General features: G+C 44.2%; 4 protein-coding genes across 9 annotated transcripts; 3 read left to right on the forward strand and 1 right to left on the reverse strand.

Moving 5' to 3' along the window:
* Positions 1-3,674: 3,674 nt before the first annotated feature.
* Positions 3,675-10,277, reverse strand: LOC109866064 (5-hydroxytryptamine receptor 7-like). The gene is made up of 2 exons (XM_020454621.2): positions 9,528-10,277; positions 3,675-5,592 (listed from the first exon to the last, which is right to left on the reverse strand). The coding sequence occupies exons 1-2, from the start codon at positions 10,058-10,060 to the stop codon at positions 4,785-4,787; spliced, it is 1,341 nt and encodes a 446-aa protein (XP_020310210.1). The 5' UTR covers positions 10,061-10,277; the 3' UTR covers positions 3,675-4,784.
* An 8,744-nt stretch (positions 10,278-19,021) lies between these two features.
* zgc:65997 (SDR family oxidoreductase) lies at positions 19,022-22,372 on the forward strand. Of its 2 annotated transcripts, XM_020454598.2 has the most exons (4): positions 19,022-19,150; positions 19,716-20,077; positions 20,492-20,669; positions 21,947-22,372. In XM_020454598.2, exons 2-4 carry the CDS (start codon positions 19,754-19,756, stop codon positions 22,231-22,233), a joined length of 789 nt encoding a protein of 262 aa, XP_020310187.1. In that variant the 5' UTR covers positions 19,022-19,150; positions 19,716-19,753; the 3' UTR covers positions 22,234-22,372. The 2 variants fall into 2 exon arrangements, with proteins under 2 accessions (XP_020310187.1, XP_031655759.1); XM_031799899.1 differs by having other exon boundaries at positions 19,074-20,045.
* Positions 22,373-25,206: 2,834 nt separating this feature from the next.
* pank1a (pantothenate kinase 1a) lies at positions 25,207-48,839 on the forward strand. 5 transcript variants are annotated; one of them, XM_031799423.1, is made up of 8 exons: positions 25,215-25,951; positions 31,727-32,079; positions 32,471-32,724; positions 37,731-37,907; positions 40,582-40,638; positions 41,689-41,812; positions 43,866-43,991; positions 44,189-48,839. In XM_031799423.1, the coding sequence occupies exons 1-8, from the start codon at positions 25,693-25,695 to the stop codon at positions 44,246-44,248; spliced, it is 1,410 nt and encodes a 469-aa protein (XP_031655283.1). In that variant the 5' UTR covers positions 25,215-25,692; the 3' UTR covers positions 44,249-48,839. The 5 variants fall into 5 exon arrangements, with proteins under 5 accessions (XP_031655284.1, XP_031655283.1, XP_020310092.1 ...); XM_020454504.2 differs by lacking the exon at positions 25,215-25,951 and adding an exon at positions 27,354-27,562; XM_020454503.2 differs by lacking the exon at positions 40,582-40,638 and having other exon boundaries at positions 25,217-25,951.
* Positions 48,840-52,391: 3,552 nt separating this feature from the next.
* Positions 52,392-58,543, forward strand: LOC109865461 (CDGSH iron-sulfur domain-containing protein 1). Its single transcript, XM_020453681.2, has 3 exons — positions 52,392-52,614; positions 55,809-56,011; positions 56,651-58,543. Exons 1-3 carry the CDS (start codon positions 52,584-52,586, stop codon positions 56,738-56,740), a joined length of 324 nt encoding a protein of 107 aa, XP_020309270.1. The 5' UTR covers positions 52,392-52,583; the 3' UTR covers positions 56,741-58,543.
* Positions 58,544-72,089: the final 13,546 nt, after the last annotated feature.

The following is a 72,089-nucleotide window of genomic DNA, read 5'->3' on the forward strand; positions in this document are numbered from 1 at the left end:
TTATTGTATTTATTTAGTTCCTTTGCACCCCAGTATCTCTACTTGCATGTTCATCTTCTGCACATCTACCACTCCAGTGTTTAATTGCTAAATTGTAATTATTTCACCACTATGGTCTATTTATTGCCCTGCCTCCCTTATCCTACCTCATTTGCACATGCTTTATATATACTAATCTACTGTATTATTGATTGTATGTTTGTTTATTCCATGTGTGACTCTGTGTTGTTGTATGTGACGCACTGCTTTGCTTTATCTTGGCCAGGTCGCAGTTGTAAATGAGAACTTGTTCTCAACTAGCCTACCTGGTTAAATAAAGGTGTTCTCAACTGGCCTACCTGGTTAAATAAAGGTGTTCTCAACTGGCCTACCTGGTTAAATAAAGGTGAGAAATAAAGAAGGAAAATGCAACACCCCATAGTTGATTGTTGACAGAGCCACACCATTGTTGCAGTGACATTCTGTACAGAAAATGTTTTGTTCCATGCAACAGCTAACCATAATTGATTGCCGTGAGACATCATCACAAATAGCACAACTGGGAAAAGCCTAGGGGAAGAAACCATAAAGTCACGGACACAAAGCCAGTGACCATGGACTCACATTCAGATGGAAAGATTGCTTCATATTTGTTTCATAATCAGACCTCTCCATTACCGTACCAGGGCTTTCCAACAAAGATCCTGGAGAGCTGTAGGTTTTCGCTCCAACCCTGTTCCTGGAGAGTCACCCTCCTGTAGGATTTTAACTCTAACCCTGTTCCTGGAGAGTCACCCTCCTGTAGGTTTTAACTCCAACCCTGTTCCTGGAGAGTCACCCTCCTGTAGGTTTTAACTCCAACCATGTTCCTGGAGAGTCACCCTCCTGTAGGTTTTAACTCCAACCATGTTCCTGGAGAGTCACCCTCCTGTAGGTTTTTAACTCCAACCCCAGTTGTAACCTGATTCAACTTTTCAACCAGCTAATTATTACAATCAGGTGGCTAGATTACGGTTGGAGCGAAAACCTACAGGAGGGTGTCTCTCCAGGAACAAGGTTGGAGTGAAAACCTACAGGAGGGTGGCTCTCCAGGAACAGGGTTGGAGCGAAAACCTACAGGAGGGTGTCTCTCCAGGAACATGGTTGGAGCGAAAACCTACAGGAGGGTGTCTCTCCAGGAACAGGGTTGGAGCGAAAACCTACAGGAGGGTGTCTCTCCAGGAACATGGTTGGAGCGAAAACCTACAGGAGGGTGACTCTCCAGGAACAGGGTTGGAGCGAAAACCTACAGGAGGGTGACTCTCCAGGAACAGGGTTGGAGTGAAAACCTACAGGAGGGTGACTCTCCAGGAACAGGGTTGGAGCGAAAACCTACAGGAGGGTGTCTCTCCAGGAACATGGTTAGAGTTAAAACCTACAGGAGGGTTTCTCTCCAGGAACAGGGTTGGAGTTCAAACCTACAGGAGGGTCTCTCTCCAGGAACAGGGTTGGAGTTAAAACCTACAGGAGGGTCTCTCTCCAGGAACAGGGTTGGAGTTCAAACCTACAGGAGGGTGTCTCTCCAGGAACAGGGTTGGAGTTCAAACCTACAGGAGGGTTTCTCTCCAGGAACAGGGTTGGAGTTAAAACCTACAGGAGGGTTTCTCTCCAGGAACAGGGTTGGAGTTAAAACCTACAGGAGGGTAGCTCTCCAGGAACAGGGTTGGAGAGCCTGTCACGCGGGACTAGGTGTGTGAGGAAGAATCAGGCGCTGAGAGCAGAGAGTTCCACAGGAAGAGGTGCACTTTAATATGGCACAAAAAGCAATGCTCACAACACAGGGACCAACCCACAACACAGGGACCAACCCACAACACAGGGTACCAACCCACAACACAGGGACCCAACCCACAACACAGGGACCAACCCACAACACAGGGACCAACCCACAACACATGGTACCAGGTCCAGAACACAGGGTACCAGGTCCAGAACACAGGGACCAACCCACAACACAGGGTACCAACCCACAACACAGGGACCAACCCACAACACAGGGACCAACCCACAACACAGGGACCAACCCACAACACAGGGTACCAGGTCCAGAACACAGGGACCAACCCGCAACACAGGGTACCAACCCACAACACAGGGACCAACCCACAACACAGGGACCAACCCACAACACAGGGTACCAGGTCCAGAACACAGGGACCAACCCACAACACAGGGACCAACCCACAACACAGGGTACCAGGTCCACAACACAGGGTACCAGGTCCAGAACACAGGGTCCAACCCAAGAACACAGGGTCCAAACCACAACACAGGGACCAACCCACAACACAGGGACCAACCCAAAACACAGGGACAAACCCACAACACAGGGACAAACCCACAACACAGGGTACCAGGTCCACAACACAGGGTACCAACCCAAAACACAGGGTACCAACCCACAACACAGGGTACCAACCCACAACACAGGATACCAGGTCCAGAACACAGGGACCAACCCACAACACAGGGTACCAACCCACAACACAGGGACCAACCCACAACACAGGGACCAACCCACAACACAGGGACCAACCCACAACACAGGGTACCAGGTCCAGAACACAGGGACCAACCCACAACACAGGGACCAACCCACAACACAGGGACCAACCCACAACACAGGGTACCAGGTCCAGAACACAGGGTACCAGGTCCAGAACACAGGGTACCAACCCACAACACAGGGACCAACCCACAACACAGGGACCAACCCAAAACACACGGACAAACCCACAACACAGGGACCAACCCACAACACAGGGTACCAGGTCCACAACACAGGGTACCAACCCAAAACACAGGGTACCAACCCACAACACAGGGTACCAGGTCCAGAACACAGGGACCAACCCACAACACAGGGTACCAGGTCCACAACACAGGGTACCAGGTCCACAACACAGGGTACCAGGTCCACAACACAGGGTACCGGGTCCAACCCACAACACAGGGACCAACCCACAACACAGGGACCAACCCACAACACAGGGACCAACCCACAACACAGGGTACCAGGTCCACAACACAGGGTACCAGGTCCACAACACAGGGTACCAGGTCCACAACACAGGGTACCAGGTCCAGAACACAGGGTCCAACCCACAACACAGGGACCAACCCACAACACAGGGACCAACCCAAAACACAGGGACAAACCCACAACACAGGGACCAACCCACAACACAGGGTACCAGGTCCACAACACAGGGTACCAACCCAAAACACGGGGTACCAACCCACAACACAGGGTACCAACCCACAACACAGGGACCAACCCACAACACAGGGTACCAACCCACAACACAGGGTACAAACCCACAACACAGGATACCAGGTCCAGAACACAGGGTACCAACCCACAACACAGGGACCAACCCACAACACAGGGTACCAGGTCCAGAACACAGGGACCAACCCACAACACAGGGTACCAACCCACAACACAGGGTACCAGGTCCAGAACACAGGGACCAACCCACAACACAGGGTACCAGGTCCACAACACAGGGTACCAGGTCCAGAACACAGGGTACCAGGTCCAGAACACAGGGTACCAGGTCCAGAACACAGGGACCAACCCACAACACAGGGACCAACCCACAACACAGGGACCAACCCACAACACAGGGACCAACCCACAACACAGGGACCAACCCAAAACACAGGGACAAACCCAAAACACAGGGACCAACCCACAACACAGGGACCAACCCACAACACAGGGTACCAGGTCCACAACACAGGGTACCAACCTAAAACACAGGGTACCAACCCACAACACAGGGTACCAACCCACAACACAGGGACCAACCCACAACACAGGGTACCAACCCACAACACAGGGTACCAACCCACAACACAGGATACCAGGTCCAGAACACAGGGACCAACCCACAACACAGGGTACCAGGTCCAGAACACAGGGACCAACCCACAACACAGGGACCAACCCACAACACAGGGTACCAGGTCCACAACACAGGGTACCAGGTCCACAACACAGGGTACCAGGTCCAGAACACAGGGTACCAGGTCCAGAACACGAACACACCTAAATAACACAAGAATAATCCCACACAAAACAAGGGCGGGTATACGCACTTAAAATAAGGAAGCCCATCTAGCACACACAATTAGACACAGGTGCAACTAATAAGACAAAACATACAGAAAACGAAAAAAGGGATCGGTGGCGGCTAGTAGGCCAGTGACGACGACCGCCGAGCACCGCCCGAACAGGCAGGGGAGCCAACTTCGGCGGAAGTCGTGACAGAGCCCTGTTTTAGACTGTCTGGACATGCAAGATCTTGAGTAGAGGACCAGGCAAGCAGATGCCATTGACCTAAGACTTTCTCAGTTGTGGCAACTCCCACAAAACCACAACAATAACACCATTTAAATGGCAACTCCCACAAAACCACAACAATAACACCATTTAGATGGCAACTCCCACAAAACCACAACAATAACACCATTTAGATGGCAACTCCCACAAAACCACAACAATAACACCATTTAGATGGCAACTCCCACAATACCACAACAATAACACCATTTAGATAGCAACTCCCACAATACCACAACAATAACACCATTTAGATAGAAGCTGTCACAAAACCACAACAATAACACCATTTAGATAGAAGCTGTCACAAAACCACAACAATAACACCATTTAGATAGAAGCTGTCACAAAACCACAACAATAACACCATTTAGATAGAAGCTGCCACAAAACCACAACAATAATACCATGGTCACATTTAGATAACAGAGTGAGTCTTTTCAACCAGTTTGAGGGCCTGTTGCATCCCGACGGCGGACAGCTTGCGGTTGATGTTGCGATAACGACAGCGCAGCAGGTTGCTGTAGGTGGTCCTCAGATCCCTGTTGAAGAAGGCGTAGATGAAAGGGTTGAGGAGGGAGTTGGCGTAGCCCAGCCACAACAGGGTCCTCTCCACCCACAAGGGCACACAGCTAGGGCAGTCCGCCCGGCAGATGAAGGGTCTGGCCGTGGACAGTAAGAAGAAAGGCATCCAGCAGACACTGAAGGCTCCTACCACGATCCCCAGGGTGGCTGCTGCCTTCTGCTCCCGCTTGAAGATGGACATGTTCCTCCGGTTGCTCCTCATGAGCCGGGAGAATCGCGTGCACTCCTCCACCTCCCTGTGGAGCCTCAGAGCGGCCGACACACAGTCCACACTGTCCTCTTCCTCCTCCTGCTCCTCCATGGCTTCCTCCTCTTCCCCCCGCTCCGCCTCCTCCCCGACCCGCGGGAAGCCCGTGATGGTGTGCTTGGCGGCGCTGAGCTTGGCGGCGCGGTAGATGCGGTAGTACATAATGAGCATGACGGATACGGGGATGTAGAACGCCACTGAGGTGGAGTAGATGGTGTAACCAAAGTCCTGGCTGATCAGACACACCTTGTTGTCATTTACGTTCTGGGCCCAGCCGAAAAGGGGGGGCAGGGTGATGGAGGCAGAGAGGAGCCACACGGACAGCACCATCTTGGCCATGCAACAGCCATTCTGCCTCATAGGGTAGGTCAGAGGCTTGGTTATGCCCAGGTACCTCAGAACAAACAACAAAATATACATATCATTAATTAGCTGCTAAACATAAACTGTTTATACATACAGAACATACTACTGTAAATACATTACATGAACAGAAAACAAACACTGGGGAGTTATTCACCCCAAATGAACTGTAGTGATTATAATAAGATACTGTATAACAATGTTATTATAATGTAGCCTACTCCAGCTGGGCTATACTTTTGGGAATGGAATTCTAAACTCCTTACGAGCTTGAGTTACTATTATTACAACAGGATAGGAGCAGAAGCAGCAGAGACAGTGTAGAGGGAGCAGCAGGGAGACAGAGTAGAGGGAGCAGCAGGGAGACAGAGTAGAGGGAGCAGAAGCAGGAAGAAGTGTAGAGGGAGCAGCAGGGAGACAGAGTAGAGGGAGCAGCAGGGAGACAGAGTAGAGGGAGCAGAAGCAGGAAGACAGTGTAGAGGGAGCAGCAGGGAGACAGAGTAGAGGGAGCAGCAGGGAGACAGAGTAGAGGGAGCAGCAGAGAGACAGAGTAGAGGGAGCAGCAGGGAGACAGAGTAGAGGGAGCAGCAGAGACAGAGTAGAGGGAGCAACAGGGAGACAGAGTAGAGGGAGCAGCAGAGACAGAGTAGAGGGAGCAGCAGGGAGACAGAGTAGAGGGAGCAGCAGAGATAAAGAGTAGAGGGAGCAGCAGAGAGACAGAGTAGAGGGAGCAGCAGGGAGACAGAGTAGAGGGAGCAGCAGGGAGACAGAGTAGAGGGAGCAGCAGAGAGACAGAGTAGAGGGAGCAGCAGAGACAGAGTAGAGGGAGCAGCAGAGAGACAGAGTAGAGGGAGCAGCAGAGACAGAGTAGAGGGAGCAGCAGGGAGACAGAGTAGAGGGAGCAGCAGGGAGACAGAGTAGAGGGAGCAGAAGGAGACAGAGTAGAGGGAGCAGCAGGGAGACAGAGTAGAGGGAGCAGCAGGGAGACAGAGTAGAGGGAGCAGCAGAGAGACAGAGTAGAGGGAGCAGCAGAGAGACAGAGTAGAGGGAGCAGCAGAGAGACAGAGTAGAGGGAGCAGCAGAGACAGAGTAGAGGGAGCAGAAGAGACAGAGTAGAGGGAGCAGCAGAGACAGAGTAGATGGAGCAGCAGAGACAGAGTAGATGGAGCAGCAGAGAGACAGAGTAGAGGGAGCAGCAGAGACAGAGTAGAGGGAGCAGCAGAGACAGAGTAGAGGGAGCAGCAGGGAGACAGAGTAGAGGGAGCAGCAGAGACAGAGGGAGCAGCAGGGAGACAGAGTAGAGGGAGCAGCAGAGACAGAGTAGAGGGAGCAGCAGGGAGACAGAGTAGAGGGAGCAGCAGAGACAGAGTAGAGGGAGCAGCAGGGAGACAGAGTAGAGGGAGCAGAAGCAGGGAGACAGAGTAGAGGGAGCAGCAGAGACAGAGTAGAGGGAGCAGCAGAGAGACAGAGTAGAGGGAGCAGCAGGGAGACAGAGTAGAGGGAGCTGCAGGGAGACAGAGTAGAGGGAGCAGCAGAGAGACAGAGTAGAGGGAGCAGCAGGGAGACAGAGTAGAGGGAGCAGCAGGGAGACAGAGTAGAGGGAGCAGCAGAGACAGAGTAGAGGGAGCAGCAGGGAGACAGAGTAGAGGGAGCAGCAGAGAGACAGAGTAGAGGGAGCAGCAGGGAGACAGAGTAGAGGGAGCAGCAGAGACAGAGTAGAGGGAGCAGCAGAGACAGAGTAGAGGGAGCAGCGGAGACAGAGTAGAGGGAGCAGCAGGGAGACAGAGTAGAGGGAGCAGCAGGGAGACAGAGTAGAGGGAGCAGCAGAGACAGAGTAGAGGGAGCAGCAGAGACAGAGTAGATGGAGCAGCAGAGACAGAGTAGATGGAGCAGCAGAGAGACAGAGTAGAGGGAGCAGCAGAGAGACAGAGTAGAGGGAGCAGCAGAGACAGAGTAGAGGGAGCAGCAGAGACAGAGTAGATGGAGCAGCAGAGACAGAGGAAGCAGCAGGGAGACAGAGTAGAGGGAGCAGCAGGGAGACAGAGTAGAGGGAGCAGCAGAGACAGAGTAGAGGGAGCAGCAGAGAGACAGAGTAGAGGGAGCAGCAGGGAGACAGAGTAGAGGGAGCAGCAGAGACAGAGTAGATGGAGCAGCAGGGAGACAGAGTAGAGGGAGCAGCAGAGAGACAGAGTAGAGGGAGCAGCAGAGACAGAGTAGAGGGAGCAGCAGGGAGACAGAGTAGAGGGAGCAGCAGGGAGACAGAGTAGAGGGAGCAGCAGAGAGACAGAGTAGAGGGAGCAGCAGGGAGACAGAGTAGAGGGAGCAGCAGGGAGACATAGTAGAGGGAGCAGCAGGGACAGAGTAGAGGGAGCAGCAGGGAGACAGAGTAGAGGGAGCAGCAGAGACAGAGTAGAGGGAGCAGCAGGGAGACAGAGTAGAGGGAGCAGCAGGGAGACAGAGTAGAGGGAGCAGCAGAGACAGAGTAGAGGGAGCAGCAGAGAGACAGAGTAGAGGGAGCAGCAGGGAGACAGAGTAGAGGGAGCAGCAGAGACAGAGTAGAGGGAGCAGCAGGGAGACAGAGTAGAGGGAGCAGCAGGGAGACAGAGTAGAGGGAGCAGCAGGGAGACAGAGTAGAGGGAGCAGCAGAGACAGAGTAGAGGGAGCAGCAGAGAGACAGAGTAGAGGGAGCAGCAGAGAGACAGAGTAGAGGGAGCAGCAGGGAGACAGAGTAGAGGGAGCAGCAGAGACAGAGTAGAGGAAGCAGCAGAGAGAGTAGAGGGAGCAGCAGGGAGACAGAGTAGAGGGAGCAGCAGAGACAGAGTAGAGGGAGCAGCAGGGAGACAGAGTAGAGGGAGCAGCAGAGAGACAGAGTAGAGGGAGCAGCAGGGAGACAGAGTAGAGGGAGCAGCAGAGACAGAGTAGAGGGAGCAGCAGAGAGACAGAGTAGAGGGAGCAGCAGGGAGACATAGTAGAGGGAGCAGCAGGGAGACAGAGTAGAGGGAGCAGCAGAGACAGAGTAGAGGAAGCAGCAGAGACAGAGTAGAGGGAGCAGCGGAGACAGAGTAGAGGGAGCAGCAGGGAGACAGAGTAGAGGGAGCAGCAGGGAGACAGAGTAGAGGGAGCAGCAGGGAGACAGAGTAGAGGGAGCAGCAGGGAGACAGAGTAGAGGGAGCAGCAGGGAGACAGTGTAGAGGGAGCAATTAACAATTAAATGCATAATTAACAAGCATAACCAAACGGATTTAACAACCTTGTCAAACAACACAAACAATACACTTGTCCTTCTATGTAGGTAAATAGCAGTGCTTCACCAGAGCTGGAACTGAGTACTGGCACTTCGAATGTTCTACTGCTTGAGATCCTGTTCCTCTTATAGAATATTATCTCAAAAGTATTGCGGAGCTCCTGCACCTAAATATAAACAGTACCAGCACCGAAACGAGTACCGGTGTTGGCCCGAAAATCTTCCCCTGCCCATTCTTCATTGCTGCTACTTGCTTGCTAGTTGAGATTTCTGCTCTTCACTCCGTTGTCAGTTGAACCTACATTTCACTGATCTTAGTAGCAGAAAGCATTTTTGTCTGCAGTTTTCGGTTTGGCTATTTGTTTCAATATGCACCCCCCATGAAGTGTTTACTGCCAACATTTGACTACCTCCTCTATGTTTAATATACCACACATGCATTAATTATTCATTTCAGTTGCCTGACGTCACATGCATTAATTATTAATTTCAGTTGCCTGACGTCACATGCATTAATTATTAATTTCAGTTGCCTAAACGTGAGGTTTGTTCTATAGAAAGTATTTGACTCGGATGTGTGCCACAAAGTATTTGACTCTAGGCAACAAAATTAAGGAAATTAGAAGGGGTGGGATTCTGTCATGGGGGAGATTTTCGGCACAACGCCGGCACCTATTTCAGTTCGTCAATCACTGGGAAATAGGAGTTGGAAGGGCACTCACCTGTCTATGCTAATTACGCACAGCGTCATTATAGATGCAGTGCAACACATCACGTCCATGGCAATAAAAACATTACAGAAGACTCGGCCAAAAACCCATTGCCCCCCAATAAGGTCCGTTATACTGACAAACGGCATAACTGCCAGCGCGATTGAAAGGTCGGCAACCGCCAGAGACACGATCAGATAGTTGGACGGCTGCCGTAACTTTTTCACGAAGCACACCGAAATCACCACCAGCAAGTTCCCGCAGATAGTAAACAGCGTAAGCGTGGTGAGGATCGCTCCAATAAATACTTTCTCCACCTTGTCGTAGTTCCGAATTTGTTCCCCGCACCTGGTGCCATTCTCCATCAGCAGAGTAGAAGACTGCGAAGTGGGGGACGCCGCCTCCGCCGCCTCTTGCACAATCTTCAGCAAGTGTGGAACGAGCGCCTCCGAAATCATGTTAGTTGCGCCAGGCTCTTCCGCTCTCTCTGTCGCGTAAGATCTCATGTTGCTGTGGTTGAAAGTTCCATTTGTATCCACGACCATGCTGGTTGGTTTTTATCCATGAACATGCAACCCCGAAAAAATACCTACCCACAGACGTGCATGTGGGCATGTGTGATGTAAATGACTAATCTGCATCGTCCGCCCAGAGCGCACATTCATAGTAACCAAGTCAGAAACACGCTCTATTTTAAGGACATTACTCAAAACGCACGGCAGAAAAAATGTATAGAAAATATTTCTGCGGACATCTCGCACCTCTGGACGCCACCTAGAAATAACAGCTCCTGGGGGCATGTCAGCGCAATTATATCTGGGTAACAAATGACATCCGAAACACCCAGAATATTGGAGTACTAGCAAATATATTTAAAACAATTTCAAACCTATCAATGATTTATTCAAGACATTAAATAAATATGTCATTGTCTGAATAGTCAACCAATCCAATGCGACCACGGACAATTACGCATGGAGACACGGGGAACTGTATCCAAATACCTAATTTTATTGGCTGTAATAGAGTTTCAAAGTAGGCCTAATAAATGTGTAGGCTGCAACATGGCCACAAGAAATGCATATATAGCAACTTATTGGAGCTGTCGTGGTTAGCAGGTCTGGGTTCTGGGAGACCCTGGATCGAGACTCCCGGCGTTACATTGTCGCTGTTCGCATATAATCGCTACGTTGGTGTCAGAAGTAGGATGGAGCCCGTGAGGCCATGGTATGTACACGTCCATTTGAATTCGGATCACTTTTTGACAGCACCCCTTTTCATTTGAACCAAACCTTCCATACACATGTGCCCATTGTAGAAGTGGTGACTTTTTTTTATGGCAAAAAATTCAACAGATAAATGTGTTCAAAGTTGACTTATTTTGAAAACTCCCACCTTTAAAAAATATATATAAATGTACTTATTGTATTCTTCTTCTTTTTTTCTTCTTTTTTTTTCTTAACCTTAAAACCTCCATTAGGCCTATCTAAAAAACGCGCAAACTCAGTTATTTTTTCATATTCGCAAATGTAGCTTAAACCCTATTTTACACCATCTGATGTTTTTCGGTTGAGACATGCAGGGTGGGTGTCATATTCTAACTGATAAATGTACTCAAATGGGAATACATTACATTCAAATGTGGCCTTTCAAATGGTACCACAAAGATGGTTGGAGGTTCATGTTTCAGTATGATATGTTGGATAAAGGAATAAAGACAGACACCAATGTCAGGTTCAATAGCCTTGTTTGTGCATTGTACAAATCCCTACACATGGAGTCCCGGGAACAGTCCGGCTAGTCGAATACCTATCAACTAGATTCCGTAACAGTTCACACATCAGAGAATGTTGACATGAATGGGAAAACATGTTGTTGTAAATCATACTGTCAATCCGCTGTTACCAGGCTTTGAGGTTGGGTACTGGAACAGCTAAATGAATAATATTCGTGTAAAATCTGCAAATATAGTACTGTAATCTGATCGACACCTGGTCACAGCCAAGTATGTCATGGGGTTATGATGTACTGAAGTGTGTTTATCTGACCTGTCCTGTATTATTCATAAGACTAAAGCCGAATCGGCCGATGTCTTACAATACCCAAGATTATACGAAGAGGCTTTTTGGAGTCACTTTTCAATTATCCTCTCCACCTTGAGAAGTGAAAAACTATCCATTTGGGGCAGGTATTCCCAAACAGGGATATGCGCAATGCCGTCGGGGGTACGCCAAATGAAAATGTGATTCATATTAAAAATAAAAAAATCATAATAAATTTTTTTTAAATTCAAAATGTATTACGCAGGTACTTTCCCGAAACGGATGACACAAACAACTGGATTCGTTATCCCTTTCATGCCCTGCCTCCAGTCCACTTACCGATATCTGAACAAGAGAGCCTCATCAAATTGCAACAAGTGGTTCTGTGAAAATTTTATTTAATCAGAAGCCACTGCCAGATATCTGGATTGGGCTGCGCTCAGAGTATCCTGCCTTGGCAAATCGTGCTGTTAAGACACTGATGCCCTTTGTAATCATGTACCTATGTGAGAGAGGATTCTCGGCCCTCACTAGCATGAAAACTAATTACAGGCACAGACTGTGTGTGGAAAATGATTTAAGACTGAGACTCTCTCCAATACAACCCAACATTGCAGAGTTATGTGCATCCTTTCAAGCACATCCTTCTCATTAACCTGTGGTGAGTTATTCACACCCTTCTCATTAACCTGTGGTGAGTTATTCACACCCTTCTCATTAACCTGTGGTGAGTTATTCACACCCTTCTCATTAACCTGTGGTGAGTTATTCACACCCTTCTCATTAACCTGTGGTGAGTTATTCACACCCTTCTCATTAACCTGTGGTGAGTTATTCACACCCTTCTCATTAACCTGTGGTGAGTTATTCACACCCTTCTCATTAACCTGTGGTGAGTTATTCACACCCTTCTCATTAACCTGTGGTGAGTTATTCACACCCTTCTCATTAACCTGTGGTGAGTTATTCACACCCTTCTCATTAACCTGTGGTGAATTATTCACAATTTTTCGATTAACAAATAAGGTTTTATATGTAAGATGGTTAAATAAAGAGCAAAATGACTTATTATTATTATATTATTATTTGTGCCCTGGTCCTTTAAGAGCTCTTTGTCACTTCCCACGAGCCGCGTTGTGACAAAAACACTAATTCTTGTGTTTAATAAATGTATCGTATAGTGTGTGTGTTGCAGGCTTGCAAAAAACAACATTTGAGAGTGCGCTGACCCTGGTGCTAGAGGGGGTACGGCAGCTGGAGGTTGAATGTTTGAAGGGGTACGGGACTATAAAAAGTTTGGGAACCACTGATATAGGAGATTATCACCAGATATAAGCAGTGACCATGGACCATTCAGCAGAACAGCTTTGGTTGAGGACAGTATATCACATAGCGCCATCATGTGGTCTAATTGGATATCAGTATTTGTCCTCGTGGCAAAGCTGTGATCAACTCTAAAAATCTTTAACTTGAGGGTAATTTTGAAGACACTAATAACTACTCAAACCAACCATCATCTTCGATTTTAATACACTATAATCACTCCTGTGTTGGCTGGGTCTGCAGAGCAGAGCATCTTCCCAAATAAGAAGCCAAGTGACGCTATATGAATTGTAACATTGTTACGTAGGACCCTTACACAGTGTTACGTAGAACCTTGCTATGGTATCAACTTTCACCAGTTTGAACAGTAGGGCTACGCAAAAAAATCTGTTCACACAGAAGTTTTAAATGGAGAAAAAACAAATCCCCACACAATAATAGGATATACATGTAATGTTATTTTACTGTAAAACATTATAACGTGCTTTACATTTAAAAAATTATAATTTGCTTTTAATTAGGCTAAAGAACCGTAGTTTAAAGGAAAGGTTCACCCAATCTGAATATTATATTGTTTTTTGTGCATCTCTGAGTGATGTTCTATCCATTCCCCGAGTCATTTCATGTTTTCATGTGTATCTGAGTTATTGGCGTTCAAGCAGGCAGAGATCCGGCCGGTATGACGTAGTACTGTGATAAAGTCTCTCTCACTACATTGGAAGTTAATAAGAATATTACTTTTAAATCGTTAAAACTTCTATCATTCATGCTAGATTCTAATACTGGCAGATGTCATAACGCGGGAGAATGTCTTCTCTTGAATGAGCCATTGATATTTTTTGCGATATTCCTACCTTGAGAAATGTGTCATTTAACGGAGGGTCTAGCACATTTTTCCGATACTCTCGGCGGCAGTAAGAAAGCCATCGTCATCTGCGCCCATTCAACATAATCGAGATTAACATTTTTATTACTTCTAAACAAAATTCATTTTTTGGGATTCTCAGACACTTACAATTATATTTTGATTCTTGCTTGAACAGTTGCTAAGATTATACAGTACAGTACCAGTCAAAAATGTGTACTCACCAACAAAGGTTTTTCTTTATTTTTACTATCTTCTACATTGTAGAATAATAGTGAATACATCAGAACTATGAAATAACACATATGGAATCATGTAGTAACCAAAAAAGTGTTAACAAATCAAAATGTGTTATATTTTAGATTCTTCATAGTAGCCACCCTTTGCCTTGATGACAGCTTGGTATTATCTCAACCAGCTTCACCTGGAATGCTTTTCCAACAGCCTTGAAAGAGTTCCCACATATGCTGCTTTTCCTTGGACTCTGCGGTCCAACTTATCCCAAACCATCCAAATTGGGTTGAGGTCGGATGATTGTGGAGGCCATATCATCTGATGCAGCACTCCATCACTCTCCTTCTTGGTCAAATAGTCCTTACACAGCCTGGAGATGTGTTGGGTCATTGTCCTCTTGAAAAACAAATGAAAGTCCCACTAAGCGCAAACCAGATAGGATGGTGTATCGCTGTGGTAGCCATGCTGGTTAAGTGTGCCTTGAATTCTAAATAAATCAAAGACAGTGTCACCAGCAAAGCACCCCAACACCATCACAACTCCTCCTCCATGCTTCACGGTGGGAACCACACATGCGGAGATCATCCGTTCACCTACTCTGCGTCTCACAAAGACACGACGGTTGGAACCAGAAATCTCAAATTTGGACTTATCAAACCAAAGGACAGATTTCCAACCCGTCTAATGTCCATTGCTCGTGTTTCTTGGCCCAAGCAAGTCTCTTCTCATTATTGATGTCCTTTAGTAGTGGTTTCTTTGCAGCAATTTCAGTCTCCTCTGAATAGTTGATGTTGAGATGTGTTTGTTACTTGAACTCTGTGAAGCAGTTATTTGGGCTGCAATCTGAGGTGCAGTTAACTCTAAATAACTGCAGCAGAGGTACCTCTGGGTCTTCCTTTCCTGTGTCGGTCTTCATGAGAGCCAGTTTCATCATAGCGTTTGATGGTTGTTGTGACTGCTCTTGAAAAAACGTTCAGAGTTTTTGAAATGTTCTGTATTGACTGACCTTCATGTCTTAAGGTAATGATGGACTGTCATTTCTCTTTGCTTATTTGAGCTGTTCTTGCCATAATATGGACTTGGTCTTTTACCAAATAGGACTATCTTCTGTATACCACCCCTACCTTGTCACAACACAACTGATTAGCTCAAATGCATTAAGAATGAAAGCAATTCCACAAATTAACTTTTAACAAGGCACACCTGTTAATTTAAATGCATTCCAGGTGACTACGTCATGAGCTGGTTGAGGGAATGCCAAGAGTGTGCAAAACTGTTGAATAATCTCAAAAATAAAACACATTTTGATTTGTTTAACACTTTTTTGGTTACTACATGATTCCATATGTGTTATTTCATAGTTTTGATGTCATCACTATTATTCTACAATGTAGAACATTGTTTTTTTTAAACAAACTGGAATGAATAGGTGTGTCCAAACTTTTGACTGGTATGTGGCAGGGTCTACAGACAATCATGGATTCCAAAGGGAAACACCTTCTTTGCCCACTTTAAAGACAACACAGTGCCATTGACGTGGTGCTCTCCCAAGGACTGTGGGCTCTTGTTTTCCGTGGCTGACGTAAGCCATTAACCCTCACAAGGCTGCCGGCCCAGACGGCAGAACAACATATTTGTACCTTGTCAGCTCGGGGATTTGAACGATCTAGTCCAACACTCTAACCACTGTCCTCAGAGCATGCGCAGACCAGCTGGCTGGAGTGTTTACCAACATATTAAATCTCTCCCTATCCCAGTCTGTTGTCCCCACATGCTTCAAGATGTCCACCATTGTTCCTGTACCCAAGAAAGCAAAGGTAACTGAACTAAATTACCATTGTCCCATAGCACTCACTTCTGTCATCATGAAGTGCTTTGAGAGGCTAGTTAAGGATCATATCACCCCTACCTTACCTGACAAGAATGCCTTACCTATGTAAGAATGCTGTTCATTGACTATAGCTCAGCCTTCAACACCATAGTACCCTCCAAGCTCATCATTAAGCTTTGGGCCCTTGGTCTGAACCCCGTCCTGTGAAACTGGGTCCTGGAATTCCTGACGGGCCACCCCCCCAGGTGGTGAAGGTAGGAACCATCACCTCCACTTCACTGATCCTCAACACAGGGGCCCCACAAGGGTGCGTGCTCAGCCCCCTCCGGTACTCCCTGTTCACCCATGACCGAGTGGCCACACACGCCTCCAACTCAATCATCAAGTTTGCCGACAACACAACAGTAGTAGGCCTGATTACCAACAATGACGAGGCAGTCTACAGGGAGGAGGTGAGGGCCCTGGGAGTGTGGTGTCAGGAAAATAACCTCTCCCTCAACGTCAACAATATGAGCTGATCGTGGACTTCAGGAAAAAGCAGGGGGAGCACCCCCTATCCACATCGACGGGACAGTAGAAGAGAAGGTGGAAAGCTTCAAGTTCCTCGGCGTACACATCACTGACGATCTAAAATGGTCCACCCACACAGACAGTGTGGTGAAGAAGGCGCAACAGTGCCTCTTCAACCTCAGGAGGCTGAAGAAATGTGGCTTGGCCACTAAAACCCTAAAACGTTTACAGATGCACCACTGAGAGCATCCTGTCGGGCTGTATCACTGCTTGGTATGGCAACTGTACAGCCCGCGAGCGCAGGGCTTACCAGAGGGTGGTGCGGTCTGCCCAATGCATCACCGGGGGCACACTGCCTGCCCTCCAGGACACCTACAGCACCCAATGTCACAGGAAGGCCAAATAGATCATCAAGGACATCAACCACCCGAGCCACTGCCTGTTCACCACGCTATCATTTTATTTATTTTTATTTCACCTTTATTTAACCAGGTAGGCTAGTTGAGAACAAGTTCTCATTTGCAACTGCGACCTGGCCAAGATAAAGCATAGCAGTTCGACACATTCAACAACACAGAGTTACACATGGAATAAACAAACATACAATCAATAATACAGTAGAAAAGTCTATATACAGTGTGTGCAAATGAGGTAAGATGAGGGAGGTAAGGCAATAAATAGGCCATGGTGGTGAAGTAATTACAATTTAGCAATTAAACACTGGAATGGTAGATGTGCAGAAGATGAATGTGCAAGTAGAGATACTGGGGTGCAAAGGAGCAAGATAAATAAATAAATACTGTATGGGGATGAGGTAGGTAGATAGATGGGCTATGTGCAGTGATCTCTGAGCTGCTCTGACAGCTGGTGCTTAAAGCTAGTGAGGGAAATGAGTCTCCAGCTTCAGAGTTTTTTCCCTGCTGGAGCGCGTGCTACAAGTGGGTGCTGCCAGGGTGACCAGTGAGCTGAGTTAAGTGGGGCTTTACCTAACAAAGACTTATAGATGACCTGGAGCCAGTGGGTTTGGCGACGAGTATGAAGCGAGGGCCAACCAACGAGAGCGTACAGGTTGCAATGGTGGGTAGTGTATGGGGCTTTGGTGACAAAACGGATGGTACTGTGATAGACTGCATCCAGTTTGTTGAGTAGAGTGTTGGAGGCTATTTTATAGATGACATCACCGAAGTCGAGGATCGGTAGGATGGTCAGTTTTACGAGGGTATGTTTGACAGCATGAGTGAAGGATGCTTTGTTGCGATATAGGAAGCCAATTCTAGATTTCATTTTGGATTGGAGATGCTTAATGTGAGTCTGGAAGGAGAGTTTACAGTCTAACCAGTCTAATCATGCAGAAGGCGAGTTCAGTACAGGTGCATCAAAGCTGGAACCGAGAGAGTGAAAAACAACTTATTTCTCAAGCCCATCAGACTGTTAAATAGCCATCACTAGCCGGTTCCACCTGGTTACTCACCTGGTTACTCACCTGGTTACTCACCTGGTTACTTGTTTTACTTTTAGATGTGTGTGTATTGTTATGAATTGTTAGATATTACTGCACTGTTTGATCTAGTTTCACAAGCATTTCGATACACTCGCAATAACATCTGCTAAATGTGTGTATGTGATCAATAGCATTTCATTTGATTTAGGCGGAAATCTACATTTAAGATGTTTAAAGTGTATGATGACGAAACATTATCTCCCTCACTAGCTTTAAGCACCAACTGTCAGAACAGCTCACAGATTACTGCACCTGTACATAGCCCACCTATAATTTAGCCCAAACAACTACCTCTTTCCCAACTGTATTTAATTTATTTAGCTCCTTTGCACCCCATTATTTTTATTTCTACTTTGCAGATTCTTCCATTGCAAAACTACCATTCCAGTGTTTTACTTGCTATATTGTATTTACTTTGCCACCATGGCCTTTTTTGCATTTACCTCCTTTCTCACCTCATTTGCTCACATTGTATATAGACTTGTTTATACTGTATTATTGACTGTATGTTTGTTTTACTCCATGTGTAACTCTGTGTCGTTGTATCTGTCGAACTGCTTTGCTTTATCTTGGCCAGGTCGCAATTGTAAATGAGAACTTGTTCTCAACTTGCCTACCTGGTAAAGGTAAAATATTTTTTTTTAAATTATATTAAACAGGACATTCATACGCGCCTTAAAATCCAATTGTATTCCAAAAGTAGTGTTAAATGCACTCATAAGCAACATGTAAATAGAGACTTTTTTTTGCTGGGTTCTATAAGAACTCCACCTTGTTCCTCCACTAATTTGCGCGCATCGCAAACACAGAAAGGAGTGTATTTGGCTGCCTCTTTAGTCCAGTGCGCATTGCATGGTGCAGATGCCAGATATATTATAGAAAGGAGATAAGAATCCAATTAATATTTGGAATTGTAACGCGCTACCCAGCAGACTGTTGACCAATTGGGTTGACGTTGTCATGTTGCGTCACGCGGTTGCTAAACTAGTCGTCACCCAATCCCTTCTCAAAGTCAGTGTATATGTCGAGAAACGTGCCTATTCTTCTCGCAAATACGTTTTCTCACGATTTCTAAGCTATACGATACCACAGTTAGCAAGTTAATTATATTTGTACTTCTTGTTGACGAAATGTGTGCTTATGTTGGGGTTTTTGAGCTAGCGCCCAATAGATTCCCGTTCACTCCTTCAAGGAGAGTTGTCCCAGGATCGCCCAGAATGCACCGTGCGGCCCATTGACGTAAAATAGACAACGTTTCCTATCTCCTCAAAAGTCTGCAGCTCGAATCTGCCGTTGCGAACGTCAAACTCAATCTGCAGGTTGAACATGGTGAGATTGTATACGCCTAAATGAATAGTGCAGTTTGTTTAGGACAGTTTAAATCTAACGAGCTACGTTACATGCTGATATTGTCTTTGGTATTAATGTGTGTAGCTACGTCTGCTAGCCAGCCCGCCCATTGCATTGTGGATGTTGTAGTCGACTTGACCTGTAACAGATTTCCACAATGATTTTCCATGTTGATACCAACCTTATTCTAACTCCTAAATGAAACATTTGTTCACCAAAAAAATATTGTTCTCACATATTATTGTTATTGAACACTGTCAATTAAAGGGATTTAGTGGTTTTGGGTGGATTTTTCATTTAATGGTTGTGTTAACATTGACTATATGGAATACCGTTTCGTGATATTAGAAGGGTACAGAATGTTAAGGTCACACAGGGCCTAGATCTCATTAATTCACCAGTGATATGTTTGCTATTCAAATTAATGGCAGAGAGTTGACATGACAGCGCTAACAGAAAGGCGCTCAGTCTAGGTAGACTGAGTGTTTTGTTACAAAACAAAATAACTTTGAGTTGTGTAAGTTGATTTCTCTACGACCCACAGAGGGCGTTGCTGTGGCTTCATAGCATTCACGTCTTGTCATGGCTGCCGTAGCACTGGTACAGGGTGCGAGTAGGGGACTGGGACTCGAATTTTGCAGAAATATCTTAATAAACAAAGCCCCAGGAGCATTGATCGCGACATGCAGAAATCCGGACAATGCCGCGGAGTTGATGAGCTTAGTTGCGCAACATCCGGGGAAAATTACAGTTCTGAAATTGGATGTAAACAGAGAAGATGACATCCAACGCGCGGCTGAACATGTTAAAAAGGTATTCGGCAAAGTTGACCTGATCATCAACTCCTCAGCGATGCTTCATCCCTCTGGCAAAGGTGAGACCAGCCTGAAGGATGTTTCTGCACAGGTAAGCTAGCTAAATCGAGTCATACGACGATCAGTGATGGAACTAGTGAAAAGTAAGGCAATCGGCTTGCCGTTGAACAGTTAAAGCTAAATCTGTGATTGGTAAATAGCTGGGCTATATTGGTAAATACATTTTTGAGAATTTGAAATCAATGACAGTTATTTTCTTGATGAAAATGTTACAACTTTAATAGCCCCTCAGAACCCGTACTATATTTACTTATTGATTGTAAACAATGTCATTCAATATTCTTCACAACATGGTTAAAACTATCATGTGGATGTCATGGACTGGCAGTCCTTATATTGAGAATACTGTCTATGGATTTGAGAGGTGATACATTTTTTTCCCTAGCCCCATCCCTAAAACGAGTGGTTTTTCAAATGTCAGACTCATTCATTGTTGTGTTTTTAGGGAATAATCTCAACATTGACAACAAACACTGTGGGACCATTGGTGATGGCCAAGTACTTCGCTCCGCTATTGCAGAAGGGTAGTGGTGCATTTGGCCAGCAGCCGCCAGAGAAAGCCAAACAGCATAGTGGGATCATTGTCAACATCACTGCAAAAGTCGGATCCATTGGTGATAACGGTAGGCATCACATGTATCATTTTTGGAAGTCAATCTCATCAATCATAGAATCATCTTAATTGATCGAATTGTTAAAATATGAAACAAATACAAATCGAAAATCAAATGTTATTTGTCACATGCTCCAAATACAACAGGTCTGTCTACCTGTTGTGACAAATTACATTTGATTTGTATTTGTTTCATATTTTAACAATTCGATCAATTAATAAACAACCTTACAGTGAAATGCTTACTTACAAGCCCTTAACTAACAATGCACTTTTAAGAAAATCCCTAAAGAAGTAAGAGATAAGAATAACAAATGAATTAAAGAGCAGCAGTAAATAACAATAGTAGGGTTATGTACAGGGGGTACCGGTACAGAGTCAATGTGTCAATGTGCGGGGGGCACCGGTGTTGAGGTAATTATGTACATATAGGTAGAGTTATTAAAGTGGCTATGCATAGATAATAACAGAGAGTAGCAGCAGTGTAGAAGAGGGGGAGGGGCAATGCAAATAGTCTGGGTAGCCATTTGATTAGCTGTTCAGGAGTCTTATGGTTTGGGGGTAAACGCTGTTTAGAAGCCTCTTGGACCTAGACTTGGTGCTCTGGTACTGCTTGCCGTGCGGTAGCAGAGACAACAGTCTATGTCTAGGGTGGCTGGAGTCTTTGACCATTTTTAGGGCCTTCCTCTGACACCGCCTGGTATAGAGGTCCTGGATGGCAGGAAGCTTGGCCCCAGTGATGTACTGGGTCGTACGCACTACGCTCTGTAGTGCCTTGCGGTCAGAGGCCGAGCAGTTGCCATACCAGGCAGTGATGCAACCCGTCAGGATGCTCTCTATGGTGCAGCTGTAAAACCTTTTGAGGATCTGAGGCCCCATGCCAAATCTTTTCAGTCTCCTGAGGGGAAATAGGTTTTGTCTTGCTCTCTTCATGACTGTCTTTGTGTGCTGTCTTGGAACTTGAAGCTCTCAACCTGCTCCACTACAGCCCCGTCGATGAGAATGGGGGCGTGCTCGGTCCTCCTTTTCCTTTTGAATCATCCTTATGAATGATCAAGTGTCTAAGGGCGTCTATTTGACTTTCAAATTGGACTATTTCAAATAGAGTGCATTGATGTAGGCTAATATAATTTGACCGTTTTATCGACTTAAGTTTGTGGTTACACATTCACACATCTAGCAGTCTATACATATAAAAGCGAGGGGCATTATGTGACCTGCATATGGGCATGGCCATTCAACTTGTAAGTTGAACCATTTCAGAATTAAGTTTGTCTGTCTATCTAGGTCTTGGCGGGTGGTACAGCTATAGGATGTCCAAAGCAGCACTCAACATGGCCACGCGTAACCTGTCCATTGAACTGGGGAGGAGCAGACCCAGAGTGGTGTGCGTGTCCATGCATCCCGGCACAGTGAATACGGATTTGTCTCGTCCCTATCACAAGAATGTGCCCAAGGACAAGCTCTTCAGCACGGGCCACTCCGTGCACTGCCTCATGAGCATTATAGATAGCCTGAATATTGACAAAACAGGGAAAGCCTACAACTGGAATGGTTCAGAACTGCCCTGGTGAAAAATAACAACACTACACATATTCCTCGACAAAGCATACCAACCTCAGTCAACTCAGGTTTATATTCTGACCGACTGTACCAACTGTTAAATAAAGGTTAAATGTAAAAATCTAAATAAACTGTTCCAAAAATAATGAGTTTCTGCGTATGGGGCTTTCGATGAATGATGGTGGTATATTGTGTCCTAGAAGCTGGCATGAGAAAAGATATACTTTAGTGCTCTTGTCTTACTTATATTAAAATTTAATTATCTGTGTAAGAGTGTTGGTAAAAGAGTGACAGTTAAAACAGACATCTTTCTACAACCCTTCAAATAGAACATTTTTTTTTTTTTGAAACAACGAAAGCAATAAAGAGAAATGTTAAATAGTAACTGTCAAATCTTATTGAAAAAGGTGACACTTTGGAATTGCTTCTTTCTTTAGTTCTGTGAGTTTGTTCAGGAGCTGCTGGTTCTGAGGGTAAATTAAACATCAAAGACAACATATCCTACTTGTTTCAAATATAAAAGAGCAGGTCAGTTGTTCGAAGGTATCTCTACTACTTCATGCTTCTGGCCACTAGATGGTAGTAATATTCCAGATTCTCCCAACACAAGTCACAATTCAGTTTACCAGGTGAAAGCCTACTCTACACACCAAAGCCTATTTGATACTCCAATCCTCATAGGATACATGCTTAATGAGTCTCATTCACAAGACATTTGTGATGCAAATACGACAGAAACAGCACATACTGGTGGACATGTAGACTACTGTTCAAAAGTTTGGGGTCACTAAGAAATGTCTTTGTTTTTTATAGAAAAACACATTTTTTGCCCATTACAATAACATCAAATTGATCAGAAATAAAGTGTAGACCTTGTTAATGTTATAAAGGATTAATTATTGTAGCTGGAAGTATGTACGTTTGTAAGTGACCCCAAACTTTTGAAAGATTACGGACATGGACAAGACCCCAAACTTTTGAACGGTAAGTGTAAATCCCTCAAAGATTACAGACATGGACAAGACCCCAAACTTTTGAACGGTAAGTGTAAATCCCTCAAAGATTACGGACATGGACAAGACAAGGATAAAATCTCTCCTAGGGTGAAAGCGTTTGATTAGAGTAAAAACAAACTTTTTGATTTCGGCAGACACAAATAATATTCTTTCAGGCACTTGTTACATAGTGCAGACAGAGAAATCCAATTATCACACACTGGTGTGCATATAGGTCGAGGGTCATTATAGCTTTAAAAAAAGAAGAAAAAGTGGACTCGATGTCCACGCCCCCGTGGACAAAATTAGCATAATAAAAAATCCCCATTAAAAAATCAGTCAGTTTAAGCTAGAGATGAGCCCTATCTGCAGTGAAAGACAGAGTCAGACCAGTAGGCATCCCGAAAATCGGTCTTCTCACGAAAAAGGTCCATCGTTTAACATTAATATGACCTTGCTATGGAAAGACGAGACTGTCAAGAACACGACGATGTTCTCCGTTTTGATCTACGACCTCCACAAGTGTCAGGAGACTCTTCTGAAGTCGCCGATCTGCCAACCTCTGTCTGTAGTGTCCCAACAGTTTGGGCTACACACTAATATGTCCCCTCTGTGGAAAGGTGAGACTCTAGAATGTCCACAGGCCTCACAAGACTCTCTGAAAGTCCCGCCCCCCACCAGTTGTAAAAATAAACGGAAGTATATATGGAGACTGTATAAGGGGTTAAATACATGCAATAAAAATTATTTTAAAAAAAATTCCTGATCTTTCTTATATCTCTCAGATATTGGACAGACACCAGAACAAACTTCCTTTTGATTTTTTTTTTGGGGGGGGGCTATCTGTTCCATACAGTGAATCTGTTATTCAATGTGTTTGTATGGGCTAATAGCAGTAAAGTAATTTTTCATCAAATAATTGTAATGGGTTTTAAAGTCAATGTTCCCACGTTTCAGAATAAACGCTGTAGTGTAGCCAAGGCTATATGTCGGCTCAATCGGAAATTGCCTTTAAAAACCTCAATGCCCATAATCTGTGATTGGATTAAAACCTGGCCCTTGTTTGGTTTTGTTATTTCGTTTTAGTAGTCTACACAATTGTCGCTAAAAGCTTCATTTGTAGGCAGTAGGCCTACAAAACATTTATAGTCTGCTAAATAAATAAACAACTGATTGAAATAGTAAATGAACACTACTTTAAAATACATATTTTAACTACACAGTAATTAATCAGTCTCACAAACTACTGAAACTAGGGTATAGAGAGCTTTAGGACTTGGAACAGTTTCACTCATGAACCTGAGTAGCCTGTCCTCAGTAGCCTAGTTCTAATCATGACGCAAGTATATGAACAACAGGTTGGTCCGCAAGGCTATTACGCAACCATTTCCACTCTGAATATTTGACTGTACTGTCTGTTCACAGTAGACCTACGGCAAAATAATATAACTTCTTATAAATAGATATTCTGAAAATCATATCAACCTCACCAGACCAAATGTTAGTGTGTGCCTAGATAAGAACCACTTAAAAATACATGCGAGGAGCAATCCCATCAGTTTGTCCTAGGATAGTTTGTGCCAGATCAAAACAGAAGGTAATGATGGCAACACCCAAAGATACACTCTGACAGTTTCGTCACTATATAGGTTACAAAGTATCAATAACTCACCATTTATCTCTGACCCACAGAGATGCACCGGTGTAAAACAAAGCTTCATAATCACATGTGAAAAGCAAGGTTTGGGGGGAAAAAAACGACATGACATAGCGAGAAGTAAACAGCTTCTCCATCTGAGTCAGTTTTGACACATATAGGAAAATGTTCATCACAGCCGGTCATGCCCTCCGCTTGGCTGTGTTTGTGTGTTATAAATCATGTCAACATTACTGTCTAGGTTACTAACAGCACGCATGACCATTGCTTAATGCATACCTATAAATATGGCAGAGCCACGGCTGAACGTTGCCTCCAGAGGGAATCACATTTAATAATCTAACAATAATTAGATTATCCATTGCCTAGGCGACTATTCTACTTTTTAGGCATGTAAACCTAAATGCTTGGTTGTATTTTCTGTATAGGAGCGCATTGCCTGTGTCCCCTGGAGAGGGTAAACGGGTTCGAAGGAGCCATTGTGTGTGACGTAACTAGCTAGCTAACAACCTGGCAGTTCGACTCCGGCGGCGGACTGTAAAGTGCGATAATGACCGACAGTGACCTCGACCAAACCGTGTTTTAGCGGATAGGTCTTCACACTTTTTAAATCAACAGAATAAAAGTTATCGGTACCAAGAGCGGATAAATATTTTCTACCATTTAAGAGCAATTTCATATGAAACACATTTTTTTGTATTGAGCGTGCGCGCAGGGTTGCATTTTATTGCATGAGCTAATGTCAGCTATAGTGATAGCAGCTCGTTTCCTTTAGCTTGGTACCATCTTATATCATATGTAGCTAGTTAGCTGCAACAATGGATAAAGGCAAATCAATTATCGACAAAAAAGGTTCGGGATCGTGTTATGCCAATGGACTGCAAAGAGGGTTTCATTCTCAGGCTAGCAACGGTGGATGCAATGCATTCAATTCAAGTGGAAACTGTAGTGGCGGTACTAGCAACGTTGAACACTTCCATTATCTGCATACCGATGACGTCGAAGCCAATGGGTCCTCCCCTGCGAAAAGATGCAGGTTACGAAGAAGAGTTGAATCACTGAAGAGGAACAGACCACGTAAGTTCCGCCGTCAGTGGGTTTTGCAGGTGTAGATTTTGCATTTAGTAATTTATGGGTTTACTCATCAAATGACACAATATGTTACATTAGGCTACATCAGGGGTTTTCAAACATTTTCCTCGGTGACCCTCCCCTCAAGCTATTCCATTCCATCTATTTGAACTCTTCCACTGCTATCACATTCACACCTGATGCAACTTGTCAACTACTCAGCAAGCACTTGTATAGGTGAGCTAGTTCAGGGCTATAACATTGTGAAACTCCTGGGTATCCCGGGGAGATGTTTGAAAACCACTAGGTTACATGGAGTGGGTATAATTGGTGGAACGTTCCAACAATGTATGTAAAGTAGCCTGATCAATTCACATAGCTGACGAATAGGCACCAACTCACCACGTAGCTTATTCTTAATGTTTGTCCACAGGACACCAGAGTGAAGATAAACATTTTTCGGAATAAACGTGTGGAATGAATAACTTAACCAAATTGCCCACTCCCCGGTATCTTATACTGCCGCTATACAACCTTGATACTTATACAGTTTTTGGAAGAGATTCCTGATGGGACGTTCCACAAATTATACCCACCCGGTTACATGCACGCTGCAGGTAGTGAAATGTAGAGAAGTTGCATAAATCAGCTGGCCATAGCTATGCATGGAAGATAGTGACATCTTGCATAATCATATGGGTTTGCAAGGCAGCCACGGTGTATTGTACAGTATATACTGTAGGCCTATATTTTGTCTATCGCTAGGTGGTTGATGGAATCAAACGGTTTCCATCATCAGCTATAGCCTACATTGCTGGCAGTGTAACCGATGTGAAATGACTAGCTAGTTAGCGGTCACTCGCTCTGAGACCTTGAAGTATTTGTTCCCCTTATTCTGCAAGGGCCGCGGCTTTTGTGGAGCGATGGGTAACGATGTTTCGTGGGTGGCTGGTTCGAGCCCAGGTAGGGGCGAGGAGAGGGACTGTTATATAGCAGCGCAAATTAACCAAGTCAAATTCCGGGTAGGCACTTCTGTGTAACCCATTGTAAATGTGCTTGGCGAATAAAGGCGATTCTGATTCAAGGGACTGCGACCTATCATGACTGCTTTTGTCTGTCAGCAAACCATTCTATTAAGCTTTTTTTTCTCATAATCTTAAGGATAATGTCCTGGATATTAGCTATTGTTAGTTCCAGCTACGTTGTTTTAGAAACTATGTGACTCCTTTTGTTTTTGCAATGGGTGCACCGTGATTGGTGTCTTCTCAGTCAGAAGTTGTGCTGAAATCGCTCCTGATAAGAAGGCTTGGCGTACTTCGGCCAATTAGCGGCCGCCCTCTGTCTCCGCAAGGCTGGGTTAAAGAGCCAGGACACCGCCCCCAAATTTCCAAATTCCCTTTCCCTGGTTTCTAGGATGCTGTTAAAGAAGTTCGAACTTTTAGTCGAAGTCACAGTGCAAAAAAGTTGCGTTTTCTTTGCTGTATTAACTGGGGAATCTTAAATAATTGTAAACACTGATCTTAACTTTCCATGCTTGTATTTCTTTCGGGTATTAATAAGTGTTTTTGCATGCACCTGAGTGCATCACTATGAAGCTGAGAAATGTGAAGAAGCCAGGTAAGTTGTTTGCTATTGTTTACATGACAGTGGAATGTCAGACTCACGAAACTAGAACATTTGACGGGAATCGGGTAAAGTGTTCATTTGTCAGCGTAGATTACACTTGTTGTCACAAATAGGGCACTTCTGAACTGCCATTATTGAACAACAATCTCTGTGACATTGTGAAACAGTCTCTTCGGTGTTGTTGAGCTGAGTTTCTTTCTAGAAAAGACCTAGGGCAAGTTCAGCGGTCCACTGGCTTAACATGCTAGTCGGCATTCCTCTGCTCCATCTCTAATTGTGTTAGACCTGAGAGAGAGAATTGTCTGCTGTGCCCGAGTTGTCGCGCCAGCCTGGTCTCATAGACTAGACGTAACATAGTACATTTAAATCCGGGATACTCAAATGAGTATGATATGTTACCTTTTACATAAGACAAAAGGTTAATTAAGGAAAAAACGAAAGTAGGGGTGGTTGGTCGAAGGGTGCAATTGCGGCACCCAATTCGAGGCATTCCTGCATTTGCAGAAACCCCTCATTATACTTTAATTGCTACATTTTTAAGTTAGGACAGGTGGGAGGCGGGGGTGCTCCAGTAAAGTAGGGGTCATTAATGCACAATCATGTTGAATGCCAGCTGTCAATAAACTCCACAGTAGAATTGTCGGGGGTGACAACGGTAGCTAGCCCTACACTGGTAGACCGTGTCCTTCACACCCGACTGTCGGGTAATGTTTTCCCGCAATTCTTTTAACAGTGATTTAGGATTTTAACCGATTAGTAACTTTGCAACTACTTTTGAGCTACTTTGCAAATACTTAGCATGTTAGCTAACCCTTCCCCTTTAGCCTAACTCTAACCTTAACCCCTAGCCTAGCTAATGTTAGCCTCCTAGCTAACATCAAATTAGAATTTGTAACATATCATGCATTTTGCAAATTCGTAGCATATTAATACATACCATATGAATTGTAACATGTCATACTAATTGGAGTATCTCGGATTTACATTTAATATGTTATGTTTACCCCTGAGTCCAGGTTGGTTGCACGTCCCCCCTCTGTTTTAGAGGAGGTGTTCCCAAACTTCCCAAGCCTTCTAGCATTAGAAAACATCCCGCGTCCCATGTCTATTTCTATGGGCACAAGCACTGTTCATAACACAAACTATTACCACCTGTCTTGTTGGCGGAGAAAAATTTTAGCAGGTTTTCAAGCTTATTTTCTGCAATTCTACACATTTTGTCATAAGGTGCAGAGAACATTTAGCAGTTTTAAAGCTAATTTTGTTACAATTCTATACATTTTGCCATGTCTAATGTGTATTATGGGATATTTGAGTGGATCAAAGATTACAACAAAATCTATGGTCTAAAAAACATAGCTAAAAAACATTAGCTGAAATTGGCTAGTTGATTTTTGGTAAGTTATACATACTCTAAGGTATGCAATGATTGACAAGAGGATTCTACCATTACAACTTTCAAGTGTAAATTGAAAACCAGACTGAGTTCATTAATGGGTGCGCACCACAGTTTGGGAACCACTATTTTAGTGGTACCTCAAAAGTGGATTTCAAGTGGAAGCTCCCATCCACACCAGCAGTTAATGTCCAGTGTATTTGGGTATCAGTATTCCAATAGGTTTTTTGGAAAGAGCCTAATGTTCACAACAAATCCTATATGTTGGTTAATAATTAATTCGGTGTTTCAAATCTCAATGGTGATCTTTGGTGCCATTTGATGGGTCTGACCCTGAGATTTTCCACATGATGATGTTGCAATGCAATTTGAATACAAACTGAGGCTATAGATGAGCATATCCGTAACACAAAATGTACCTGAATGGTGTGATCAATATCAGTGTAATTATAGACATTTCAAATCAGCCCTGATTGCTCTGAAGTGGTGTTAGCCTATTACACAGGATTAATATTGCACATTCAGCTTGGCAATGCCCTCAACATTCTTGCTGAGCTGTGATTTGGATAACCTCAAGTCTAACATTTACCTTTGATTATTTTAGCTATAGGTTATGTACCCAGGGGGGGGGGGGGAGGGAGGGAGGGAGAACAGCCTATTTTGAAAGTGTGGTTATCATTGTTTGCACAGAACGGCTCTCATAAAGAGAGATCCCAGATTAGAGACCAGGTACCATCGGTCAGGTACATTTTCTACCACGAGTTGCAGTTCACAGATGATTAACATGTTTTGTGGACACTGACACAGGTTTCACTGCTATGTGTAGGTCAATTTTACTTATAATTTTTTTAAATGTAACCTTTTATTCACCAGGAAAAGCCCATTGAGAGGCACTGTTTTGAGACCTGTCCAAGAAGGCATTAGCAATCAACACAACAATACACAATACAATCAACACAACAATACGATCCAATGAAGGTTGGGTTCTGGTCTCTTGGTTTATAATGGAAATCAAGAGGAAGGTTGGAGTGTGGTAGACTACACCAGGGTTGAACTCCATACCATTTCAATTCCAGTCAATTAAGAAAGTAAACCAAATTCCAACTCTATTCTCACTCAGCCACTCACACTTACACAAAACTCCTACAGCTGGACAGGGCAGTAGTCTCACTGGTGGGGTGACTTTCATGTGCTCCCTGAAAAATAATGATTCTACTACCCCACCTGCCCCTAGCCCTGCTCCCTCCTAAATAATGATTCTACTACCCCACCTGCCCCTAGCCCTGCTCCCTCCTAAATAATGATTCTACTGCCCCTAGCCCTGATCCCTCCTAAAGAATGATTCTACTACCCCACCTGTCCCTAGCCCTGCTCCCTCATAAATAATGATTCTACTACCCCACCTGCCCTTAGCCCTCATAAATAATGATTCTACTACCCCACCTGCCCCTAGCCCTGCTCCCTCATAAAGATTGATTCCTCTACTCGGAAGGCTGGTTTGCCTCTCATCTAGTAATCCTTCAACCTCAGGAAAGCTTGGAACGGTAGGCCCTGGTCTCATTCAGTCAGTTGTTAGGTCCTTCAACCTAAGGAAAGCTTGGAACGGTAGGCCCTGGTCTCATTCAGTCAGTTGTTAGGGTTAGGTCCTTCAACCTCAGGAAAGGTTGTAGCAGTAGACCATGGTGTCACTATCAGTTGAGGGTTCACTTCCCAGTCTGTTTTCATGGAATCCTATCAGGTATGGTATAACCAGTTCTGGCAGATTGTTATATAATCACTTTATAGAAGTCTTGCGCACTAATAAACTCTGGGAGTCATAATCTCAACGTGGACTTTGCTTCTTGTCAGGCAGTGACTCTCCTAAACCTAGATATGACATCTGATCAGCAAAGAGGCCTCAGTCTATGATGCATCTCAATGAATGTTAGTCCCTGAAATATAAGTGACCCTATAATGCCCCCCCCCCCCCCCCAAAAGAAAAACACCACCACTTCAGGCAAAATAGAAAATATTCATCTTGAAATCAGGTTTCCATGGAAACTTGAGCTCTGTAGCTGTGGAACCTACAGTGGCTGGGTAGGCTACATGTGTTAAAAAAAATAAAAATAAAAATATATATATGAAATAAACCATTTACTCCACCTATCAGCCTGGTCTGCATGCGTAAGCGAACAGATGTACAAATAACCTACTTAAAATGGCACCACCAGCCACTAAAATATCTCTAATAAGATGATGGGACACAATGTAGAGGCAAACTTTTTAAAAATACTGTCGCTGTCTTGCTTTCCAACTAAGTACATGGACAATTGGCGCAAACCTGGGCCTATCTATACCCTAGGGCCTTTGTCACAGTAAAGCAAATAATATTGATGATAGATCTAAGGCTAATCTAGAAGACAGATATTGGACCCATTCCACCACCATGACTGGACTTACCAGGAACAAGGAAATCTTCTCTCTCTCTCTTACGCAGAACTAGTTCACATCAGTCACATGGCCGTCTGACCTGTGCAATAGGCCCGGGTCACAGCTTCCTTGTGAGAGTGACATTGGAAAGGGAAATCCCAAGTGTGTTCCTATGACAACAGTTGTCCTATTATTGCGTGGTATTTTAGCTGACATTTAAATGCAGGCAGATGGGTTACTGGCTGAGGACTGAGTTGGTGCTTTGACTCTTGACAGCACTTCAGTTTGCTGAAACAACGTGGTAATAACACCTTCGATTTGATTATGTATCTCACGCTTTGCGTTGACAGCCTTCCCCTGGTTCGGGATGGACATCGGCGGTACTCTGGTGAAGCTGGTCTACTTCGAGCCTAAGGACATCACGGCGGAGGAGGAACAGGAAGAGGTGGAAAACCTGAAGAGCATCCGCCGCTACCTGACCTCCAACACGGCGTACGGGAAGACGGGCGTCCGAGACGTCCACCTGGAACTGAAGAACCTGACCATGTGCGGCCGGACGGGCAACCTGCATTTCATCCGCTTCCCCACGCAGGCCATGCACCGCTTCATCCAGATGGGCAGCGACAAGAACTTCTCCAGCCTCCACACCACGCTCTGCGCCACGGGCGGAGGGGCCTACAAGTTCGAGAATGACTTCAGAACGGTGAGTGATCGGGAGAATCTCCTTTTGGGCAAAAGACCGTCCTCGAATTCTCTGTTCTCTCTCTACTCCGTGACCCGGAGACCGGTAAGTGGTCAACGAGAGCGTCAATACGTTAGTTTTTTCAATATTTTAAAACAGTGGGTTCTGGACTTTTTGAGCCCTGTGCTTGTACTGTACCAGTGTTGCGAAAACATGGTGTGCTGTCATAAACTTCACTGTGCTTCACTGTGCTTCTCTGTGGCCCCACACCTGCTTTCTTATATAACCAGTCATTAACCCTGACTGCTGTTTGCTTTTATGCACATGCTGAGATTTTACTCTGCATGATTTGCCTCACGCCACTTTCTGTCTTTCTGTCACTCTCCCTACCATATCCCTCCCCCCTCTACAGATGGCTGATTTAGAGCTGTTGAAGCTGGACGAGCTTGATTGTCTGATTCACGGCCTGCTCTATGTGGACTCCGTGAGCTTCAACGGCCACCCTCAGTGTTACTACCTGGAGAACCCGTCAGACACCCAGAACAGCGTGAAGACACCGTGCAGTCTGGCCGACCCGTTCCCTATGCTGCTTGTCAACATTGGATCTGGGGTTAGCATCCTGGCTGTGTACTCCAAAGACGACTACAAACGGGTCACCGGTACCAGGTAAAGAACAGAGCAAAAACTGATTATATTTGACATTTTTAAAAGCCTTGAAGGTCAACATTTTATGGTAGTGTTTAAAATCTGAAATGTTTAGGCTATTATAAGGACAGTACTGTTCACCAGTGCCAATTCGAAATCAGTTTTTTTTCATCAGCAGCGAACTGGGTTTTCCCAGGTGAATGACCCAAATAAATAGTTTCATAGCATTGGCGGGTGTCATTGCACAGAAAGGAACTGTCGTCTTCTTCATAAGAAGAGAGACTCGTCCTACGTTGTCATGTCAACAGAGATTGTAGTTGCATTGTGACTCGCATTGTGACTCACAATGAATAATAGTTAGTCCGCTTTACTGTTATTAGCAAGGCAGGTTGAACAACGTCTACGACAGAATAGGAAGTGCTGTATGTGCACCGTATTCCCTAGACAGTAGGTAGTGTCTGTCTGCTCGTTGCACAAGGACAGTCTATATTTACACCAGTTCAACCTTGGAACCTCTCTAAATAGAACACAGCACTGGGGTGAAACAGAGCTCATGCTGGTGTTTACAGAGCCTACAGAAAATATTCATACCCCTTGACTTATTCCACATGTTGTTGTGTTACAGCCTTACCCATCTACACACAAATACCCCATAATAACAGTGAAAACAAGTTTTTTGATTTAAAAAATAAAATAAAAAATGTAGGCAAATTTATTGAAAATGAAATACAGATTATTCAACACCTCTGAGTCAATACTTTGAGTCGTCTTGGTTGTGTCTGCATCAGCTTTGTGCACATCTGGATTTGGGGTTTTGTCCCAATCGTCTTTGCAGATTTGCACAATTTCTGTTAAATTAGATGGGGAGCGATTGGGGAGCGATGGGGGAGCGATTGGGGAGCGGTGGGGAGTAGTGAACCGTCACAGAGAGGTAGCTTCCAGAACATAGTGAACCGTCAGAGAGGTAGCTTCCAGAACATAGTGAACCGTCACAGAGCGGTAGCTTCCAGAACATAGTGAACCGTCACAGAGAGGTAGCTTCCAGAACATAGTGAACCGTCACAGAGGGGTAGCTTCCAGAACATAGTGAACCGTCACAGAGAGGTAGCTTCCAGAACATAGTGAACCGTCACAGAGGGGTAGCTTCCAGAACATAGTGAACCGTCACAGAGGGGTAGCTTCCAGAACATAGTGAACCGTCACAGAGGGGTAGCTTCCAGAACATAGTGAACCGTCACAGAGAGGTAGCTTCCAGAACATAGTGAACCGTCAGAGAGGTAGCTTCCAGAACATAGTGAACCGTCACAGAGAGGTAGCTTCCAGAACATAGTGAACCGTCACAGAGGGGTAGCTTCCAGAACATAGTGAACCGTCACAGAGAGGTAGCTTCCAGAACATAGTGAACCGTCACAGAGGGGTAGCTTCCAGAACATAGTGAACCGTCAGAGAGGTAGCTTCCAGAACATAGTGAACCGTCACAGAGAGGTAGCTTCCAGAACATAGTGAACCGTCACAGAGAGGTAGCTTCCAGAACATAGTGAACCGTCAGAGAGGTAGCTTCCAGAACATAGTGAACCGTCACAGAGGGGTAGCTTCCAGAACATAGTGAACCGTCACAGAGAGGTAGCTTCCAGAACATAGTGAACCGTCAGAGGGGTAGCTTCCAGAACATAGTGAACCGTCAGAGGGGTAGCTTCCAGAACATAGTGAACCGTCACAGGGGTAGCTTCCAGAACATAGTGAACCGTCACAGAGAGGTAGCTTCCAGAACATAGTGAACCGTCACAGAGAGGTAGCTTCCAGAACATAGTGAACCGTCACAGAGAGGTAGCTTCCAGAACATAGTGAACCGTCAGAGAGGTAGCTTCCAGAACATAGTGAACCGTCAGAGAGGTAGCTTCCAGAACATAGTGAACCGTCAGAGAGGTAGCTTCCAGAACATAGTGAACCGTCAGAGAGGTAGCTTCCAGAACATAGTGAACCGTCAGAGAGGTAGCTTCCAGAACATAGTGAACCGTCAGAGAGGTAGCTTCCAGAACATAGTGAACCAGAGGTAGCTTCCAGAACATAGTGAACCAGAGGTAGCTTCCAGAACATAGTGAACCAGAGGTAGCTTCCAGAACATAGTGAACCAGAGGTAGCTTCCAGAACATAGTGAACCAGAGGTAGCTTCCAGAACATAGTGAACCAGAGGTAGCTTCCAGAACATAGTGAACCAGAGGTAGCTTCCAGAACATAGTGAACCAGAGGTAGCTTCCAGAACATAGTGAACCAGAGGTAGCGTCCAGAATATAGTGAACCGTCACAGAGATAGCTTTGAGTTGCTCTGGAGGTCCAACTATCAGTGGAGAGAGCTAGAAAGGGTGTCTGTGTCAATTCCTTGTCAATGTCTCTCTATGATGTTTCATAAGAGTTTGGGAATTACTTTGCTGCTGAAATGTGTGCGGGAGGGGACATTGTAACCCGGTTCACATTTTTTTTTCATCAGGTGACGAAATCCCGAGTCAGTAACCACCGAACAGGGCTGCAAATCTGCTATGAATACTCCCATTGCTTTCGATTATTTCTTTATGTTTTTCTGAATTTGTCGTAAATTGTTGGACGGCAGCAGGGAGAGATTGTTGTGTTTTCGCTAACGAGTGAATCTCGCCTGGCTCCATCTGCAAGGGATACGTCCGGGTGATGGCCACGTAAATCACATGTTAAAAGTGTTTCCACTCGAGTAGCCGACAGTGGCAAAGCAACGCTTGCAGACTGTACTTTGTTTGCTTACGGTCTTCGTACCCTCGTCGTCTTATTTAGAACGCTGAACCCAAAATGTTCCCACACAGTGGATTTGAAAGACGCCGGTGACTCTTCAAATGCGCTTCTCTCTGTCTCACTAGCGCGAGAGGTAGCTAGCGCGAGAAAATATTTGTTTTTAGTTTATTCATGGGGCCCCTTTAGGGAGGTTTCCTCGTGAGATGTCATTGCAAATCGTCCATTGGTTGTTTAAGGGGGAAGGGGTTGCTGTCACTGTGGTTACCACATTTTGAGACATTGCTGTGGAGTAAAGTTTGTCAGAACTCAGGAGACTCTTAACGGTCTGGGGCTCCAAGCAGTTGCCTGTTCGCAAGCTGCGCGTCTGGTTCTGTGGATCTGAATATACAACGTGCGTGTAGTCTGCAGCGCAATAAGCAAGTTTAGGAAAATGACAGGCATATCGTAATTCCGTGGTTCACGTATGCGTATTGAACCGTAGGGGGCGTACCGACCGGTTCGACAACATACTGTCTACCGTTGCATCTCTAGTCTTGATACACCATCCAACGTGTAATGAATAACTTCACCATACTCAAATGAATATTCAATGTCTCCTTTTTTTATTTGATGTTTTACCCATCTACCAATAGGTGCCTTTCGTTGCTAGACATTGGAAAACCTCCCTGGTCTTTGTGGTTGAATCTGTTTGAAATTCCCTGCTCAACTGAGGGACCTTACAGATAATTGTGGGGTACAGAGATGAGGTAGTCATTAAAAAATCATGTTAACCACTATTCATGCACAGTGTCCATGCAACTAATTATGTGACTTGTTAAGTACATTTTTACTCCTGAACTTATTAAGGCTTTCCGTAACTTTAGGGGTTGAATACTTATTGACTCAAGACATTTCAGCTTTTCATTTGTAGAGACTTCCACTTGGACATTATGGGGTATTGTGATGTCATTATGGGGTATTGTGATGTCATTATGGGGTATTGTGATGTCATTATGGGGTATTGTGTGTAGGCCAGTGATGACACATTCTCAATTTAATCCATTTTAAATTCCGGCTGTAACACAACAAAATGTGGAAAATATTTTCTGAATGCACTGTAGCTCTTTCAAAGAAGGATAACTTGGCTGTATTGGTAAAAGTGTTTGGGTAACCAAGGAGAGCCGACCCAGGTCATTGTGACCGTTCCTGGTGGCCTTGTGACCGTTCCTGGTGGCCTTGTGACTGTTCCCCATGGCCTTGTGACTGTTCCCCATGGCCTTGTGACCGTTCCCCATGGCCTTGTGACCGTTCCCCATGGCCTTGTGACCGTTCCCCATGGCCTTGTGACCGTTCCCCGTGGCCTTGTGACCGTTCCCGGTGGCCTTGTGACCGTTCCCGGTGGCCTTGTGACCGTTCCCCATGGCCTTGGGGTCAGCTTACAGTTCCTGTTCTACCTACCCCCACTAACTCTCCCTGTCCCAGGCTGAAAAGAGGCTCCTTTTTAGGCCTCTGCTGTAAATTTAATTTAGGACCCCTTTCAATGACCCTTCCTCAGCATAAGGGATGAAACCCTGACTTTTAAGCACGCATGGGTGTAACTACAAAATGTCACACATTTCCCATTGATGTCAATGCATTCAAGTATAATTCAAGTATAATGTGCATGTCTCAGGTTAGGTTTCAACCCTGAGTGGAAAAATAAGATACTTCCTGGTCCTTACGCTTTTGCTGGAGACTCTTTTCCATAGAGTAAGAAATCAGAAAACTTCATTTAATACGATCTCTATGGTCCATTCAGTTTCCTTGAAGCTGCATCTCTCCGCCTTAACTCTGTTTCAACCATCCCATTCTCTGTGTCCTCCTCTCTGTCTTGGTGGGGATATGTTCCTGGGCCTGATCCCTTCTCTGTGTCCTCCTCTCTGTCTTGGTGGGGGTACGTTCCTGGGCCTGATTCCTCCTCTCTGTCTTGGTGGGGGGTACGTTCCTGGGCCTGATCCCTCCTCTCTGTCTTGGTGGGCGTACGTTCCTGGGCCTGATCCCTTCATCTGTGTCCTCCTCTCAGTCTTGGTGGGGGTATGTTCCTGGGCCCAATTCCTCCTCTGTCTTGGTGGAGGTACTTTCCTTGGCCTGATCCCTCCTCTCTGTCTTGGTGGGGGTACGTTCCTGGGCCTGATCCCTCCTCTCTGTCTTGGTGGGGGTACGTTCCTGGGACTGATCCCTTCCTCTGTGTCCTCCTCTCTGTCTTGGTGTTCCTGGGCCTGATCCCATTCTCTGTGTCCTCCTCTCAGTCTTGGTGGGGGTACGTTCCTGGGCCTGTGCTGCTTGCTGACGGGGTGTGAGACGTTTGAAGAGGCGCTGGATATGGCTAGCAGAGGGGACAGCAGCAATGTGGACAAGCTGGTGAAGGATATCTACGGAGGAGACTACGAGCGTTTCAGCCTCCAAGGATCTGCTGTGGCCTCCAGGTGAGCAAAGGACACTCAGTACTGGGACATTATACTGGATATACCATGATAATATATATACCATTCTATCTACCATGATGATAATAATACACTGAGTGTGCAAAACATTAAGAACACCTGCTCTTTCCATTTTTTAATTTTATTTAACCTTTATTTAACCAGGCAAGTCAGTTAAGAACAAATTCTTATTTTCAATGACGGCCTAGGAACAGTGGGTTAACTGGCTGTTCAGGGGCAGAACGACAGATTTGTACCTTGTCAGTATGTGGTATGTATGGTAGTAGGTGGTATGTATGGTAGAGTGGTGGTATGTATGGTAGTATGTGGTATGTATGGTGGTATGTATGGTAGAGTGGTGGTATGTATGGTAGCGGTGGTATGTATGGTAGAGTGGTGGTATGTATGGTAGTAGGTGGTATGTATGTATGGTTGTAGGTGGTGGTATGTATGGTAGCGGTGGTATGTGTGGTGGTATGTATGGTAGTAGGTGGTATGGTAGTAGGTGGTATGTGTGGTATGTATGGAGCGGTGGTATGTATGGTAGTAGGTGGTATGTATGTATGGTAGTAGGTGGTATGTATGGTAGTAGGTGGTATGTATGGTAGTGGTATGGTAGTAGGTGGTATGTATGGTAGCGGTGGTATGTATGGTAGTGGTATGGTAGTAGGTGGTATGTATGGTAGTGGTATGGTAGTAGGTGGTATGTATGGTAGTGGTATGGTAGTAGGTGGTATGTATGGTAGTGGTATGGTAGTAGGTGGTATGTATGGTAGTGGTATGGTAGTAGGTGGTATGTATGGTAGTAGGTGCCAGTCGCACTGGTTCGTGTCAAGAGCAGTAAAGCTGCTGGGTTTTTCATGTTCATCAGTTTCCTGTGTATCAAGAATGGTCCACCACCCAAAGGACATCCAGCCAACTTGACACAACTGTGGGAAGCATTGGAGTCCACAATGGCCAGAATCCCTTTGGAACTTAGAGTCCATGTCCTGACAAATTGAGGCTGTTCTGAGGGCAAAAGGGAGAGGTGCAACTCCATATTAGGAAGGTGTTACTAATGTTTTTTACACTCCGTGAATGATGAGCTATATCTACCACTTAATATACACTTGGTGGCCAGTTTATTAGGTACACCCATCTAGTACCGGGTTGTACCCTCCTGTAGCCATGAAAGGCTACAGCTGGTCTGAAACAATGTTCAGAAACTCTATGGTGTTCAAACGTTGCTCAATTGATATCAAGGGACCTAACTTGTGCCAGGAAAACATTCCCCACACCATTACACCAACACTACCAGCCTGTACCGTTGACACCAGTCAGGCTGGGTCCATGGACTCAACGCTGCTTACGCCAAATCCTGACTCTGTCATCAGCATGACGCAACAGGAACCGGGATTCAGTGGACCAGGCGACTTGTTTTTCCTCTCCTCAGTTGTCCAGTGTTGGTGATCACGTGCCCACTGGAGCCTCTTCTTCTTGTTTTTAGCTGATAGGAGTGGAACCTGGTCATCTGCTGTAATAGCCCATCTGTGACAAGTTGTGCGTTCCGAAATGCCGTTTTTTTTTCACACCACTGTTGTACTTCGCTGTTGTTTTCCTGTTTGTTTGTGGCCCGCCTGTTAGCTTGCATGATTCTTGCCATTCTTCTCATCAACGAGCTGTTTTCGCTCACAGGATTGCCGCTGACTGGATGTTTTTTTTGTGTTTGTCGCATCATTCTCAGGAAACCCTAGACGCTGTCGTGCGTGAAAATCCCAGGATGCCGTCCGTTTCTGAGATACTGAAACCGTCACGTGACGATCATACCACGCTCAAAGTTGCTTAGGTCACTCGTGTTCCCCACTCTAACATTCAGTGTAACAGTAACTGAATGCCTCGATGCCTGACTGCCTGCTTTATATAGCAAGCCACGTGACTCACTGTCTGTAGGAGTGACCCATTTCCATGAACGGGGTGGCAGGCAGACCTGCACACACACACACACATATATATATATATATATATATATATATATATATATATATATATATATATATATATATATATATCACACACACAAAGCAGGCAGACCTGCACACACATATACATACACACACACACACACACACACAAAGCAGGCAGACCGGCATGAAGTCATTCAGTTATGTTAGGTCCATTGATACCATTTGTGGCATGTTTCTATGCCCTGAAGATTTGTCTGTTCTGGAGGCAAAGGGGGTCTGACCCGGTACTAGCCCCTGAGTGTGTATACCATTTATATCTACTATGATAATATATGTTGGGGTTAATTCCATTTTAAATTCCAGTAAATTTGGGTAATACACTGAAATTCCACTTCTCTTCAATGTGGAAAATGTGGTATTGGAATTTGGTTTACTTTCTGAATTTAAATGGGATTTATGTGTAATTGACCCCTAACTCTGATTTACCATTATATCATCATTATGATGAACGTTTATGATTATGATGAATATCTACCATGATAAACCGGCCGGCCACGCCTTCATATTTATGTGGAATTATGTAGGCTTTTAATCGTAAGAGGATGGCACATGAAACACACTTTGTAATATAATTTTCAAGAGCTCATTCTGAAAATATGCCATACTGAGATTGTTTTTTTTAGAAAAATATATATATATATACTTATTTGGGTATTTAAATTCTTGTTTCTTAGAAATGCAGGGGTATTTTCTAATGAAGCACTGACACCGAAGAGCTCTGAGGAAGAAAGGTGCTGCTACTCAGTCGCAATAGTAATTCTGCAACTAATCCTGGATTAATTCTTAATTCTTGGTAATAATTCAGTATGTGACAAATCTCCATGTAATTAATTACCAATGGTTACCCAGTATTAAGTGGGTTTATTATGGTAGTTAATGAACTGTAAAGCAGGTACACAGATATAAGACTCAGTGTACAGGTAACTGTCAAAATAATGGACGCACTTGAGTAAATGAGGGATCGGGGAAAGCAGGTGCTTCCACACAGGTGTGATACCTGAGTTAAACCATTTACATCCTATCATGCTTAGGGTCACGTGTAAAAATGCTGGGCTGCCCATTATTTTTGCCTACCATGGTCATGCCCTCATAGGATGACAATCCACAGTGGTCACTGAATGGTTTGTTGAGCATGAAAAAAACGATGTAAACCATATTCCACGGCCAGTCTCGGTCGCCACATCTCAACCCTTCTGGAGCGGCGTCTGAGACAGCCATCCACCACCGTCAATAAAACACCAAACTATGGCATTTCTGGTGGAAGAATGGTGTTGCATCCCTCCAATAGAGTTTCAGACACTTGTAGAATCTATGCCAAGGTGCTTGGAAGAGGTTCTGGCCATGGTGGCCCAACACCCTATTCAGACACTTTACGTTGGTGTTTCCTTTTATTTAGGCAGTTACCTGTAGGTGCAGTAACACAACAGTGTCCTTGTCCCAGAAGTGATCTTTATCACTCGCCTCGGCCTTATGGTCGATTTGTTCAATTCCCTTCAATTTTTAACACAACAATCTGATTTGGTATTAGGGTTGCAAAATTCCTGGAACTTCCAATAAATTCCCTGGTTTTCCAGAAATCCTGGTCAGAGGATTCTAGATTTGCTGCTTATTCTGCTTATTCCCTCTTGATTATGGGAATCTTGTGAAACCCTAATTGGTATTGTTTAAATTAAATGAATATTTGTCGATTTTTCATGTAAGCACCTTTTTTTTTTTTTCAGATAAGAGTCTCCTTTTTGATTCTTCTGTTTTTCTGTTCTGGGGTGATCTTTAACATGCAGCTTTGGCCACATGATGAGCAAAGAGAAACGAGACTCCATTAGCAAAGAGGACCTGGCCCGGGCTATGCTGGTTACCATCACCAATAACATAGGCTCCATCGCACGCATGTGTGCCGTCAACGAGGTGACCACACGCACACATTCTCCATACAGTTTGCATAATTACATATTAACATTCATTTACACTAAATATACAAAAGTATGTGGACACCCCTTCAAATTAGTGGATATGGCTATTTCAGCCACACCCGTTGTTGACAGGTGTATAAAATTGACCACACCGCCATGCAATCTCCATAGACAAACTTTATCAGTCGAATGGCCTTACTGAAGCTCAGTGACTTTCAACCTGGCACTGTCATAGGATGCCACCTTTCCAACAAGTCAGTTTGTCAAATTTCTGCCCTGCTAGAGCTGCCCCGGTCAACTGTAAGTGCTGTTATTGATGAAGTGGAAATGTCTAAGAGCAACAACGGCTCAGCCCTGAAGTAGTAGGCCACACAAGCTCACAGAACAGGACCGCTGAGTGCTGAAGCATGTGAAAATCGTCTGTCCTCGGTTGCAACGCTCATTACCGAGTTCCAAACTGCCTCTGGAAGCAACGTCAGTACGATAACTGTTCATCGGGAGCTTCATAAAATGGGTTTCCATGGCTGAGCAGCCGCACACAAGCCTAAGATCACCATGCGCAATACCAAGCGTTGGCTGCTGTGGTGTAAAGCTCGCCACCATCGGTCTCTGGAGGAGTGGACACCGGTTCTCTGGAGTGATGAATCATGCTTCATCTGACAGTCAGATGAACAAAACTGGGTTTGGCGGATGCAAGGAGAATGCTACCTGTCCTAAGGCATAGGCCAACTGTAAAGTTTAGTGGAGGAGGAATAATGGTCTGGGGCTGTTTTTCATGGTTCGGGCCCCTTAGTTCCAGTGAAGGGAAATCTTAACGCTACATCATACAATGACATTCTAGATGATTCTCTGTTTCCAACTTTGTGGCAACAGTTTGGGGAAAGCCTTTTCCTGTTTCAGCATGACACTGTCCCCGTGCACAAAGCGAGGTCCATACAGAAAGGGTTTGTCAAGAAACCTTTGGGATGAATTGGGAATGCTGACTGCGAGCCAGGCCTCATCGCCAAACATCGCTGCCCAACCTCACTAATGTTCTTGTGGCTGAATAGAAGCAAGTCCCCGCAGCAATGTTCCAACATCTAGTGGAAAGCCTTCCCAGAGGAGTGGAGACTGTTATAGCAGCAATGAGGGGAGGACCAACAACATATTAATGCCCATGATTTTGGAATGAGATGTTGGACGAGCAGGTGTCCACATACTTTTGGTCATGTAGTGTATGTTTTCACGAGAAGTAGTTGTCTAAAGGGCTTTATTTGAATTTCCATGTTTAGTCAATTAGCAGACACTCTTAACCCAGAGCAACTTAAAAGTTAATCTTGTGCATTAATCTTAAAGTAGCTAGGTGAGACGACCACATGTGTGTGTGTGTGTGTGTGTGTGTGTGTGTGTGTGTGTATATATATATACACACACACACATATTTGGGTGGTGTTCTGTATGCCCTCGGCTTCTTCAGTGTTGCCAAGCAGCATTGTATAGAGCTATCAAAGAGCACAGATCTTCAGCAAAAGCCACCAACTGGCCCCATAGACCTTTCCCCAAAGCATGAACTACAGAATAGAATACTTCATTGCCAAACAACAATGGTTGATAGGAACTTGTTTTTAGCGTCACTGATAGGACAATCAGTACATGGCAGCTTAGTTCAACAGGGACACAGCCGTAGATATAATGTATGTAGCATTTCAAGGTCCAACTGACTTCTCAGCTCTGGCGTTTTTTTTTGTAAATTGATTCACATTGAGTACAGGGCCGATGACATACAACAGACTCCTGTCTTTTAGCTCCACCTTGTGGTCATAATGAGTATTTTCCTTGCCATGTTGCCATGTGTATGTACTTCTCTGTGTGTTTTTGTAATATCAGTTTGTCAAAATAACTTGAATCATCTCTAAGAAAACACGTTACAATGTTGACCGTTCCTGTTGTGATTCAGAACTGTTAATCTGTGTTTTTGCAGGATTATTGTTTTTTATAAATGGGCTTCTTAGTGGAAAACAAATTTTAATTGGATACGTGAACTATTTTACTACCATGATCTCTTTCAGAAAATCGAGAGAGTTGTGTTTGTTGGGAATTTCTTACGGATCAACACCGTGTCTACTAAGCTGCTGGCCTACGCCATGGACTTCTGGTCCAAGGGACAACTGAAGGCTCTGTTCCTAGAACACGAGGTACAACGCTTTGATTTGAGTTGGACTTAAGACATTCTGTCAGACTGGATGTAAACAAAAGCTGTCAACTCTACTCCAATAGCGCCCAGATTCCATAATCAATTTCCTTGATTCCATTAATGACCATTGTAATAGTACTCGTACTGTATTTTGAGTATTCGTAATAATACTATATTTACCACGTATGTTTTCTGTAGGGCTATTTTGGAGCGGTTGGGGCATTACTGGAGCTGTTAAAGTCGTCCGAGGAGCCATGAAGACATGCCCATGTCGTCTGTATAGAAGCTGCTGAAAGGTTTTCACGGAAGCAACCACAAGAAACTAGGAAAAACTGGGAACAGCCATTTAATAATTGAACTGTAAATATCCTTTCACTACCTCCCCTAAAATCCCCTCAAATCGAGGTTTTAATATAGCTAATGTAATGTCCCATGTCATGAACCCTGGGTGGCAGGTAAATGCTAAGGATCACAGAAACGGTGTTCGTTTTTGGCACTGTGTGTAAATACCTATTTGTGTAGTAGTTCTAGGGTGCACTAAAGCCAAAACCTGCTGAGATTGGACTTGTGTTGACAGTCCAGTTATGTCTGAGGTATAGAGGAAAATTGGCGTATGTGGGGGGGGGGACCAAGATGCTGTTTCATCGTCATGGACTGGCCCTTTAATTCAGTGTGTCACACCAAGGGTCCACTCTCCGTTCACCTGTGGCACACCCATCATCATAGCTTTATTATCAGAGCATGGTTAACAGCGATGGGGATGTTTAAAAAAAATAATAATAATAACATTGGTTCAGCAACCTCCTCAAACTCTCTTTTTAGTGATGGAGTTCGGTGATCTGCTAGTATGTCAGTCACTTTTGAAAGATGTGCCATGATCTTGGTACGTTGGTGGTTTTTCGAAGATGCTGCACTACAGAGATGAATTATGAGTCTGCCTTTCCTCACTAAGAAAGTGCCTCATCCTCTCCTATACCTGGCCCATGCCTATACCTGGCCCATGATGACACCCACTCTACAGACAGTCTGTAGAATTGCCTTGTGTTTGAATTGCCTAGTAAGGACTTTTTGGTGTTTGTATCTATTGTAGTTGTAAGAAAGGTACATAACTACTGCCAGCAGTTAGTCTATATAGGGATTTAAGAGATTTGTCTTCCTGTGTCTGTGGGAGTTCCTCACCCAGTGCAAAGGCTCCATTACCTGCAGTTTGGACGGGAAGTCTCTCATTTGACCCCCAAAGTAATTCTCATAGCTGCTATTAGTTTTCTTGTTCTAGTCATCAGTTAAAACTATTCAATGTGCGTGTAACTAAAAGATTGAAGGACCACCACAAGACATGTATTATCGGTTGGTCTAGGTATTTCAAACGGCAGCATTAACAGTGTTGGCCGGCGTAGGCCGTCATTGTAAATAAGAATTTGTTCTTAACTGACTTGCCAAGTTAAATAAAGGTTAAATAAAAATTTACTGAGCGCCAAGTATTCAAAAGAAACATATAAATGTATTTCAACCATCAACTTCTTCTAAATTGCTTTGTTAGATTAATACTGCTGCATCCAATGTCTCAACCTTTGGCATTATGACGTCACACAATGTTCTGTTCTGTCGTTCCTTTTCGTTCCTTCGCTCCATGTTGGTTAGTGGCTTCATCTTGTCAGGTGCCACTCTGTTGTTAAACCGGGTAGCAGTTCACTTACTGGCTACTCTGTGCCATCCTCTTCTCAACTCAACCCTATGTGTTGCCTTTGTTGTTTTTAGTGGAAATAAACTGAACAAAAATATATAAAACGCAACATCCAGGCTGAATCACAATTGGCCCAGCGTTTTCCGGGTTTGGCCAGTGTAGGCCGTCATTGTATGTAAGAATTTGTCCTTAACTGACTTGCCTAGTTAAATAAAGGTTCAATAATATATATATATATATATATATAATAATAATTAGAGTTGCGCTAATTTCATTTATTTCATGAGCTGAAATAAAAGATCCTAGAAATTTTCTGTACGCACAAAAGGATTATATCTCTCAAATTTTGTGAACAAATTTGTTTACATCCCTGTTCGTGAGCATTTCTCCTTTTGCCAAGCGAATCCATCCACCTGACAGATGTGGCATATCAAAAAGCTGATCAAACACCATGATCATTACACAGGTACACCTTGTGCTGGGCACAATAAACCACCACTCTAAAATGTGCAGTTTTGTCGCACAACACAATGCCACAGATGTCTCAAATTTTGAGGGAGTTTGCAATTGGTATGCTGACTGTAAGACTGTCCACCAGAGCGGTTTCCAGATAATTGAATGTTAATTTCTCTACCATAAGCCGCCTCCAACGTCGTTGTAGAGAATTTGGCCTCTCAACCCAAGACCACATGTATGACGTAGTGTGGGCAATGAGTTTGCTGATGTCAATGTTGTGAACGGAGTGCCCCATAGTGGCGGTGGGGTTATGGTATGGGCAGGCATAAGCTACAGACAACGAATACATTTTCATTTTTATCAATGAAAATTTGAATGCACAGAGATACAGTGACGAGATCCTGAAGCTCATTGTCGTGCCATTCATCCGCCGCCATCACGTCATGTTTCAGCATAATGCACTGTCCAATGTCGCAAGGATCTGTACACAATTCCTGGAAGCTGAAAATGTCCCAGTTCTTCCATGGCCTGCATACTCACCAGACATGTCACCCATTGATCATGTTTGGGATGCCCTGGATCGACGTGTATGACATCGTGTTCCAGTTCCCGGCAATATCCAACAACTTTTCACAACATTCGGTCATCACACCAGGTTTTCTGATCCATGCCCCTACTTTTTTTTATTGTAAAGACCCAACAGATTCAAATCCCTATTCCCAGTCATTGCGAAATTCATAGATTAGGGCCTAATGATTTTATTTCAATTGACTGATTTTCCTTATATGAACTGTCGCTCAGTAAAGTAGTAAAAATTTGTTTGCGTTTTATATCTTTGTTCAGTGTACATGTGTGTGCCATACATTTTCTTCTTGTTGGTGTTTTCATATAAAGTGCTTACGCATCAGTGTGGTTGTTTGTGAAGGCTCCAGTTAGGCCTATTGTAAAATCAGAGCGCCACTGCAGCCAGCTGCCACATGGCGTTCAGCCAGGTCAGTACATTTCATTCATCAGCATGGGTATTCTCACTTTTTTATTTTTATTTTTTTCACACAAAAATCACAACAATCCTTTTTTTTGTTTTTTGAGATTCTTTTTTTAAACATTTGATTTTTGTGGTTGTATGTATTTGTTGTTCTATAGCCAGTCTGCTCTGAGAGTTATTCCAACTACGCCATGTTCCCAAACTTTGCATGTGTGTTCTTATGATTGGATTAGACCTTACATTAATTAGCCCCTGGTACTAGTCTGGATCAATGGCTAAACCTTGGATTACCATTTCGTTATTTATTACCCCCAATAACTTTTAAAAATACATTTGAAAAGCATTTCCCAATTGTACATGTGTGTATCACAACTACTGATAAGATGAAATGATGAAACTCCTCAAGTCTATAAACCAAGGGTGTCAAACTCATTCCACTGAGGGCCTAGTGTCTTCTGGTTTTTCCTTTTAAACTAAGACCTAGACAACCCAGGTGAGGGGAGTTCATTACTAATTAGTGACCTTAATTCATCAATCAAATACGAGGGAGGAGGGGAAAACCCCGCAGACGCTCGGCCTGCCGTGGAATGAGTTTGACACGTGCTCTAAACAATGTCCTGGAAAGATGTTAATAACTGAAGTCCCTGTGCTGTGAGAAGGCAGTATTAGGAAATGACGTTTCTCTTTGCTTCCAAAGCTCTAATTTCCTGGCCAGTGAAATTGTTGAGTCTAGTTTAAATCTAAAGTATTTTTCCTTTTTCAGTGGTCCATATGTTATATCCACGTATTCGTCACAGACCACCTACAAGTCTAGCATTGAAGCATTGTGACGACCCTTCAAGTCAGAGTTTTAGTATGTAGCTCCTCTTCCTCAGTGTTTACACACTGTGTTTGCGTGTCATGAATTTGAGCCATCAAAACTGTGTTCCGTAAGACCTCTGTTTGTACAGTATTGTGTACAGAGATATTGCTTGCCACAGCACAAGGACAGCAATTACTTCATGTACCCACTTTAAGCCCATACTAAAGCACTATTGAGTGATTGGTATTAAAGCAGAAGTCTTCGTTTTCCCTTACCCTCTCATTACAGTGTTAATGAACAGGAGTCTAAATCTCTGATAACAGAGAACATGCTATGCAGTAGTTTCAGTGTTGATCTCTTCGGGAATAATGTCCTAGCAATGCTGCAAACTCATGCCAATAACCCAAAATGAGTAAGTGGTTGTTTAAAAGCTGGTTTGTATTGTTAAGAATTATGCAACATCTGCTCTGAGAATCCGTTTTTTTATTTTTTTTTATCTTGAGTGAGATTCTTCCGCTCGAGTCCTGCTGAATTTGACATAAAACAAAACTTTTATTCTGGAAGGTTTTTAGAGGATGGACCTTCTATCATCGATCTGAATGTACACGGAGACCTATAAATATATCCACCAGCAATCTCTGCTAATGAAATGTCTAACCTGATGGTTATTTACGGTGTGTAAGGCTGCGTTTTATACAGGCATCCCAATTCTGATCTTTTGCCCAATTATTGGCAAAAGAGCTGATCTGATTGGTCAAAAGACCAATTTAGTGGAAAATGATCAGAATTGGCTGCCTGTGTAAATGCAGGCTTAGTGCTTAAGAAAAATTGCAAGAAAAGGAACACAGAATATTCTGTGTGCGATGTGTGCGTACTGAAATTGACATTTTGTTTCTGAAAGGAATAAAATTGTACAGCTATAGAGATGTGTCAATTGGTGATTATTGATGCTGTTAGGGGGAGGGGGGGGTGTTGTGATTCCTGAGGATGTCAAGGAGAGGGGGGTTTTGTGATTCTTGATGCTGTCAGGAAGAAGGGGGTTTTGTGATTCTTGATGCTGTCAGGGAGAGGGGGGTTTTGTGATTCTTGATGCTGTCAGGGAGAGGGGGGTTTTGTGATTCCTGATGCTGTCAGGGAGAGGGGGGTTTTGTGATTCTTGATGCTGTCAGGGAGAGGGGGGTTTTGTGATTCTTGATGCTGTCAGGAAGAAGGGGGTTTTGTGATTCTTGATGCTGTCAGGGAGAGGGGGGTTTTGTGATTCTTGATGCTGTCAGGGAGAGGGGGGTTTTGTGATTCCTGATGCTGTCAGGGAGAGGGGGGTTTTGTGATTCTTGATGCTGTCAGGGAGAGGGGGGTTTTGTGATTCTTGATGCTGTCAGGGAGAGGGGGGTTTTGTGATTCTTGATGCTGTCAGGGAGAGGGGGGTTTTGTGATTCCTGATGCTGTCAGGGAGAAGGGGGTTTTGTGATTCTTGATGCTGTCAGGGAGAGGGGAGTTTTGTGATTCCTGATGCTGTCAGGGAGAGGGGGTTTTGTGATTCTTGATGCTGTCAGGGAGAGGGGGGTTTTGTGATTCCTGATGCTGTCAGGGAGAGGGGGGTTTTGTGATTCCTGATGCTGTCAGGGAGAGGGGGGTTTTGTGATTCCTTACGCTGTCAGGGAGAGGGGGGTTTGTTCAGATTGGAAAACATTTGTGGATATAATAGGTGTTGTTTGCAACCTATAAGCATAATCACATTTCTCAGAATATCAAAAATATATAGTTTCTTACTTCAGTATTTCCACATTTTTGTTTTGTAGTGTTCGAGAAGTATGTTTATTTTGAGGAAATCTAGTTTCACGGTTTTGTACAAGTGAACTCAGTCGGACATCACAAACTGGGACAACTTAATCCTGGTGGGTTTATTTCTGAATAGTTTACGCAGGGCTCTTGGTTCTTGTAGTACTGTTACTAGTGCATTTCTGTCTTCTGAGTGACATCTATCCAACATACTAGCCCAAAACATGATGGCCCAACACACATACTAGCCCAATTCATGGTGGCCCAACACACATACTAGCCCAATACACATACTAGCCCAATACACATACTAGCCCAACACACATACTAGCCCAATACATGATGGCCCAACACACATACTAGCCCAACACACATACTAGCCCAACACACATACTAGCCCAATACATGATGGCCCAACACACATACTAGCCCAACACACATACTAGCCCAATACATGATGGCCCAACACACATACTAGCCCAATACACATACTAGCCCAATACACATACTAGCCCAACACACATACTAGCCCAATACATGATGGCCCAACACACATACTAGCCCAACACACATACTAGCCCAATACATGATGGCCCAACACACATACTAGCCCAATACATGGTGGCCCAATACACATACTAGCCCAATACACATACTAGCCCAATACACATACTAGCCCAACACACATACTAGCCCAATACATGATGGCCCAACACACATACTAGCCCAACACACATACTAGCCCAATACATGATGGCCCAACACACATACTAGCCCAATACATGGTGGCCCAACACACATACTAGCCCAACACATGGTGGCCCAACACACATACTAGCCCAACACACATACTAGCCCAACACATGGTGGCCCAACACACATACTAACTAGCCCAACGCACATACTAGCCCAACACATGGTGGCCCAACACACATACTAACTAGCCCAACACACATACTAGCCCAACACACATACTAACTAGCCCAACACACATACTAGCCCAACACATGGTGGCCCAACACACATACTAACTAGCCCAACACATGGTGGCCCAACACACACACATACTAGCCCAACACACACACATACTAGCCCAACACATGATGGGCCCCAACACATACTAACTAGCCCAACACACATACTAACTAGCCCAATACAAATACTAGCCCAACACACATACTAGCCCAACACATGATGGCCCAACACATACTAACTAGCCCAACACATACTGGCCCAACACACATAATTGCCCAACACACATACTAACTAGCCCAACACATGATGGGCCCAACACACATACTAACTAGCCCAACACACATACTAGCCCAACACACATACTAGCCCAACACACATACTAGCCCAACACACATACTAACTAGCCCAACACACATACTAGCCCAACACATGATGGGCCCAACACATACTAACTAGCCCAACACACATACTAACTAGCCCAACACACATACTAACTAGCCCAACACACACACTAGCCCAACACACATACTAACTAGCCCAACACATGATGGGCCCAACACACATACTAACTAGCCCAACACACATACTAGCCCAACACACATACTAACTAGCCCAACACACATACTAGCCCAACACATGATGGGCCCAACACACATACTAACTAGCCCAACACACATACTAACTAGCCCAACACACATACTAACTAGCCCAACACACATACTAACTAGCCCAACACACACACTAGCCCAACACATGATGCACTTCTGAAATCCTCAGATGTTTCCTAATCACACAAAAGCGTATTGAATTGCCATTGGAATACAATTAGGACTATAATAATGGTGTCCCAGTTTATGTAAGCTGCTGTCCCAGTTTACCAAATGCAAACTGAAAATATGGATTGTGACTCGGTGTACACAAATAGGTGTGTCGTGCCTCCTGTGAATACGATAACATTATTATTTTTTGTGTGATTCTAGGAAACATATAATGAACTACTCGTTTCGAATTCTGCCACAACATCTTAATTGGGATTAGGTCTGGAATTTTACTAGGCTATTCCAAAACTTCAAATGTGTTGCTTTTTAGCCATTTTCATGTAGACTTAATTGTGTGTTTAGGATCATTGTCTTGCTGCATGACCCAGCTGCACTTCAGCTTCAGCTCCCTGACGGATGGCCTGACATTCTCCTGTAGAATTCTGATACAGAGCAGAATTCATGGTTCCTTCTATTAAGGCAAGTTGTCCAGGTCCTGAGACACAAAGCATCCCCTAAACCATCACACTACCACCACCATGCTTCACCGTTGGTATGAGGTTCTTACTCTGGAATGCAGTGTTTGGTTTTCGCCATTAATGGGACCCATCTCATCCAAAAAGTTATACTTTTGAATCATCTTTCCATAGAACCTTCTTCCAAGAGTCTTGATGATTATCCAGGTGCTTGCTCTAGCACTAGATCAATAGCGTTTGTAGAATATATATATTTTCTTTACACTAATTTACTTTAAGCACCATTTCTCAATGTGCTCCACCTTATATTATCTATTTTTTATAAAGTAGCAATTTTCTTTAACTTAGACTCTTCCCCTGATGTAGTTATAATTTTGTGACATTATTTTGACATCATGCACTATGCAAAGCTGTAAAAATGATTGATTTCGTCTCATATACACATAGCGTTTTACCACAGACTTTTATTTTGAAGGCAAAATCGGAAATCCGGTAATCTTAATGTTGCTGCTGGGACACTAATGCTGCTGCCATAAAGCTAATATAGTTAGCTGCGTGTTCACATTTTCAAATTAATCTAAAATATGTGCCAGTTACTACGCAGGATTTGAGCCATACCGATAGTTTGCTACACCTTCTCCACAAAACTGCCTTGGATCAATCGTATAGTTACAAACCATGAGTTCTAACAACGTTTCCCTGTCAAAAGGTAAATATGCCATGCTAACTAGCAAACAAGTTGAAGCTAGTTTGACAGCTATAGCTAGCTAACTTTACGTACTTAGCTACGAAAACTGTTTTCCGGGGGGAAAATTAGCTAGTTTATGACATTGGTTAATGTCATCTGTAAAAGTTTAGTACGATGGCATAATAGTTTGCATGCCTGTCATTTCGTAAGACTGCGACCTTGACTTGTTGCCTCCTGTTTTTTTTGCTCATCCAGGCAGTTACTAAAGAGTTCACAAAACCCTTTTCCCATGAAATAAATTATTATGATGCGTGTCAAGAAATAACTGCGACAAAACGAACTGGGAAAACTGTTTATTAAATTGACTTTTTAGGTGAACTCGCTCGGAAGAGGTGGTTTTAATTAAATTATTATTTTATTTCGACTTTGTTTTTATGGGAAACCGTATCAAGCGAGTTAAGGGTTTTGCTCTGTTGTTAATTATCGAGAGCTGCGCGATTGGATATTTGAAGTGGAAGTTATGAAACTCCGTCTTGTGCTTCTATTATGGGGAAAAGTTCACAATGAAACGGACATTAAATAGGGGCATTGAAACATTTGCATCTGGCCATCACATTCATTTCGATGCCATTCTAGGCTACTATAGCCTGCATTTGATAAAATAAATATTTTGGAATGGCGAAATCACCAGAGTCATTCATTGCAAATCAATTTTTGGCACTTGTGTATCCTACCTGGAGCTGGCAAAGGATTTAATAAATGGCCTATAACTTCAGTTTATTGCTTATTGCTGCTGTAGCCTTCTGTTATTATGCGATTGTTAATGTCCAAGTTTAGTTAATTCATTTGGAAATTATCAATTTTGATCATGGTCACAGCTCGCCTCTATTGCAATTTGCAGAACAGCTGTTTGAATGGTTGCATTAGATTGACAGAAACAAGTCAGTCAGTTAGGCTAAAGTAAAAAGCCAAACACTGGTTGTTGTTGACAAGTTTATTCAGTTCATATGATTCATATTTGATTCATTCAGTGATTGAAATTAAGTCCCCATCATCAGTAGCCTATTCCAGCATTAATGTATAGGCTATTAGGCAATACAAGCACTTCTTACCTTGAAATCGCCTTGCAATTCAGGTTGAATAAATTAGTCTGTCAATTTGATACATTTTTCAGTTTAGTTAACATCTTGCCAATACTATTCGAGATCCTCTGTCCAGAGAGACACAAACTCATCACTAAAACTCTCCTGTCGGATGTATTTATAGTTATGCGCAAAAATGATTAAAGTTAAATCGACATCCATTGATGGAAAATGATGTGGCGATGATCTTTTTCTCCTGCAACATTTAGCATTTTATGTCGCTACAGGTCACGTCGACATTCCTTCTTAATTTCGCTCCATAACGTTATAGAAAAAGGGTTCATATGAGGCCGAGAAAAGTATTTCTCTGTAAGGCAGGGATTCCCAAGCTAGGGTTCGTGACTTGATTTGAAATGGGGTCGCGAGAGAAAATGTGTGCACGGTTCATAGAACCGAGCTTATGCCGGTATCCTGTAGCTTCTATATGCGGTTGTAATAAACAGAGCGGTTTTCTGTTTTCTTCCAACAAATGTGTCTCTTTTGAATGGTTTATGCTACAAAATATTATGACCCCTTTACTGAAAGGTAAGACTCTCAGGAACACATACTACACTCTACTATGCCGACAACCCATTAGAACTGAGTCGACAAAACCAGGCAATAAATCAGACTGGGGGAAATATATCTTCTACACAGAAGATCTTACCACATCATCTTCTGAACTTCCCAATACCTTTCAGGTGCATTTCAGTTACTTCAAACCATACCTCCTTCAGATTGAAATACTACTGTCAATAATACCAGGAGCCTGCCTCCTGAATGGTGCAGCGGTCTAAGACACTGCATCGCTGTGCTTGAGGCGTCACTACAGACCCGGGTTTGATCCCAGCCTGTGTCGCAGCCGGCCGTGACCGGGAGACCCATGAGGCGGCGCACAATTGGCCCAGCGTTGTCCGGGTTAGGGGAGGGTTTGACCGGCCCGGGAGGTCCTTGTCCCATCGAACTCTAGCAGCTGGCTTCCGAGTTAAGCGAGCAGTGTGTCAAGAAGCAGTGCGGCTAGGCAGGGTCATGTTTCCGAGGACGCATGTCTCTCGACATTCGCCTCTCCCGAGTCCGTACGGGGGTTGCAGTAATGGGACAAGACTGTAACTACCAATTGAATGTCACGAAATTGGGAAGAAAAATGGGTAATAAAATATAAATACCAGTAGCCACAGCAACCATTATGGAATGGCACGATACGTTGAACAAAGGAGCTGATTGGCTGACCCTGACATTCCAAAATGGCTGCGGTGGCAACTGGTAACTAGCATGAGGATGAAAAGGGCAGTTTTCCAGGAAAACAATCTTCTCGATGTATCAGTGTGGATAAAGATAAAATATGGATTACAATGGCATGTCCCATCCTTGCATTGAGGTGTTCTTCGACCCCCTATCTCGCACCGGCTCCACCGTGTCCTAATGATTGCGTTCTGACCTCCCGTGCATCACAGTGTAAACAAGCATAACGGAAGGGTGGGTATCTTCTGGCAAGCAGCCACCATTCCATTAAATGTATCAACGTTAAAGCAACAAAATGTGACAACTGCAAGGTATGGATTCTTTACAGAGGCAATGCAATACATTAGAATGTATTGTTCTTATTAGGTAGGGTTGGAGCCCTACCTGAACTAGATACTGGATCATAGTCTTAAGTATTTTTAAATTTTTTAAATTACATTTATTTAACTAGGCAAGTCGGTTAAGAACAAGTTATTATTTACAATGACGGCCAACCAAAAGGCCTCCTGCGGGACGGGGGCTGGGATCAAAAATAAAAATGTAGGACAAAACACACATCATGACAAGAGAGACAACACAACACTACAAAAATAGAGACCTAAGACAACAACACAGCATGGCAGCAACACATGACAACACAGCATGGCAGCAACACATGACAACACAGCATGGTAGCAACACATGACAACAACACGGTAGTAACACAACATGGCAGCAGAACAACATGTTAGCAGCACAAAACAGGGTACAAACATTATTGGCCACAGACAACAGCACAAAGGGCACGAAGGTAGAGACAACAATACATCACACAAAGCAGCCTGTCTTAAGTTTCTGTTTTCTGTTTTACAGCTGAATTGGTGGCAGCCATCGGCGTGACTGCAGGAGCTACAGCTGCGGGCATCCTCCTCTTCCAGTACCTCTCCAAGGGGTCAGGTGTCAAGCCCAAGGTCAACCTGGACCTGCAGAAAGACGACCCCAAAGTGGTGCATGCTTTTGACATCGAAGATCTCGGGGACAAGGCGGTGTACTGCAGGTGTTGGAGGTCCAAGAAGGTAGTGCTCGCTGTCGATCTGATACTCTGATACTCGCTGTCGATCTGATACTCTGATACTCGCTGTCGATCTGATACTCTGATACTCGCTGTCGATCTGATACTCTGATACTCGCTGTCGATCTGATACTCTGATACTCGCTGTCGATCTGATACTCGCTGTCGATCTGATACTCGCTGTCGATCTGATACTCGCTGTCGATCTGATACTCGCTGTCGATCTGATACTCTGATACTCGCTGTCGATCTGATACTCTGATACTCGCTGTCGACCTCATACTCTGATACTCGCTGTCGATCTGATACTCGCTGTCGATCTGATACTCGCTGTCGATCTGATACTCGCTGTCGATCTGATACTCGCTGTCGATCTGATACTCGCTGTCGATCTGATACTCGCCATCGATCTGATACTCTTTGAATGGTTTACGTTTGGTGGAAATGAATCAGAGAGAAGTATTGAGACTTGGCTCCTATACATGAGTCATGTCTCCACCACTAGAAATGCATAGACACGGCGTGGAAAGATGTGGTTGTGAGGAATCAGCCAACTAAAACAGACTGGAGGCTATTAAGGCAATGTTATTACTTGGAATTTTAAGATGTATTTACTGTATTCTAACAACTTTTCTGGCCCTAGTTTCCCTACTGCGATGGCGCTCATGCTAAACATAACGAGGAGACGGGGGATAACGTCGGTCCCCTCATCATGAAGAGAAAGGAGGCCTGAACAATCAATCATCCATCCATCCATTTGATTCCCATGACTGCCACTGCTAACATACGGACGCCAACAAGTGCTCTTCACTACAGAAAGGATGGTAGAGGTTGACTCGACACGTGTACACTTGGTATTTACTCCAAAATTGAACGGTAACACTCTGTGTTAATAAGCAAATAATCACTTTTTTTGGTTGTAATTTATTGATTGATCGAAGCAACACTTATCACAGGACCAAACAGTTATAAAATATTGTTGAAATTAGTTGTAATAATATCTAGAATGATGGTAGATAATTTCAGTGTGATTATCGAGGAAACAGGGGCTGTGGAAGTACTGTAAAATAAAGTGCAGGGCTGGTTGTATTTATTTAATTGAGCTTTGGTCTCTGTACGTTAAGTGATTTTCAGAATGCAGAAGACTTGCTTGTATGTTTGATCAATGTCTGCCTTCCCAATTGTTTTTTGTTTTTTGTTTTGATACCATAGAGATGTAAAGACATCACAACGTTGTATCCGTTCCAGTATGGTGTATGTGAACACACAGGCAGGGCCATTGAGGCCATCTCCATTTTTAAGTAGTTAATTCTCTTCTTCTACTACTTCTATGAGTTGGTAAACAAACTGAAAGGGTGTATACTCCCATCTTGGAGTGGGTTGTTTAAACCCAGGTTGGTGATTGTACTGCCATCTGCAGTGATGAAGTGTTTACTCCTGAGTATAATTCATTGGCTGACTCTTCCTCACGACTTGGATGGAATCATGTGATCCTTCCTTAACCCATAGGAAGTCGACTACTTCAAAATGGTGAAAGTCCTCAATGGCGCTGCCCATGCTAAAACAGGCTTTTGGGATACCAGAGTCCTCTATCATTCTCTATGGTTGATACTCAGGGAGTTTTCCTGACCACGGGACCTGATCAGGGATATCTCTGGACCTTTTGATTGAAAACCATAACTAGGTACTTTACACAGTAATAGTCCATAAAACCATAACTAGGTACTTTACACAGTTATAGTCCATAAAACCATAACTAGGGCTCAGAGTTTTTCCATGGTCAGGTCATGTGGTTAGGAAAAACGTCTGGTTCTACTGAAGCGTTGTCAAGGAAACGGTGAGGTTTGATTTGATCGTTTTGATTCAACTTGTGAAATCAAATTGTTTAAACGGTGTCAATTTTCAATGGATTTTTTGGGAGATAAAGGAGGTTTCTTAGTTGGAGATGAATCGTCGGGAAGGATTGCTTCGTTGCCCTAAGTTTGTTAACGGTGAAGCAACAAGTCTAAACTTGTTCTATACTACATACCAATTGGATTCCTGGGTTGTGTTCAGTAGGCAAGAAAAATTTGTGGAATGTAGTGAAACGAGGAGGTAGCCGACTCGAACATGATAAATACTCAGGTTTTGTTTTTTTGAAAAAGGTTTTGCTACGGTTTACCCTATGGATCACAGCCCTGTACTAAACCCGTTTTAGTAGCTGGATCTGAACTTTTCATGCAGCACTTCTGCCAAGCAGCTTATTCATTCACACCCAAGGAGTGCACATTTTGTTTTTTTGCCCTAGCATTGCACAGCTGAATCAAATAATGAACTTAACAATTAAGCTTAGATTATTTGTATAAGCAGTGTAGTGCCAGGGTAAAAAAGTAAATGGGCACCCCTGGGGGAGGGGGGGGGGGGGGGGGGGGGGGGGGGCTAAGAATGTGTAGGTAGTGTCTACTGTCTGTGTGACCTCTGATTTCCACAATATGTGATTCCATCCAAATCCATCACTTATTTATCAATAAAAATAAAACCTATCGATGTTCCTCTAGTGCTAGACAGTGTGTTATTTCCAAATGCTGTGAGCCAGTTCACATCCAAAGTAATGTATTAGATTGAACCTTGCAATTAAAAATCAATCAAAGGGATTTAATGGAAGGAGTATGAAGTGTGAATTTGAGGCACATGTCCTCTCCCCGAAAGGTGTGCTCATCCAGAACTGCGTCTCTGGCTGATGTATAGGCATAGGTGATGCAGTCCTGGATCAAATTCGTTCAAATGTGCTAAACTTTATTAGGTACAGTGCCTTGGTAGCCTACAGTCATTACAATGGAAATAGATGTGAAAGTGGAGTCTTGCCCTGACGACCAGTTTCAAAACCAAGGACAGCAACAATTTATTGATTGATTTGCACTTTTTGCACCAAAGTACGTTCACCTCTAGGAGACAGAGCGCGACTCCTTCCTGAGCAGTATGACGGCTGCGTGGTCCCATGGTGTTTATACTTGCATACTATTGTTTGTACAGATGAATGTGGTACCTTCAGGCGTTTGGAAATTGCTCCCAAGGATGAACCAGACTTGTGGAGGTCTACACTGGTCTTGGCTGATTTCTTTTGATTTTCCCATGATGTCAAGCAAAGAGGCACTGAGTATGAAGGTAGGCCTTGAAATACATCCACAGGTACACCTCCAATTGACTCAAATGATGTCAATTAGCCTATCAGAAGCTTCTAAGCCCTGACATCATTTTCACAGTCAACTTAGTGTATGTAAACTTCTAAAGCCATGACATAATTTTCTGGAATTTTCCAGGCTGTTTAAAGGGACAGTCAACTTAGTGTATGTAAACTTCTGACCCACTGGAATTGTGATACAGTGAATCATAAGTGAAATAATCTGTCTGTAAACAATTGTTGGGAAAATGACTTGTGTCATGCACAAAGAAGATGACCTAACCGACTTGCCAAAACTATAGTTTGTTAACAAGAAATTTGTGGAGTGGTTGAAAAACGAGTTTTAGTGTATGTAAACTTCTGACTTCAACTGTATACTTGTGAGAAACAAGTTTTGGTGTATTTCATTCCATTTACAAGTTTTGTCAGTTTAGTCATTGTCTTCTGTTTGGAGCGCTCCTGTCAACGTTGAGTAAGGACTCGCACCTGATTACACATGGAAGTAGACCTATAGGCTACCTGGCATGTAAATGTGCCCATTTGGAGATCTGATAGTATTTCTGATTGTCTTAATGCACCACCACTAATGAGCTGTGGAGCTTCTCAAAGTACTGTTTTCTTCACCTCAAAGAGCAAGCAAACAAAGTCTGTTTTTACATCCATTTAGAACTACAGTAATTCCTCAATGTATTTGAAAAATCTTTCCAGCTCTCTCCCTTTTCAATATCCACTCAGCGTGAAAGGGAACAATGTCATGCTCTGATCCAGTGGAAACATCATAAAATAGGCCTGTCTGATTTCTTCTTATCCCATGTGCAAATAGCCTACAGCTGTGTCTGTCCAGAGCTCACTGGCTCAGGAAACTCTGAAGGCCCAGAATGTACCACAGACACCACCCAGTACCACAGACATCACCCATGGTCAGACACCACCCAGGGTCACAGACACCACCCAGTACCACAGACACCAGCCAGTACCACAGACACCAGCCAATACCACACACACCATCCAGTACCGCAGACACCACCCAGTACCATAGACACCACCCAGTCACAGACACCACCCAGTACCACAGACACCACCTAGGGTAATAGACACCACCCAGTACCATAGACACCACCCAGTACCACAGACACCATCCAATACCACACACACCACCCAGTACCACAGACACCACCTAGGGCAATAGACACCACCCAGTACCATAGACACCACCCAGTACCATAGACACCACCCAGGGTCACAGACACCACCCAGTACCACATACACCAGCCAGTACCACAGACACCATCCAATACCACACACACCATCCAGTACCGCAGACACCACCCAGTCAGACACCACCCAGTACCACAGACACCACCTAGGGTAATAGACACCACCCAGTACCATAGATACCACCCAGGGTCACAGACACCATCCAATACCACACACACCATCCAGTACCGCAGACACCACCCAGTCAGACACCACCCAGTACCACAGACACCACCTAGGGTAATAGACACCACCCAGTACCAAAGACACCGCCCATGGTCACAGACACCACCCAGTACCACAGACACTTGGTTAGAACAGAAATGTGTTTTTTCTGCCTTCGAAAATGTGTCTTCTATGTTGTGAGCAACAGGGTCAGCCACTGAATGGAGAGCTATTTTTGGGGTTAAGTGCCTTGCTCAAGAGCACAACGGTAGTGGATGGTGGTAATAACCTGACACCAGCAGCCCTCCAGTAGCCAGTTCAGTCAGGGGTTGGGAGATAGGAATACAGTAGTAGGCTACAACAAAATGTAGTTTTAAGAGGGAGTATCCCTCTCAACCAGCATGACCACCGCATGACAATCTAGTTGCTGCAAGCCTTCCCCTCCCTCAGAAACACACCATGAAATTGAGAAGAAAAAAAACAACCCAACAAAAAAACAAGTCTTTCAAGTTGACGACAGTTGGCCTGTTGTTCGAAGAAGGTAGGGCAGGACTTTGGCACAATTAACTCAGCAACAATGGTGCAATTATGTTTTAGTTATTGAAGCTCTTTTTTTCCCCCATAAATCAGACGACTATAGCAGGTGGAGACTTCTTTACCCTGATTAGCTTGTGAATGAACAATAGAATTCTAATCTGCCAAGGCCACTATTGGCCCAAACCCAGACCTCAGATGCTTTTATCCAAAGTGACTTACAGTAATATGGGTGGCCCCAGAAAGTAAACCTTACAACCCTGGTGTTGTTAGGTGCCATGCTCTACCAACAAATTTGAATACTACTGAATAGAGAACGAGATTTCCAGGATGTTGTCTGTCTGCCATCCAGCACACCACTGCACCTTCACTGGCCAGTCATCCCAACCCTAACCTGAGAACACCTCTCCCTGCATCCCTGCACCATGAAAGCCAGGGCCTCAGGTGGAGGCAGGAGTACTCTCCCATACAGTACACCAGGGGACAAATATTCAACCTGTATATTTTGAACTGCAGTAAAAAAAAATGTTGTACCTTTTTATGGTGTTTCAATGGGCGAGCCTTTTGGCAACATTTGGGCTGCAATACTGCCTTGATACATTACATCTGTTATTTAGACATTTCCCCAAACCAGATATACCGAATTGCATTTTTTTTTAAAGATAAATAAATGTATGTATATATATATATTTGTTTAAATACGCACAAAAAATATATAAATTAGAAAAATACTATAAATAAATAAAATAATAGTAAAATAACAACAAAAGACTAAATACTAACAAAAAATATATATATATATTTTGGGGGAATTGCATTCAAAGACACTACCTGTGAATGTGCACTAGATGGCGCAATTGGTCCTAAAAAATATCCTCAGATTAAATCCTCAAGAATTATCAGGACGACTGAAGTACTAGGAACACATTTTTCCAGTTACAATTGGTGTCATTGTCAAATAGTTTAAAATCACTTTTATTTTAAATAATTTGTTTTATTCCAAAAATATATCCCTCAGAAAAACGATTTCAGTCCCTTTTCTAAAACTATTGTTGTCGATCTTTTACAACAGTAATTCGGCCTACTCACTCACCAGCAGTACAAGACAGTTTGGATGACAGTTGAGAAAAAACAAAAACAAATCGCTTGCTGCCTGTCTTAAAATATGTCCCACATACAACAATGTTGACCACAGTGCAGTCTGAGCTAAAATTAACCAGGGGGTTACATATTATTCTTTGCATTCAAGAGAATTGACATTCATTTCAAATTAATTCCAATAACGATATACTCTGCAAATAATTCAATATGTCATCTATTGACCACAAAATAAAATAGATGATGGAACATCATCTATAAAATATATAGTAGTTGTAAGAAAGACGGTCCCTTTAAGAGTGAATGATGACGTCACAGACCTGCAAGTGCAGCTGGCCATTGAACCATTATTTAACTAGGCAAGTAGGTCAAGAACTCATTCTTATTTACAATGACGGCGTACCGGGGAACAGTGGGTTAACTGCCTTGTTCAGAACGACAGATGTGTACCTTGTCAACTCGGGGATTCAATCCCTTAGTGCTCTGACCACTAGGCTAGCTGCCGCCCCGTGACCAAAATATCAGCTCTTTTTTTTGTTTGCATTGTTATTTTCTAACTGTTTATAACTGACTGTCGTCATTGTTTCAGCATGTAGCATGCTTTGTATCTCGTTTCTATGTTAGCTATATTTTCGCCCATTATTATTAGCTGGCTAGTCTTGTTGTTCCTTAGCTACCTGTATGTTTTTCGTTTCAGTCATTTAATTATTATAACAAATAGATGAGAGCTGTATCTCGTTTTGTTATTGCTAAATTAAATGTCTTTCATAGTAGTGTTGCCATTGTATTCATGTTTAATATTTCCAGACCACGTCGTGTATTGATAAATGTGTAGTTCATTGGATAATCATAGCTGAGTGATAACTGCACAGAAGTGTGATAATTTGTTAATCTACAATCAACATTAAAGAACACGAAATAGAGGAATCTAAAATCAGAAATAACTTTCCTACTCTACAAATTTGCATACATGTATTTTTCTGCAATGTGGCATTATTTTCTTCTTCTTATATGTCAATGACAGCATTAAACTTTGACACCACAGAATCTCTCACCTTGTCTCTTAATAGTACAATATCTCTGCCTACTCAAACCAGAGTAATCATCTCAGAGGCTTCATCCTCTTAAACAATATTCATTCCCAATGCAATAAGAAAATAACATTGGTATTATTTTTATGGGTCAAGTCAATATAGTTTCCATGCAGTATTGCTGTCTACTATGACCTGTCTGGCCACACAGAATGGAGAAGCTTTGGTGTGTCGTGATATAGTACACACACGATAGTGTTCATGAACCCAGATCAACTAATCACTTAGTTAAAAGATCTTCTGAAATCCCAGTGCAGAATACTATCATGAGCTACACGCGTAACTCAAACTATTATGGAAATTGCGGATTTTCATGTCAATGAAAGATCTTTTGCAGAACTCATTTTAGGATGACAACATGATGGCCCCTTAATCCCAATGGGCCCGTTTTCACAAAGACTCTCAGAGTACTGTAGAAGTGCTGATCTAGGATTCAGTTTTCTCTTCTAATTCATAATGATTTTTTGTATTTTTATTTAAACTTGATTTAACTAGGCAAGTCAGTTAAGAACAAATTCTTATTTACAATTGACGGCCTACCAAAAAGGCAAAAGGCCTCCTGCTGGGAAGGGGGCTGGGATTAAACATCAAAATAATTGTAATAAAAATACAGGGCAAAATACACATCACGACAAGAGAAACCAAACTACATAAAGAGAGACCTAAGACAACACAGCATGGCAGCAACACATGACAACACAGCATGGCAGCAACACATGACAACACAGCATGGCAGCAACACATGACAACACAGCATGGCAGCAACACAACATGACAACACAGCATGGCAGCAACACATGACAACACAGCATGGCAGCAACACATGACAACACAGCATGGCAGCAACACATGACAACACAGCATGGCAGCAACACATGACAACACAGCATGGCAGCAACACATGACAACACAGCATGGCAGCAACACATGACAACACAGCATGGCAGCAACACATGACAACACAGCATGGCAGCAACACATGACAACACAGCATGGCAGCAACACATGACAACACAGCATGGCAGCAACACATGACAACACAGCATGGCAGCAACACATGACAACACAGCATGGCAGCAACACATGACAACACAGCATGGCAGCAACACATGACAACACAGCATGGCAGCAACACATGACAACACAGCATGGCAGCAACACATGACAACACAGCATGGCAACACATGACAACACAGCATGGCAGCAATACAACACAGCATGGCAGCAACACATGACAACACAGCATGGCAGCAACACATGACAACACAGCATGGCAGCAACACATGACAACACAGCATGGCAGCAACACATGACAACACAGCATGGCAGCAACACATGACAACACAGCATGGCAGCAACACATGACAACACAGCATGGCAGCAACACATGACAACACAGCATGGCAGCAACACATGACAACACAGCATGGCAGCAACACATGACAACACAGCATGGCAGCAACACATGACAACACAGCATGGCAGCAACACATGACAACACAGCATGGCAGCAACACATGACAACACAGCATGGCAGCAACACATGACAACACAGCATGGCAGCAACACATGACAACACAGCATGGCAGCAACACATGACACACAGCATGGCAGCAACACATGACAACACAGCATGGCAGCAACACATGACAACACAGCATGGCAGCAACACATGACAACACAGCATGGCAGCAAACACATGACAACACAGCATGGCAGCAACACATGACAACACAGCATGGCAGCAACACATGACAACACAGCATGGCAGCAACACATGACAACACAGCATGGCAGCAACACATGACAACACAGCATGGCAGCAACACATGACAACACAGCATGGCAGCAACACATGACAACACAGCATGGCAGCAAACACATGACAACACAGCATGGCAGCAACACATGACAACACAGCATGGCAGCAACACATGACAACACAGCATGGCAGCAACACATGACAACACAGCATGGCAGCAACACATGACAACACAGCATGGCAGCAACACAACATGACAACACAGCATGGCAGCAACACATGACAACACAGCATGGCAGCAACACATGACAAACACAGCATGGCAGCAACACATGACAACACAGCATGGCAGCAACACATGACAACACAGCATGGCAGCAACACATGACAACACAGCATGGCAGCAACACATGACAACACAGCATGGCAGCAACAACATGACAACACAGCATGGCAGCAACACATGACAACACAGCATGGCAGCAACACATGACAACACAGCATGGCAGCAACACATGACAACACAGCATGGCAGCAACACATGACAACACAGCATGGCAGCAACACATGACAACACAGCATGGCAGCAACACATGACAACACAGCATGGCAGCAACACATGACAACACAGCATGGCAGCAACACATGACAACACAGCATGGCAGCAACACATGACAACACAGCATGGCAGCAACACATGACAACACAGCATGGCAGCAACACATGACAACACAGCATGGCAGCAAACAGCATGCAGCAACACATGACAACACAGCATGGCAGCACACAACATGACAACACAGCATGGCAGCAACACATGACAACACAGCATGGCAGCAACACATGACAACACAGCATGGCAGCAACACATGACAACACAGCATGGCAGCAACACATGACAACACAGCATGGCAGCAACACATGACAACACAGCATGGCAGCAACACATGACAACACAGCATGGCAGCAACACAACCTGACAACACAGCATGGCAGCAACACATGAAAACACAGCATGGCAGCAACACATGAAAACACAGCATGGCAGCAACACATGACAACACAGCATGGCAGCAACACAACATGACAACACAGCATGGCAGCAACACAACATGACAACACAGCATGGCAGCAACACATGACAACACAGCATGGCAGCAACACATGACAACACAGCATGGCAGCAACACATGACAACACAGCATGGCAGCAACACATGACAACACAGCATGGCAGCAACAACATGACAACACAGCATGGCAGCAAATGACAACACAGCATGGCAGCAACACATGACAACACAGCATGGCAGCAACACATGACAACACAGCATGGCAGCAACACATGACAACACAGCATGGCAGCAACACATGACAACACAGCATGGCAGCAACACATGACAACACAGCATGGCAGCAACACATGACAACACAGCATGGCAGCAACACATGACAACACAGCATGGCAGCAACACATGACAACACAGCATGGCAGCAACACATGACAACACAGCATGGCAGCAACACATGACAACACAGCATGGCAGCAACACATGACAACACAGCATGGCAGCAACCACATGACACACAGCATGGCAGCAACAACATGACAACACAGCATGGCAGCAACACATGACAACACAGCATGGCAGCAACACACATGACAACACAGCATGGCAGCAACACAACATGACAACACAGCATGGCAGCAACACATGACAACACAGCATGGCAGCAACACATGACAACACAGCATGGCAGCAACACATGACAACACAGCATGGCAGCAACACATGACAACACAGCATGGCAGCAACACATGACAACACAGCATGGCAGCAACACATGACAACACAGCATGGCAGCAACACATGACAACACAGCATGGCAGCAACACCATGACAACACAGCATGGCAGCAACACATGACAACACAGCATGGCAGCAACACATGACAACACAGCATGGCAGCAACACATGACAACACAGCATGGCAGCAACACATGACAACACAGCATGGCAGCAACACATGACAACACAGCATGGCAGCAACACATGACAACACAGCATGGCAGCAACACATGACAACACAGCATGGCAGCAACACATGACAACACAGCATGGCAGCAACACATGACAACACAGCATGGCAGCAACACAACATGACAACACAGCATGGCAGCAACACATGACAACACAGCATGGCAGCAACACATGACAACACAGCATGGCAGCAACACATGACAACACAGCATGGCAGCAACACAACATGACAACACAGCATGGCAGCAACACAACATGACAACACAGCATGGCAGCAACACATGACAACACAGCATGGCAGCAACACATGACAACACAGCATGGCAGAAACACATGACAACACAGCATGGCAGCAACACATGACAACACAGCATGGCAGCAACACATGACAACACAGCATGGCAGCAACACATGACAACACAGCATGGCAGCAACACATGACAACACAGCATGGCATCAACACATGACAACACAGCATGGCAGCAACACAACATGACAACACAGCATGGCAGCAACACAACATGACAACACAGCATGGCAGCAACACATGACAACACAGCATGGCAGCAACACATGACAACACAGCATGGCAGAAACACATGACAACACAGCATGGCAGCAACACATGACAACACAGCATGGCAGCAACACAAGACAACACAGCATGGCAGCAACACATGACAACACAGCATGGCAGCAACACATGACAACACAGCGTGGCAGCAACACATGACAACACAGCATGGCAGCAACACAACATGACAAAAACCTGGTAGCAACACATGACAACACAGCATGGCAGCAACACATGACAACACAGCGTGGTAACAACACATGACAACACAGCATGGCAGCAACACATGACAACACAGCATGGCAGCAACACATGACAACACAGCATGGCAGCAACACATGACAACACAGCATGGCAGCAACACATGACAACACAGCATGGCAGCAACACAACATGACAACACAGCATGGCAGCAACACAACATGACAACACAGCATGGCAGCAACACATGACAACACAGCATGGCAGCAACACATGACAACACAGCATGGCAGCAACACAACATGACAACACAGCGTGGTAGCAAAACATGACAACACAGCATGGCAGCAACACAACATGACAACACAGTGTGGTAGCAACACATGACAACACAGCATGGCAGCAACACAACATGACAACACAGCGTGGTAGCAACACATGACAACACAGCATGGCAGCAACACATGACAACACAGCATGGCAGCAACACATGACAACACAGCATGGCAGCAACACAACATGACAACACAGCATGGCAGCAACACAACATGACAACACAGCATGGCAGCAACACATGACAACACAGCATGGCAGCAACACATGACAACACAGCATGGCAGCAACACAACATGACAACACAGCGTGGTAGCAAAACATGACAACACAGCATGGCAGCAACACAACATGACAACACAGTGTGGTAGCAACACATGACAACACAGCATGGCAGCAACACAACATGACAACACAGCGTGGTAGCAACACATGACAACACAGCATGGCAGCAACACATGACAACACAGCATGGCAGCAACACATGACAACACAGCATGGCAGCAACACAACATGACAACACAGCATGGCAGCAACACAACATGACAACACAGCATGGCAGCAACACATGACAACACAGCATGGCAGCAACACATGACAACACAGCATGGCAGCAACACAACATGACAAAAACCTGGTAGCAACACATGACAACACAGCATGGTAACAACACAACATGACAACAACATGGTAGCAACACATGACAACACAGCATGGTAACAACACAACATGACAACAACATGGTAGCAACACATGACAACACAGCATGGTAACAACACAACATGACAAAAACCTGGTAGCAACACATGACAACACAGCATGGTAACAACACAACATGACAAAAACCTGGTAGCAACACATGACAACACAGCGTGGTAACAACACAACATGACAAAAACCTGGTAGCAACACATGACAACACAGCATGGTAACAACACAACATGACAACAACATGGTAGCAACACATGACAACACAGCATGGTAACAACACAACATGACAAAAACCTGGTAGCAACACATGACAACACAGCATGGCAGCAACACATGACAACACAGCATGGCAGCAACACATGACAACACAGCATGGCAGCAACACATGACAACACAGCATGGTAACAACACAACATGACAAAAACCTGGTAGCAACACATGACAACACAGCATGGCAGCAACACATGACAACACAGCGTGGTAACAACACAACATGACAAAAACCTGGTAGCAACACATGACAACACAGCATGGCAGCAACACAACATGACAAAAACCTGGTAGCAATACATGACAACACAGCGTGGTAACAACACAACATGACAAAAACCTGGTAGCAACACATGACAACACAGCATGGCAGCAACACATGACAACACAGCATGGCAGCAACACATGACAACACAGCATGGCAGCAACACATGACAACACAGCGTGGTAACAACACAACATGACAAAAACCTGGTAGCAACACATGACAACACAGCATGGCAGCAACACATGACAACACAGTGTGGTAACAACACAACATGACAAAAACCTGGTAGCAACACATGACAACACAGCATGGCAGCAACACATGACAACACAGCGTGGTAACAACACAACATGACAAAAACCTGGTAGCAACACATGACAACACAGCATGGTAACAACACAACATGACAAAAACCTGGTAGCAACACATGACAACACAGCATGGTAACAACACAACATGACAACAACATGGTAGCAACACAACATGGTAGAAGCACAACATGGTAGCAACACAACATGGTAGCAGCACAACATGGTAGCAACACAACATGGCAGCAGCACAACATGGTAGCAACACAACATGATAACAACATGGTAGCAACACATGACAACACAGCATGGTAACAACACAACATGACAACAACATGGTAGCAACACAACATGGTAGCAGCACAACATGGTAGCAGCACAACATGACAACACAGCGTGGTAGCAACACATGACAACACAGCATGGCAGCAACACATGACAACACAGCATGGCAGCAACACATGACAACACAGTGTGGTAACAACACAACATGACAAAAACCTGGTAGCAACACATGACAACACAGCATGGCAGCAACACATGACAACACAGCGTGGTAACAACACAACATGACAAAAACCTGGTAGCAACACATGACAACACAGCATGGTAACAACACAACATGACAAAAACCTGGTAGCAACACATGACAACACAGCATGGCAACAACACAACATGACAACAACATGGTAGCAACACAACATGGTAGAAGCACAACATGGTAGCAACACAACATGGTAGCAGCACAACATGGTAGCAACACAACATGGCAGCAGCACAACATGGTAGCAGCACAACATGATAACAACATGGTAGCAACACATGACAACACAGCATGGTAACAACACAACATGACAACAACATGGTAGCAACACAACATGGTAGCAACACAACATGGTAGCAGCACAACATGACAACACAGCGTGGTAGCAACACATGACAACACAGCATGGCAGCAACACAACATGACAACACAGCGTGGTAGCAACACATGACAACACAGCATGGCAGCAACACAACATGACAACACAGCGTGGTAGCAACACATGACAACACAGCATGGCAGCAACACATGACAACACAGCATGGCAGCAACACATGACAACACAGCATGGCAGCAACACAACATGACAACACAGCATGGCAGCAACACAACATGACAACACAGCATGGCAGCAACACATGACAACACAGCATGGCAGCAACACATGACAACACAGCATGGCAGCAACACAACATGACAACACAGCATGGCAGCAACACATGACAACACAGCATGGTAGCAACACATGACAACACAGCATGGTAACAACACAACATGACAACAACATGGTAGCAACACATGACAACACAGCATGGTAACAACACAACATGACAAAAACCTGGTAGCAACACATGACAACACAGCATGGTAACAACACAACATGACAAAAACCTGGTAGCAACACATGACAACACAGCGTGGTAACAACACAACATGACAAAAACCTGGTAGCAACACATGACAACACAGCATGGTAACAACACAACATGACAACAACATGGTAGCAACACATGACAACACAGCATGGTAACAACACAACATGACAAAAACCTGGTAGCAACACATGACAACACAGCATGGCAGCAACACATGACAACACAGCATGGCAGCAACACATGACAACACAGCATGGCAGCAACACATGACAACACAGCATGGCAGCAACACATGACAACACAGCATGGCAGCAACACATGACAACACAGCGTGGTAACAACAAAACATGACAAAAACCTGGTAGCAACACATGACAACACAGCATGGCAGCAACACATGACAACATAGTGTGGTAACAACACAACATGACAAAAACCTGGTAGCAACACATGACAACACAGCATGGCAGCAACACATGACAACACAGCGTGGTAACAACACAACATGACAAAAACCTGGTAGCAACACATGACAACACAGCATGGTAACAACACAACATGACAAAAACCTGGTAGCAACACATGACAACACAGCATGGTAACAACACAACATGACAACAACATGGTAGCAACACAACATGGTAGAAGCACAACATGGTAGCAACACAACATGGTAGCAGCACAACATGGTAGCAACACAACATGGCAGCAGCACAACATGGTAGCAACACAACATGACAACAACATGGTAGCAACACATGACAACACAGCATGGTAACAACACAACATGACAACAACATGGTAGCAACACAACATGGTAGCAGCACAACATGGTAGCAACACAACATGGTAGCAACACAACATGGTAGCAACACAACATGGCAGCAGCA

This window comes from Oncorhynchus kisutch, linkage group LG20 (assembly GCF_002021735.2).
Source record: "Oncorhynchus kisutch isolate 150728-3 linkage group LG20, Okis_V2, whole genome shotgun sequence".
Taxonomy (NCBI): domain Eukaryota; kingdom Metazoa; phylum Chordata; class Actinopteri; order Salmoniformes; family Salmonidae; genus Oncorhynchus; species Oncorhynchus kisutch.

Coding starts and splice junctions, on each gene's coding strand:
- LOC109866064 (XM_020454621.2), bottom strand. CDS start 10,060: ATGGTCGTGGATACAAATGGAACTTTCAACCACAGCAACATGAGATCT. Junction 5,593..9,527: donor TGCGTAATTAGCATAGACAG/GTGAGTGCCCTT, acceptor GTTTGTTCTGAG/GTACCTGGGCATAACCAAGC.
- zgc:65997 (XM_020454598.2), top strand. CDS start 19,754: ATGGCTGCCGTAGCACTGGTACAGGGTGCGAGTAGGGGACTGGGACTC. Junction 20,078..20,491: donor TGAAGGATGTTTCTGCACAG/GTAAGCTAGCTA, acceptor TTGTGTTTTTAG/GGAATAATCTCAACATTGAC. Junction 20,670..21,946: donor CGGATCCATTGGTGATAACG/GTAGGCATCACA, acceptor CTGTCTATCTAG/GTCTTGGCGGGTGGTACAGC.
- pank1a (XM_031799423.1), top strand. CDS start 25,693: ATGGATAAAGGCAAATCAATTATCGACAAAAAAGGTTCGGGATCGTGT. Junction 32,725..37,730: donor AAACGGGTCACCGGTACCAG/GTAAAGAACAGA, acceptor TCCTCCTCTCAG/TCTTGGTGGGGGTACGTTCC. Junction 43,992..44,188: donor CTCTGTTCCTAGAACACGAG/GTACAACGCTTT, acceptor TGTTTTCTGTAG/GGCTATTTTGGAGCGGTTGG.
- LOC109865461 (XM_020453681.2), top strand. CDS start 52,584: ATGAGTTCTAACAACGTTTCCCTGTCAAAAG. Junction 52,615..55,808: donor CAACGTTTCCCTGTCAAAAG/GTAAATATGCCA, acceptor TCTGTTTTACAG/CTGAATTGGTGGCAGCCATC. Junction 56,012..56,650: donor GGTGTTGGAGGTCCAAGAAG/GTAGTGCTCGCT, acceptor TTCTGGCCCTAG/TTTCCCTACTGCGATGGCGC.